The 72,089-nt window shown below is 36.2% G+C and overlaps 1 non-coding gene and 1 pseudogene across 2 annotated transcripts; both read right to left on the bottom strand.

The window, feature by feature from the left end:
• Positions 1-26,365: 26,365 nt before the first annotated feature.
• Positions 26,366-51,688, bottom strand: LOC145636058 (polyribonucleotide nucleotidyltransferase 2, mitochondrial-like; annotated as a pseudogene). The gene is made up of 16 exons (XR_014114007.1): positions 51,365-51,688; positions 51,083-51,227; positions 50,637-50,807; positions 47,456-47,581; positions 47,215-47,376; positions 46,982-47,101; positions 46,317-46,454; positions 45,961-46,123; positions 38,999-39,124; positions 35,148-35,278; positions 32,851-33,070; positions 32,687-32,770; positions 32,328-32,407; positions 32,035-32,178; positions 29,112-29,699; positions 26,366-26,875 (listed from the first exon to the last, which is right to left on the bottom strand). The product of XR_014114007.1 is annotated as a polyribonucleotide nucleotidyltransferase 2, mitochondrial-like (transcript).
• Positions 51,689-54,816: 3,128 nt separating this feature from the next.
• On the bottom strand, positions 54,817-54,923 carry LOC145637510 (small nucleolar RNA R71). Its single transcript, XR_014114285.1, has one exon. It is a non-coding gene; the product is annotated as a small nucleolar RNA R71 (small nucleolar RNA).
• Between the last annotated feature and the right edge of the window lie 17,166 nt (positions 54,924-72,089).

Below are 72,089 nucleotides of genomic sequence, written 5' to 3'. Positions count from 1 at the left end.
CGATGATCCCGTGAAGCAACAACAAATGGACCTCATGCAAGAGAGTTTAAGCAAGTTGTCTAGCGACTACAAGTTTCAAGAGCTTACATCACAAGGGGTCTCGGTGGACAAAGATCTTCTTCCGCAGAAGTTCAACGCCAACGACATCCCAAAATTCAGAGCAACTGACAACCCATACTTTCATTTAAGAGCATTCGAAACTATAATGAGTATTAATAAGGGTATCGATAAGAAAGTCTTCCCCTCTCTGTTCTCACTATCTCTCGAGACCGTTTGCCAACAATGGTTCTTTTCTCTCGAGAAGGAAAAGACCTCTACATGGGAGTCAATAGCAAACGCTTTCGTTGATAGGTACAAGTGCAAAATTCAAGTCGAGACTGATCATAGGGAACTTGAAATCCTCAAGCAGAAAGAGAATGAAGGCTTCACCTCTTTCTTTAACAAGTGGAGAGAAACCTCAGCTAAGATGATCGAGGTGCCATGTGAAAAAGAATCTGTGAGACTATTCATCAAGAATCTCCAAGAAAAATATTCCAAGCATCTCAAATATCAAAATAATCTCCATACTTTCAAGGCCGTTTATGACATTGGGATCAACATTGAAGATGACTTGGCTAAATTAAAAGCTGCCAACAATAACTCCAACGGTGGCTGGAAAGGAAAGAAGAACGACAATCCTTCTTCTTCCAAAACCGCCCACTCAAACAATGTGAGCACCTTTAATTTAGGAGAAGTCCTTGCTATGAACAACCAAGGACAGAAGAAACCATTTAGGAGAAACTTCACTCCTATTGGCATGAGTTATGGCACCGTGTTTGATCGATTAAATGCAAAGGGTCTTATAACTCCTATTGGACCATTTGGGGACCCACCAATTGAGAAGAGGTCAGCTAATTGGAACCCCAATGCACATTGCAAGTACCACCAAGGTAGGGGTCATCTTACTGAAAACTGTTGGAAGCTTAAGGAAGCTATCCAAGACTTGATTGACAACAACAAACTATCGTTGCCCCCTGCCAGTAAGAAGCCAAGCATCGACAATGCACCTCTAGCTCATAACCTGGTTATCTCCGATGAGGAAAACAAGGTTGACCCCTCCTCTCTCATTAAACCGGTCAAAGAAATCAGTGCCATAGAAAAATAAGAGGAGATATTTTTCGATGTCAAGGATAACCTTCCAGAACCAGCGAATAAAGATGATATACAATTGCTCACAGTGTCTATGAAGGAGGTATCGCAATTACTACGTGAAGCTCTCAAAGTTATGAACGAACTCCATAAGAAATATGATGAGCTTCCACTTCCGAAAGATGAACCTAAAAGAGAATCCACACTAGTGAAAACGACTTATGAGGAAAAGTATTTTCCCTTACAAGTCACTGAGAGACCCAAGAAGAGTAATAGAATCTACACCCCAATCGGGATCTCATATGCGCAAATGTTCGAAATGCACTCCGAGAGTGGCGAGATCAAACCTCTCGAGCCGAGACCATTCGAATCATTAAAAAGGACAGATAGATATTACTGTCAGTATCATCAATCAGGGGGTCACACTATAGAAAACTGTTTCAATTTCAAGGATTTGGTACAGAAAATGATTGATGAAAAGAAACTAGTCCAAGTCCAACAAGAAGAAGATACAACCATTAATGGAGTTTGGGACAGTGATGAATAAGATTTCTATCTGAAGGACTTAGTAGAACTTCCGCCTTCTGTGTCATACTCCACAGATGATGTTTGGGGAGAAGAAGACTCATCAATAGATGTCCTCACAAGATCTGGGAGAATGCAACCTCCCGTTTCAACACAACCTATACCAACCATACAACAAGTTCCCATACCTATCATTGAAGACAACGACATTGTTAAGCAGTTCAAGAAGACAAAAGTTGAGATGAATGTATGGAAACTTCTGGCAACATCTCGAGAACATAGGTTGGCTGTAATGAATGCCTTGGACAAAATCGGGATAGACTCTGACACTACTCCTGAGGGACTAGCCAACTTCCCCACAAGTGATCTTCCAAGACCGATTAATTTAATCACTTTCTCTGACAAAGATCTACCTCCAGAAGGTGACAAACACTACAAGGCATTAAACCTCACAGTAGTTTGCAAGAGGATGAATGTTCCTATGACTCTCGTAGACAATGGATCAGCCATCAACGTTTGTCCACTTAGAACCGCAAGGATGCTCGGCATAAGGGACGAAGATTTAACTCCGTCTACACAAGGAATAAGGGCCTACGACAACACTCGTCGTCAAGCTCTTGGCAAGATTACCCTAAATGTAACGGCAGGAGCAATAGAACATGCTACTACTTTCCAAGTAGTAGACATCAAAGCTTCATTCAACTTATTGTTGGGACGCCCTTGGCTTCATGATCTAAAGGTCGTCCCTTCATCTCTCCACCAACAAGTGAAAGCTATAGTTGGAGGAATTCCAATCACCATCGATGCTTCGCCAATGAGAATCAAATCTATAGAAAATCCAATTATTAATGTGGAACACGACGAGGATGATGAAGACCTATGGGGCTTTAACGAAGAAGTCTCCTTAATCCAGGAGGATGAAAGGACCCCTCTTTTCCATGACCCCCATTCGAACATGATTGTCAATGCCATGCTGAAGAAACAAGGACACTTTCCTGGGATGACTCTAGGAAAGAAGAAAGGAATGGCAAAATCGCTGGATTTACCTGGCCTCCCTAAGTTAGACACTTTCGGACTTGTTTTCGAACCGACTCGGAAAGATCTCAAACGAGCCCAGGAAAAGTCGAAAGCACGTAGGGACGCTCGCATTCAAAAGAAAGCAATTCCAATGGATCAGTACCCCCTTACGCTTAACGGTCAGTTCATAAAAGAAGGAGAGGACTATCCATGCCATGAATTTCCCGAGCCATTTGTTGTAAACGGCATACGACAACCAGGATTCGAGATTTTCTTGGATTGCTACTTCACTGATGAAATCCCAACTCCCGTCCACAAGGAAAAAGCACCTCCATGCTTTGAATTTAACGTCATGGGATTACTGTTTGGGTGAGAAAAGAACGGGCCAACTTATAAAGAGGATAACTCCTCGCTCATTCAAACAGTCCTACAAAGTGAAAGCTTCGATCCCTCAAAGCTAATTACTCCAGCTGAAGGATCATTACAAGGGTGGCGCAAGACTATCAAGGTGACTACTCCAAGCGGAAGGAAGATATCCATCACGACAGGGCAAGGACCGATGTTTGAAGAGTCGTCTGAGTCAGAGTCCGAGTCAGAGTCTTTCCCTTTAGAATCTTCTAAGTCTTTAGTAGTAACACCTCCCCCTCCTATGGCTTCTCCTAGGATAGTTAGTGATCCAGTCCCTGAGGACATATCACTCTTTGATGTAATGATCTCAGAGTACAATAATATTTCTCATTCTTCTTACTTCTCGTGTTCTTCTCTAACCCAAGATGACGAGCATTGCTTAGCTAACAATGAAATAGACAAAGAAATTATTAAAGCAATGGAAACACTCGAAAAGAAAACACCAGTAATTGAAGAGACTGAAACAGTTGATATATCGAATGATTCAACTCATAAAAGAGAAGTTAAAATCGGATTAACATTGAATAAACAAGAAAGAACCGATTTAATTAACTTACTTAAAGAATTTATTGATGTATTTGCTTGGTCATATGAAGATATGCTAGGCATTAACAGAGAAATAGCTCAACACACTATACCACTAATTCCAGGAATGAAACTTGTAAAACAAAAGTTGCGTCAAATGAAACCCGACGTAGCACTTAAAATAAAGGAAGAAGTTCAAAAACAAATAACTGCAGGTTTCATCAAGGTATCCAAATACCCCGAATGGGTCGCCAAGGTCGTCCCAGTTCCGAAGAAAGATGGAAGGGTAAGGATGTGTGTCGACTATCGAGATCTAAATAAGGCAAGTCCAAAGGACGACTTCCCTTTGCCACACATCGATATTCTGGTAGATAACACGGCAAATCACGCGCTTCTCTCGTTCATGGATGGGTACGCAGGTTACAACCAGATTCTCATGGCAGAAGAAGACATGGAGAAAACAACTTTTATAACGCCATGGGGCACTACTGCTACACGGTAATGCCATTCGGACTAAAGAACGCGGGTGCTACTTACCAACGTGCAGCAACTGCCTTACTCCATGACATGATGCATAAAGAAGTCGAAGTATATGTCGACGACATGATTGTAAAATCAAAAGACCGTCCAGGACATCAACTAGCCTTACGGAAATTTTTCGAAAGGCTAAGAAAATATAACATGAGGTTGAATCCATCAAAATGTGCTTTTGGAGTCACCTCAGGCAAGCTCTTGGGATACGTCATAAGCTCTAGAGGAATAGAGGTAGACCCAACACAGATTAAAGCAATCATGTCAATGCCACCGCCCAAGACTGAGAAGCAAATTTGAGGATTTATTGGCCGGTTGCAATACATAAGTAGGTTCATATCGAAACTGACGACAATATGTGAACCAATCTTCAAGAAGCTCAAGAAGAATGTACCAGTAATATGGGATGACGAGTGTCAAAAAGCCTTTGAAAAGATCAAAGCCTATCTCGCAAATCCTCCCGTATTAGCACCTGAACTTCCCGGAATACCTCTTAGGTTATACTTGACGGTTACCAAAGAGACAATGGGAGCCATGCTAGCACAAGAAGTAGAAGGCAAAGAGAACGCACTCTATTACCTAAGTAAAAAGATGCTTGAATACGAAACACGCTATACACCGCTCGAGAAATTGTGCCTCGCCTTAGTGTGGGCCACAAGTAAGTTAAGACATTACATGTTGGTGCATACCGTTTTCGTAGTCTCCCGATTAGATCCACTCAAGTATCTATTCGACAAATCTACACTCAATGGACGCATATCAAGGTGGATAGTCAATCTAGCCCAGTTCGATGTAAGGTTTATGCCACAAAAAGCTATTAAGGTATCCCTGGTGTCAGACTTTCTATCAGATTTTCCAATAGAAGACTCGACGCCAATACATGACAATGAATTTCTAGATGAAGACTTAATCGTTACTGAAGATGATACTTGGACCTTGTATTTCGACGGAGCCTCAAACCAAAAGGGATGTGGCGTTGGAGTACTACTAGTATCACCTAAAGAAGAGCACGTTCCAATCTCAATAAAGCTTGATTTCGACGTTACCAACAATGCTGCTGAATATGAAGCATGCGTGGTAGGCCTTGAAAAAGCTTTGGCATTGGGAGTAAAGAAGTTAAGGATGTTCGGAGACTCTTCTTTGATCATCAATCAGATATCTAAAAGGTGGAAAGTAAGGAGCGAAAGTCTAGCCCCTTATCAAACCTATCTGGAAACTCTTACTGGTCAATTAGACAAGGTAGAATATACATATCTACCTAGAGAGGAAAACCAATTTGCCGATGCTTTGGCAAGATTAGCCTCAATGGTTAGGATTCCCACGGAAATCGAGCAAATGCCTCTAACTATAGAAAAAAGGCACAAACCAGCGTATATCCAGGCTATAGAAGACGACGACTTAGTCCAAGAAGAAGAAGAAGAAGAAGAAGAAGAACCGTGGTACACGGATATACTCAATTATGTCACCAATGGAGAATACCCTCCTCATGCTGACAAAAGAGCAAAACGAGCACTAAGACTTTTGGCTTCCCAATATGTACTCATAGACAACGAGCTACATAAAAGGGTACCTAAAGGTCGAGCTCTCTTATGTGTAGGAAAGATGGACGCACAAAGAGTAATGAGAATAGTTCACGAAGGAATCTGTGGCACTCATGTAAACGGCAAAATGTTAGTCCAGAAAATAATGCGAGAAGGATATTATTGGACTACAATGAATAGGGATTGCCATCAATATGTAAAAAGATGCCCTAAATGCCAAATTTACGCCAATTTACAACATGTCCCTCCATCTTTGCTCTATACTTACACATCGCCATGGCCATTCTCTACATAGGGAATTGACATCATTGGCAAAATCACTCCCCCAGGAACAGGAGGCCACGAATTTATTCTAGTAGCAATTGATTACTTCACAAAGTGGGTCGAAGCGCAATCATACGCTAAACTCACTGCAAAACATGTAGCACTCTTTATCGAGAGAAATATTATCTGCCGATACGGAGTCCCACATGAAATAATAAGTGACAATGGAACTCACTTTCAAGCCGAACGTGAAGAATTGCTACAAAAATACGGCATTCAACATCATAATTCTTCCCCTTATAGACCTCAAGCAAATGGAGCAGTCGAGGCAGCTAATAAAAATTTAAAGACTATCATCGAGAAAATGACTGAAAATTATAAAGATTGGCCTGACAAACTTCACTTCGCATTGTGGGGTTACCGTACGTCAATCCGTACATCAACAGGAAATACGCCATTTTCTTTTGGTATATGGAATGGATGCCATACAACCTGTCGAACTAGAAATGCCATCTCTACGCATCGCGTTAGAGAGTAAACTCGATGAAGTTGAATGGACTAGGGCAAGATACGAAGAATTGATTCTACTCGACGAAAAACGACTAGAAGCTCTACATCACACTCAGTGTTACCAAACTCGTATGGCTAGGCATTTTAATAAGAAGGTCAAGACAAGAAATATCAAAGTAGGAGATTTGGTATTAAAAGCACTAAGGAAAAATGTTTTAGACCCAAGGGGTAAATTTAGACCTAATTGGTCTGGACCCTACATTGTCAAAACAATCCTGTCAGGAGGTGCAGCAAAACTAACTGATATGGATGGCAATGAATTCTCAAACATGACAAATCTTGACCAACTTAAGAAATACTACCCATAAGTACTTGAGTAGGATACTCAAGAGAGCTACGTTCGGCCTGATTCCTTAAGAAAGGATACGTAGGCAACCCTTTACGGGTGCGGCCACTTTATTTTTCGGAATCTCCGTGCTCCAGAATTAATTAAAAATTCAACAGAAAATCGGCGAATCATCGGCGTCGCAAAGAAGAGCTTGGCGCCAGCCATAAGTCATCAGCGCCAGCCGATGGAATTGGCGCCTGGCGCCAGACTCAAATGACAGGCGCCAAATGCCAATAACTGGCGCCAATTCGGAAATAAAATTTGGGCAAATTTCGGTGATTTTCGGAAAATTTTCGACTTCCGTACTCGAAGAATTTCTGGAAAATTAATTTTTTTTCGGTTTTCATTGCTTTAATAAAATAAATTTAAGGTAAACAATTTAATTAAAAGCTGAAATTTCATTAATAAAATAAAATTACATTATTGATGGAATTTAAATAAAGCTGAAATAAATTAACTTTAAATAAAAAATAATAAGCTAAGTCTAATAAATTGAAGGATAAGCACTGCTCCTAATCTTTCTTTTCCTTTCTAGCCCTTTCCAATTTTTGTCTGCTTTCTCCTCTTCATCCATAACCTTAGCTAGTAGGCACCCTTTAGAGGACCTACATTCAATTTTGGAGTAGATAGTCTCCCCTTTAGCTAACACTCCATGCTTCTTTTCCACCCAAGCCTTTTTATCTGTGGTGTTAGCTTTCCTTTTCCCTTTATCTTTGGTAGCATTTTTCTTCCTAGGCATTGTAGGTGTTTTAAATTCAATTCTTGCACCTAGGCGTTCCTTGGCAGGAATCACCCTGTCACCCAGACGGCTCTTCACATCAGATTTACCCTGATTTTTATCCTTCAAAGGTTTCTTCAACAACCACTTCTTCACATCATTGGGCAAGGAAGGAGGAACCTTTTGGGTAATCACTTCCCATAAAGGTCTAGCACCCCAGTAAGTATCAAATCTGTCTACTTCTTGAGAAATATGGTACTCAAAGGGAGGACGAAGATCCCCGGAAGGAATATTCTGAAGCAAGCCGTGTTGTCTTTTTACCCTGCAAGGATAATAATAAGTCACACGAGACAAGCTTGGAAGACGGCAGAAAGGTTGCTTGTTAACACCAACCATCCTTTCTATTTTCCACCATGGGACGACCCACTTGATAGCAAAATCACGTGATTCGAAAACTTTTCTCCACCCATGGCACCCAATCTTAGGGAATCGTTTCTTCCTTCTCACAAAGCAATTGGGCGTATACTTCTCAATATCGTCCGGAGGGCTAATTAATCCTAGCCTTTCCATTAGCCACATCTGTAAAATATTGCAATGCAAATAAATTGTTATTACGATACAAAAATATATTTTTTGATTGTTGTAATTAAAAATATTATTTTTCTACCTGTAGTAAAATTGGAGAGCCGCGAAAAGGTGTTTTAGGGTCCCTTTTCAATTCATCTAGACTAATCATAGTCTCTCCAACTATTAATGGCATTGGATTTCTCCCTGATTCAATTTGTTCTAGTACAGTGGTTATAATTGATTGACCTTCATTATTTTTACCACTACTAAGAAAAAATTGGTTAAGCATGCAAAATAAGAACGCCCTTCTTCTATATATATGAAAAGATTCAGAAAGAGGTTTATCAAAATAATGGCGTGCGAATTCTTTCAAGTTAACTATGTTGACATCCACTATTTTTTATAAATATCTTTCCTTTAAATTAAAGAAGCGCTCAAAATCCTTATAATAGTATGCGTCTACTCTAGGGATTACTACAAGGTCTATTGCAGGGAAGCCTAAAATAGCACCAAATTCCTCTGGCAAAGGGCTAATCTCATCATACCCTATTCTGAAACAATGAGTATCAACATTCCAAAGTTCTAAAGCGGTATGTATAAAGTCTAGGTCAAGATCTACCCCTTTGATGCCATAAATTCCCCCAAAGTGAAATAAATCTAATTCTTTTTTGTCTCTAGCATTAAGAGATCGACACCATTCATGAGTGTATTGGGTGAAGGTTTTGGTGACTAAAGACATGATTATTATTTTTTCTAAAGCAGAGAATTACTTTATTCGCTGGAATTATGAGAAGAATCGGCTGGGCAGGGGGCTATTATACACAAATTGCGAGGAATTTTAATCAGAATGAAATACGGAATCAGCGTCAATTGGCGTCAAAACCCCGTGATTGGCGCCAACCGCCAGCGCTTGGCGCCACACGCTAAGTGTAGCGCCTTGGGCCACGCGCCATAGTGTGGCGCCAACTGGCGCCAAGTTGCCAGATCAGCCGCGCGTGTTCAACTTGCGTTTTTAATATTAAACTCGAGTCGGTTAATGACTTTATGGCTCCGTTTAATTTTCCTAAACATCCTTTTATCCTTTTTCTTAATTATTTAAAAATAGCTATTATTTTTTATTATTTTTTTTTTGGACTTTATTTTAAATTCCAAACACCCGACATTTTATTCGATTTTTTCATTTTTTTTTTATTTTTTCTTTTTGGGGGAGAGAGTCGGATACCCTCCATCAATAATAAAAATGACGGAATTTTTGCGCAAAACTGTTTGTCACACTTTTCTTGCACACACTAACATACACATAATAATAAATAATCAAATAAACTCTTAATAACATAAATATACAAAATGTGTCGATAAATAAAGAGTCTAAGGCAAAGTTCTAGTCAAAATAAAATATACACAGGAACAAACTACGGCGCCGGAGGACATAGGCCCATCATATCATAAAAATGCGCCGTACGAGGAGTCACCTCTCCACCAGCTCCAGCTCCAGCTCCAGTCTCCGTAGGAGGAGGAAGACTCAATATAGGACCACTCCAGCCAGGATCAACCTGAGGCTGAGGTCGCGGAGGCTGCTGCGATGATGAGCCTACCTCGTACATCCCACCACCTCTGAAAGCCGAGGTAGCCTCTCCTACCGGTGCGGCGTGAGGACCCTCAGAAGAAGATCCCGAGCCCTCTGCAACGTCAGCTCGAGCAGCCTCAGAGCGACCGCCTCTACCCCCTGACGAAGTGCGACAACGTCTCGAGCTAGACCTCACTGGATCCCTCTGCCCCTCAGGTCTCATGCGGGTGTGAGAAGCAATAGGCTGGCCCTGCAAAAAGAATTAAATCGGAAACAAGGTAAAATTGAAGCAGCAATGCAAAAATAAATGAGTAAAGAAAGGCTACCTCTCGGATGACGTCGTCCCGATGGCAGGTGGCCGCATTCCTCATCCGGACGAGCTGGCTCCGGAAGGCATCTATGCGTCGTGCCATCGCCGAAACCACCTCTCGTGAAAACTGTCAGAAAAATAAGTCAGTAAAAATGCATGATATATGAACACAAAAATTCTGAAAAAACTAGGCTTACTCCAGTCTGGTGGCGAGGAATCGACCGCTCTACGAAGCGCTCGCCCTCGGGAGCCGGAGGAATCATCTCCTCAATCGGCCCGTACATCCCCTGGTAGTGGATGGACATACGGGGTGGCACGAAATCAGCAGCACCGTCCTGACAAAACGAGAAAAAATCAGTAAAACATTACTTGGGGGCTACTTAGTGGAAAGTAAAGTTGAAGAAAATCTTACCCTCACATCCTCAGCCAGTACGGGGGCTGGAGCTAACAAAGGTAGTAGCTCCTCAGCATAACACCGCCCGAGGATCACATGGGACCGCCAAGGGGTACCAGCTCCCTCAGACATGCTCGACAATCGCGCCTCGTCGAACATATGACGTGGTGGAGCAGCAGGAACGACGAAGACATCAGATGATGTATCCATTAAATGTCTCTGCCATATTGCTAGTAACACATCCACCTTCATTTCTGTCTTCAGGAATGCTCTACAGAAAAGAGATGGGTTGTATGACTTCAGAGCTTCAGCAGCAAGTGGGTCTGCTTTTCTCAACTTCTCCAAGGCTTCATTGTAGTCTGCCTCACTATATGACTTTGCACAACTTCTAAACATCAGCTTGTACGCATCCCCCTTGAAATTCTTGTGCCACATGGCAAATATGTGCCTAGCACAGTACCTATGTTCAGCTCTTGGGAGTACCTCTGACACACCCCTTATAATTGACTGTGTTCAACCAAAACAAAAATGAAAACAAATAAATAAAGGAAACATAAAACAATAATATCATAAAGAAAAAAAATTGAGGAGGTATACCTGATGTTCATCTAATACAATTACACATCCAGCTCTATCAGCAAGACTTAAGCTTTTTTGCAAATGTGTAAGAAACCACTCCCATGAATCATTGTTTTCTCCTTCTACCACTGCCCATGCAATAGGGTACATTTGGTAATTTCCATCCCTCCCCACTGCAGACATCAGTTGGCCCCCAAGAAAGGTCTTTAGGAAGCATGCATCCACACGGATGATCTTCTTACAGCCTTGCATCCATCCTTTTCTTAGACCATCAAAGCAAAGATACAGTCTTTTGAACACTAAGGGGCCCTTGTTGTTGTGCTTGAAACTTTCCAAATCCACATCAATATTTGGGAAAGCCTTCTTTAGTGCTTCAAGATATCTCCCCAACTTCCCATAATGATCCCTCATAGACCCATGGAGCTTCCTGTGGGCATAATACTTCACTTTGTATGCAAAATCCTTCTTCACTATTACCATGTATGCTCTCCTAACTATTTATATAATTTCCTTAACATGGTAATGAGGCCTTGCCTTGAAAACATCTAACAGCTGGTCAGCCAACCATGTGGACTTAAGATGAATGTTCTTCTCCATATTCCTTACACAAGTATGCTCAGTCACCACTGTCTTCACAAAAAATGAGCCTCTCCTTGAATCCCAAGATGCATATAACAAAAATGGACACCCCTGACTACACTTCACCCCAATCCTCTTCTGCCTTTTTCTATTTGCAGCCTGAACACATAAGTTCCTACCTTGAAGTATAGCAAAATTTGTCACATCTTGCTTAAATTATTCCCTTGAAGTAAATCTTTGTCCCACTTTCCACTCAAACTTTGAATAATCTGTTTCCCTGCCAATCAGCAGCCCTCTTTTTGCTTTTCTTTCTTCTACAGTCTCATCTTCAACAGTAGGAGTAGGTGTGTGTACCTCATCATCTGAATCTTCATATTCAAAACACAACAGTCCCATCCTGATTCACTTGTTGCCTCACACCTGAACCTTCTCTCCTTTGTGCAGTAAGCAACTTCTCAGCTACCTCTACTTGTAATTTATGTGCTAGCTCAATGACATTGGAGTTATATCCCTTAACTAACTCTCTAGCTTCTCTCTATTCATCATCACTTGTATCTAAATCTAACACCTTAGGCTCCCTTAATTAATCAAGATCCTCTTCTACAATTGGTTCACCATCAGGCCCAAAGCTAGCTTCATAAATCTGTTAATCAGCTTGCCAATCATCCTCCTCAGTTTCATTTTCATTGTACTCTATGTCATGAGCTAATACATAATCTGGAACACTTTGCTCACCACTCAAATTATGATTCTCATATTCCTCACTTTCCCACTCATCCCCACTGAGGTCTGCATCATATAATAAGGTGTCTAATAGGATGAGGCTATTAGGTCTAGGATCTTCCCAATCATAATCATTAGGAACCCTAGATCTAATGAAATTATCATGAGGGTTTGAAGTGGTAGCAGCTGTAGCAAAATGGGGTGTTTGTGTTTCAACAGGGTTTTTTTGGAATAAATGGGGTTGAAGGGACTAGAATTACAGGTTCAGGGCAAGTTTTCTTTGCCTTAGAGGTTGGTTTTGTCTTTTTCTTTTCTGTGGGGACCACTGTGGGGTTTGAATTTTTGGTGCTTTGTGTTAGTTAAAACAAGTTGCCTGACACCCCACAAGATTCCTTGGTCAACCTGCCTGACCTTCTAGGAGTCAGTTTTTTAGGTTTGGCATGAATTGGGCTGGGCAAATCCACTAGATCCAGTTTGTGACTTCAAAAAGTCTAGCTCCAAACCATCATGCACTACATACAAGTCAAGGGTTCTAGTACCAAAAACTACTTCCCCCATTGCTCTCACTTCATTATCATCATACACACTCCTCAATCCAGTTTAATAATCAAGGCCAGACATTAAATAATACACCTTTACATCATCACTGTAAGCATCACATTTAGTAATTAACTCTTTCAAATAGAACCAACATAATTCATCACGGTTAACAACAAAAGTCCTATACATCCCTCCCACACACTCCCACAAACCATTTTTTCCTTTCCTAAATATACCACCATGATAAAATTTCAGCGTAACATAGTCCATAACAATCAGAAATCAAAAAGGGGGTTTTTCGCAAATTAGGGTTCATATACAAATTGGAACAATCTGCATATAGAATTAATCAATTAATTCTGTACATTTCATCATATTTGTGCAATTATACTAAAACATAGACAAATTAACACAATCAAGCGAAATTCAGCAAGTTAGGGTTCCCAATTTTACCTCTAAATGCTGACTCTTGCCTCCTGCAAATCGCACTTAATCCACAATTACTACGAAAATACTTTGACGTTCGTTTGAATCCAAGACTTGATGTTTGATTTCCTTCCATTAACCACAATTTTTAATTTTGAGAAATTTTTTTTTTCCTTCTTCAATTCGTAACTCCCATGAAAATCAGTTGAAGAACAAAGGGTTAGGTGAGAAAGATGGAGGGAAATGGAAAAGGTTATTCAGTTGTGTAGGTTACAAGTTAAAAGGCTTGTTATAAGAAGATCGGGGTATAAGGTGGGCTTGTTTCCAGATTTCGAAAAGGTGGGATTGTTTTCAGCAAAAAAGGCAAAGGTGGGATTATTAATTTCCATTTTTCCAAAATAATACTCTACATTAACAACCCCAAAACTCGATAAAACAATGCTCCCTATGGAAACAACATTAAAAATCCCAGAAAAATAGAACAATCAATCAATACAACAATAATAAAAAGGCAATTAAATCAGATCATATCATAAAATTATACACATCGATCATAGCTATAAACTCAAGCATATAAATATCAAATCATACAATAATATAAAGCAATAATTTTACAAATAAATCCAAAGTAAATTCGTGTGATTACACATAATTAATAATACAATCAAACATCTCCAAATTGATAAAGTATAATTACCTTATGATCATCGATACTTATACAGTGAACACAGTCAAAGATCCATGAAACAATGAACTATGCTATAGCTTGAAAATAATACGATGGAGCAAACCAACAATATGATCATACATGTAAGCTTACTACGCATGACATCTCCATGCTAAAAAAAAAAATAAAGTTTAACAAAGTTTTGTTAAAATTTTATGGGTTAAATCTAAACTTACGGCTGAACATTTCTTAGTAAAGATTATTAGGGTGAGGGGGTATTTATACCCTCTCATCAAAGAGATTAAAAAAATTCCTTGATAAAATATAGATATAAATAGAGGATCATGTGCGAACTATATATATATATATATATATATATATATATATATATATATATATATGGAGGATCATGTGCGAACTAGCTCGAATAATACAAACTAAGAACTCATCTGAGCCGTCCATCGCGTTAGATCTGACGGCCTACACTTTACCCACCTCATTAAGGGAATTTTTGTAATTTCATCGGTTGAATGACCTCCCTTACAATTCATGCGCCGCTTATTTCCTTTCTCTCTCTTCTTCCGCATTTTCTCTCTCTATTTTCGAATTTGCTCAAAGGCGATTTTTCGCGATTACAATTCTTTGCTTGTGCTAATTAATTATTTAGATTCTTCGATTTCGATCTTCTAGTACTTCGTATTCGTCAATTTTTGTTATTCATTGAGGTAAATTTTTTTTTTATTTCTATATTATTTCGATTTTGAATTCACTTTATGGGAGTTTGATTGCAAAATTAGGGTTTTTCGAATCATTTGTTTGAGTATTTGTGATTTCTGTTGAAATATTAGGTCATTTACATTTATATTTTTCCGCATTTGCAGTTTTGTTGTTGAATTTTGCTTCCTATTTGTCGAATATTTGTTTTCTATGTCCAGTTCTTCAATGATTTTCATCAAACGCTCGACAACTTACTCGAATATGAAGTATTACCTGAACTTTGATCTAAATTGTCGATTTTCAATTACAGTTTGTGTTTTTGTGTTTCAATTTATTTGAATTTGAAATTAGGGTTTTGCTATTAACAGTTTGAGCAATTTGCAATTTTGCTTAATTATTTTTTCTTACATGATTTTTCTTTAATTTAGGTTAATTTCTTTTAATTAGTCTCTGGGTTGATTTTTTAGGGATGGAATAATTGATTTCTATTGAAATGAATCAATGAACTATTGATATTAACTTGGTTGAATATTAATGTACGAATTGTTGTTTGTGCTTTATGATGTCAAGTGTATGATTCCGATAATTTTGTTAATTGAATTTGGTTGGAAGTTTGCTAAGGACTTGGTATGTATGACATATGGTCTCATAATAGCTTCCTTCTGTTACGAACTTCCCCCTTTGTTGATCAGTTTTTGTGGGCTGCAAACAGGCTAGACAAAAAAGAACTAAGTTTATTTTGTACTATAAGTTGGGAATCTTATTTCTGCAGGACTATGAGAGTGCATCAAGAACTAGTATCTGACCCTGCATTGTGGCTACAAATATCATAAAGTCGCTCCATGATTTTTCACAGTATGCTGCTAAAGTTTTTGGGCCTATTGAGGTTACAAGTGCTGGTACCTCTGGGTCTTGGCGTCTTCCTGCTATCGGGGCTATAAAAATCAATTCTGATGCCCACTTGGTTGTTGAAAACCAGGTGGGGTTGGGTGCAGTTCTTAGGAATGACTCTAGGTGTATTGTTGCTGTTACTGTAAAGTGCTTGAGGGCAAGGTGGAGTGTGGAGCATGCTTTAATTGTCATGAGGACTATTAACATTGTAGATGTAGGATATTCAACTTTGATACTCTTCTATGAGGATGTAAAGAGTCTGAAATCTTTCTTTACTTTGAGTATTTTTTTTATTCACTTTTCTTTTATTTTTAATCACTTTAGAAAGACTAAAAAAAAAGAGTGTTTTCATCCAAGACCCTGACCCTGACCTTGTAATACTCCTAACAAGCCAAAACAAAATGAAGTTACCGTAATTATAAGAATTATGTATTCAGTAGGTATTTGGTCAGTATGAAAGCCAAGAAACAGCACAAAAGAAGATGGCCCCAACAATGCAAGGATTTGCACAGAATTCAAGCAGACTCCAAAGTGGGATGGAGGACGCCGTGATGAATGTAATCAACCCAGATTGTGTACCTATTTATTAGGAGTTAGTAACCTAGTTTGTAGTTTGTGATAGGTGGTTTGCTTCGGTCCCATCATCTACACAACCGAATAGGCTGTACGTGTTAACAAGTAATGATACAGGGAAGCTCATTGCAGGGTTGCCTCGGAAGACCATATTCGTGTTTTTTCACATGTTTACTTTCAATGAGATACATTATTAGTTTAATAAGTATATTTCCAATGTATGTGTTTATAATGTTGGCTCTTTGGCATTGATCAAATGGCATCAGTAGTAGCATTATGTGTTCAGTATGTAGCTGAGTTTAGGCCCAACATGACGATTGGCCTTAAGGCTCTGTAGCCTCTTCTAAATGCAAATAAATCAGCAGGTACCGATGTACAAGCATTCACGCGTACAGGTAATTCACAATAACTGATTAAAATATTGATGCACATTTGACGTTAAAATTCTGTTTGATGTATGTTGTTCTTTATGCATGGTTCATGATGTGTTAATCTCGAGTCTAACTTTGGTGACTATGCGCGCTGGAAAACAAGAAATTGTACTACGTTTACTGTATGGATGTTTTGATTTAATTTTGATATTTTTTTCATTTACTTTTGAGGGTTTTTTTTTTTTTTTTTTTTTTTGAAAATTGAAAATTGAATGTAAAATATACACTATCCTACTAGCTCAATCGGTAGAGCATTGTGCAATTGCACAAAAGATGTGGGTTCAAATCCCACGTAGGTTCATTTGTGTAAACCTTTTTTTTTAAAAAACTTTTTGTATAATTTTATTAAGGAAAATTTGTAAATTACCACCCAAAAATAGGTCCATTTTCTAAATAACCACCCATTTAAAATTTTATTTTAAAATACCGCCCATTAAATTAATTATTTACTCAGATTACCACCCTTTTTAAATTTCCGGTGGAAATAAGGGGAGTGGGGCCCACATAATGGCTATTAACGGCTTGTTGATGCTTCTAAAAAGAAAACCCCCCCGATTTTGTCTTATAAAACATAATTCCAAACCATTTGTTGCGATTTTTACTCCAAAATCTCCCCAAATTTGACGAATTTCACTGATTGCAGAAGCTTGGCAAGAAATTTCAGAGGCTAATTCGCATCAGGTAATGTATTTAAATCTTTAGGGTTTAATTAGGGTTCTTATTGCACCTACATTGGGGAAAACTGATTGAATGGTTCATTAGGGTTTAATTATTCGCAAATTAGGGTTTTTATTGTATTTGAATTGGGGGAAATTGGGTCTTTATTTAATTAGGGTTCATGTTCTACACTCAATTGTGCTTTTCTGTTTGAATTGGGGGTTCTTATTGTGGCAAAAATGGGGGTTATTTGTTACTGACATTATGTCATTGAGTTGCTGCTAATTTTGTATATACTTTGTTTGCAATTTGTCATGCTAGTGTTGATTGAAGCATGTGTTAAGCCTTTATGTTTATTTGTTGTTGTAATTATTGTGGCAGAAATGGAAGAGAATAAGAAGGTTCTCAGATTTAAGTATATGAGTGTTGTAATTGACCTTGAGTGTGAGATTGGGAAAAATAATTTACAAGATACGGCAATAGCATTCGAAGATCAACTTCGTGTTATGGATGATCCTATAGAAGGATCAATTGAGTATGTGTACCCCATATTCCAATGCATATATAAAGGAAAGTATAGGACTTTAGAAGATGATGGAGATTTGTTCAAGATGTTTAGGAGGTTGCCTAATCAGGAATTTTACACCATACATGTTGGAAGCACAGATGACCCTGGCTTCTTGGCTGACTGTATCATTGAGTACAGGATGAAGCAAAATGGGACTTGGCCACCACCTGGGTATCCTGACTATGGTGGTCAACCACCACAATGAATAGGTGTGATTAAGTAGTTGTTGTGTACTTGGTTGTTTGTTGGTGTTGTTGTTGTTTTATCTGACTTGTTTTATGCTCATTTCAGGTGTAATCATGTCTTGGAATAACATATCTCCCACAAACCAGAAGAAATGCAACTGTGGCTTGCCTTTTGCAAAGTTGACATCTTGGACTACTACTAACCCTGGCAGGAAATTCAAGGCTTGCAAGTTCTATGACCCTAACACTGAAACTAGGGGTGTAAGTGTTTTGAATGGGTGGACAGTGAGGGGACTGATTGGCAGAAAGATGTGATTAACCAATTGTTGCTTGACAAAAAACTGATGAAGGGTGAAGTGAACACTCTCAAAGTTCAGGTTGATGATTTAACTGCCCAAAGAAGATGCTTGCTTAATGAGGTTGATACTCTTAGGTTGAAATGCAAGGCTCTGAATGGTGACAGAAAGAAGATGATCAACAGCAATGGTGGTTCTAACAGCAGGCTACTGGTTGTTGTAGTTGTTATGTGTCTAGTCTTTTTAGTTCTAGGTTGTGTTGTAATTAATAAGTTGGTTTAAGTGGGAGATGTAGTGAATTCCTCTGACATTTGTAGTGGCTATTGTATGTAGTAATGAATCAAACAAGCTATTTTGGTATGCAACTTATTTTGGTTTCAATATTATACTTGGCATGAGTTGTGCTTGGATCATGACTTAAATGATATATACAACAAAAAAAGTGAGACAGAAAATACTTAATATCTTGCCAATGCATTCCACAAGTATTCATTGAGTATTGCAAAACATTGAAACAAAGGCATTCATCATTGTTGGAGTTTTAAAAAAAAAAAAAAAAAAAAAAAAAAAAAAACTTAACATTGTTCAACTACTTAAAAAAAGTCTTCACATTTTTCAACTAGGGTTCTGTTCAAACAAATCTAATCTGTAGTCATCCTAATAACATGCAACTTGCTTCTTGGTGGCTCAAATTCCCATGTCTAGGCTGTGGCAGCAGTTGTAGTTGAAGCCTGGGTCTGCTGAGTTTGCTGCTGAGGCTGCTGCTGACTGTGCTGACTGTGCTGCTGACTGTGCTGACTTTGCTCTTCCTGGGGAAATTTCTTGCTGCCTACACTATGTGGTCCAGGTGTACCTCCAAGAGCAGTCTGCAGGACATGATCAGAAATTAGGGATAGGGTTTAACTCAATGAAAATAACCAAAAATTTCAGGAATTTATGTTCTTTACCTTCCTTGAGGCCCTTTCTGCTTTCTTCTTTCTTTGGTCATTCACCCAGTCAGTGTTCAAATGAGGCCTGCCACCTTCTTTCTTAGGGGATGATACAGCCACTAGTGTGACACTTGGGTTTTTGCAAGTCTTAGCATAGTGTCCTAGTTGGCCACAGTTCTTACATGTTGCCCTTCTCTTCAATGGTTTTTCTTGTTACGGGCTCTGCCCCACCACTTCTCCCTGTTCTAACTTCCTTTTTTTGCTCTTAGGCCTCCCAGGTTGCACTCTGATGGCTGGTGGTAGTGGCTCCCTTAGCTTAATTTTATCCCAATGCTTTGGACCAGGCATAGGGGCAACCTCATACTTATATGCTAACATGTATGTGGACACAAAGTAAGCACTGTCCCTGTCTTCTTCTTTCTACCACCCTTTGCTGCACACTTTCCCTTTCCCTTGATTGTGTTTATCCCAGAAATACCTTCCTCTTCCCCTTGCTTCTTCTTCCCTTTGTCACTCTCAGAGAACAATCTCTTCCTTGTTGAATTATTCCCTTTCACACTCACACTCTCAGATGCACCTCCCTCTTCAGTCTGCCCTACAACCTTATCTGCATTTTCCACATTCACCTTAAACCTAGGGCTTCTTCTGAGTTCAGTGGGTTTATCAGGTTTGGTTTTTCTTTTTTGGGTGGGTTGAACATTGCTGGGTACTTGGGCAGTACAGTAAAGTACAACAAACCCACTCCTTGTTTTTGTCTCCAAAAAGCCCTTTACATCATCTACACCAAGAATTTCTTTTTTGCCATTTGACCAAGTCTTGCCCTTTTGTTTGTACCAAATATTCCATGAGTTAGGCACATGCAGATCTAGCTTCACAAACCCCCATATACAAGATTCCCTAAGCAAATCCACTGACATGTCCTTCACTTGGCACTTATACCTCCAATATTCCCAGCCACCCTCATAGCCACACAAAGTCTTCCCCCTTATTTTTTTATTCACAAACTGTCCCCCTAACCTAACCTTAACATCAACTAATTGAGCAGCAATCTGTGCATGTAATACCATATTTAAGACAACTAATCAAAAATGAATTCTTTACTACAACCAATACACACAGCAGAAATAAACACATTCCCTAATTCACATCTATTCTTAAACAATTACCCAACAATTAAACAATAATTGACTTCAATTAAAGAATTCAACAAAAAGTACAGAACAATTCAACCCTAAATTTCAACAAAATTGCAATTCTACCATCACCAACCAACAACATACAACATTTAAGAAAAAGGATCTAAATTGCTTACCTCTGATGTCGCCATTGACAGCTAGCAATGTCAGGTGATGAACTCAGCACGTGGTCCCCAGCAAAACGCCCTAAAGGTGGCGAATTTCGCAAACAAGCTCCTGGCAAAACCCCAATTAAAATGGTGGGTTTCAAATGAACTGAAACAGCTTTAGGGTTTAATCTCTATTTCTCAATCCTAATCTCAATGGTGGGTGAGAATTTATGGAGCTGGGTGAATTTGCAGAGAAAATTGAATGAGAGAATGAGAATTGAAAGAGGGAAGTAACTACTGTAGCTTACAATAGTGAAGTCGAGGAAAAAGAAAAAAATTAAGGAGGGAAGTAACGACTGTGGGCCCCACTCCCCTTATTTCCACCGGAAATTTAAAAAGGGTGGTAATCTGAGTAAATAATTAATTTAATGGGTGGTATTTTAAAATAAAATTTTAAATGGGTGGTTATTTAGAAAATGGACCTATTTTGGAGTGGTAATTTACAAATTTTCCTTTTATTAACTTCTTATTTGAAAACTTTTACTTTAACCTCATATGCTTCTTTTAAATTTAATTATTTTTCACTTTGTAATGTGGATTATGATTTGGCTCTATCTTATCGTGATACAAAATTAAATGACTTAGTTTGCTACACTTATATATCACTTTTACTGATTTCATTATACATATGCATTTAAAAAAAATTACAAAAATTATTCACTTTTTTTTTTTAATCTACTTTTGGTATCAATTTATTTACTTTTAGTTTGAAAACCTTTACATTAAGCTACATATTCATTGACTAATCTTTAAGGATATGATAGTCAATGACTCATACTCTATGTGCTATAGCAAAGTAACAAAGTTTTCATAGTCATTAAAATTTAAAAGCTAAGTTAGTTCATTGCATTAGAGCTAATTTGATTTACTTTTTAGTTATTTTGTTTTACTTGTAAGGTATTTTAAATAACTTTAGAAGGTTTTATTTTCTAGAGATAACCTATGTAGAGGGTTTAATTTTTTAGATTTATATTTTGAAGAATTTTGATTTACTTTTGGAACATTTTAGTTTACTTTTTAGTATTTTTTATCTACCTTGGAGATATGGAGTGTTTGTTTTGTATTATGTTCTTGTTGTGAATTAGACTACTAGCATATTGGCATATATATTTTGATTTGCATCTGGACTACTAGCATATTGGCATATTTTGATTTTCTTTTTAGTTACTTTGACTTAATTACTTTATAGTTACTTTGATTTACTTTAAGAGATATTTTTATTAACTTAAAAGTGTTTTATATTTACTTTTAGAGATAACCTATGTAGGATTCGAACCTACACCTCTATGCATCCGCATAGTGCTCTACCACTTGAGCTAATAGGTTTACATCAAAGTCTTTTTTATTTACTTTATATTCTTTTTAATTTACTTTAGAGACTACTTAGAATTATGACCATTCTATGAAATTAACAAACAACAGTCGTATACATTGACGCAAATATTAAGGACGGTATTGTGAAGGATAATTTATATGTTATCCATGAAGAGATTAGGCATAAGCTTGTTAGTGAGTGACTCATATTAAGGATTGCGTGCATTTATTTTAATCAGATTAATATGAGGTTTTACCTACCCAGGAGAAGCAGATTCTGCATCACTTCTCTTCACCTTGGAAGAGACTCTGGCAGCATATGCATTATAGTCATAGACATACCTGGTGAAACCTGCAGCTAGCATTATAGGATCTTGTGTTGACCTCATAAAAAATAGTTTCTTGCACAAGTCTGATATGGCCCAATCCAAGAATCTGCAGGTTGTAGTATTTATGGATTAATTGGAATATTAATATTGCAAATGTTAGAGGATCTTTTCATCTTTTGATTTTAATTATTGCTAATCTGAACATTTGGAATGGAATTTATCAGTCCAAGATTAAGGTGTATCATGCTAAGATCTTATGACCTTTTTTCAGCCCCCCCCCCCCCCCCCCCCCCCCCCCCACACCCAATATGCTGTTAGTAAAACTCTGTTTCTTGAAGAATATGATTGTTGACCACCTCAGGTTGAAGGGATTTTACAACCTCTTTTCCTAAATGTTGATTTCCCATACAGTTTAATCTTCTAAAGTAGAATCTTTATGTTATGAATGTAGTCTATGCAGATGAGTTTCTACCAGTATATTGCTTACTTTTTTTCACCATAACAGCCACTTATGCACGCATTCAATCTTTGCACCATAACAGCCATAATCTTCCCTTATGCATCCCAAATTATAACACCCAAGCCAACCTCCGTACCTTTGAAAATACGCTGCATCAGAATACACACACTCTAACTCTGAACCTAGTTTCTATCAACCTAGTTAGTGAAATCCTACAACTACTTGAAATCGCTCAAGCGATGCTTACATCATAACCCTAGCCCCCAAGCCAATACTACATGAGTAAGTTTAACAATAATGATCAGCACAAGAACTTGGTTGCTAATCATATACACATTACAGAATACAGGTAATGCACCACATGCGGTCCTTAACATACTGTCCTTGTGAAGCAATATGACAAAGAGTAATTCAAAATCAGTATAGAATGATTAATACTTCTATCTTTGAGGTCCAAAGACAAATAAATTTGAGTTAGTGAATTATAACTCACTTCAAAGAGTTCAACCTAAAGTTGTACTTTAACATATCTACTTAAGCCAATTAAATCAAAGAAAAGGACCGGTGAACTATATATATTTTTTTCATCGCTTGATATTCATATTTCAGAATTGTAAGTATAATACTCTAAGCCCTGTGTTTATCAAGTTCAAAATCATGAGTAGAAGAAGTATACTACTGCATCATCAAGTACAAAATCATAATTGCTTACACATTAATACTTCATATTAAAATTTAAGACATCCAAGTAGCTTTCACACACAAAAGAACTTAAACTGCAAATCACCAACTAGTCAATGACTAAGCTAATATTTACATGTTCTGCTACATGTCAACAATTCACACCATAAGTTCATATAATGATGTGAGCTAGTTAAACAAATTGCACTGACTAATATGAAAGCTTAGCCAATCAAATACTCCTTACATAATTAATTAACAAAAGGTGCTTCCTGTGCTATTTCATCCAAAATCTTAAATTTTAACACTAGCTTGCGGTCTTTTGCAACGAGGCACAAAAATAGAAATAATAATAACATAAATCATCCATAAGCCCAATCAGAATAAACTCAAGCTCCAAAAGTAGTCAAAATTACCTAAAATAACTGAAAAGCAAGAAAAACTAGTTCGCAATGAAGAGTTGAATAGCTTCAAAACATCACTATTCACTAGATAATGTATTATTTTGAAATTAAATCGATTTGCGGATTTTAGAAACTCAATATATGCTCATTAAATAGTCTAATTTGATTAAATTAAAACAATACTCCAACTAAAACACTAAAACGACTCTCAATAATCGATATCGAACACATCAATAGACTACTTTGATCAAATTCATACACTACAATTGGAAAACATAGCACAAATTCGAGCAGAGAAATTTAATGGAGGTTTTTCAAACGACATACCTGTTTAGACATCGATTCTGCAATTAATAGAGGTTTTTCAATTCGTGGAGCAGAGAAATAGTGCTTGAGGAGAGAGATTAATAGTGGTGAATGATCCAGTTTGCAGAGGAGATCGAGGGAGCGTTTAAGGAGAGAGAAAATTCTCGATCGGGCTTTTTGTCGCTTCAGTATAGATCTTGGCCGTTCATTAAGGCGTGTTTCTTGTTAGATCTAACGGTCTTCATGAGTTCCTAGTTCCTATTCTAGGATTGGTTTTCATTATAACTTGGTCATATATATGTATATAATCTAATTTACTTGTAACACCCCCAAATCTCCCTCTACGTAATTACTATATTTATACTTATACAAACCGCCACGTGAAAACGTAAGGCTTAATTAATTACTCAAATTGCAATGGAAAAATAATAACTTTTATTAATAATATGAGTAACCATAATAATTGTTTCAAAATAATTCAATAAAAACTCCACACATAAATAAAATCAACTTCTAACTACGTGATCCCAATCCCATACTCCGAACAACTCCACACCTGAATCAAGACTGCTTACCAAACATGGTAAACAGGGCGAACCAAAATAAAAAGGAAAACAGATTAGCACAAACGCTAAATACGTATAAGTGCAAGGCATGTAAATACTTTTATCAGGCAAACATGCTTTCGAAATAATCATTTAAATTTAAATCTGTCACAAGTCATTTTTCAAATTAGACATTCCAAAAAAAATTTAAACCTTCCAAGGCAGTAATATCCATCAATAAAAGCTTTCCAAACCAATAAATTTCCAATTTATAAACTTCTCAATTTTAATTTTAAGATATATTTCCAAACTAATTTTCCTCACCTAAGTGTGCACACCCCCCAAACAAGTTATACTATACTCGAGGAAAGACCAGATCATACAAAGCTCATGGTCTTACTTAACCAGTCCCAGGTAGAGGGACAATTAAAATATCAAATACTCAGGCTCATAATGAGCTGCAATTAATTCAACCAAGTGAATTATAAAACAAATTTTATTAAATCAATCAATACTTTTAAAGATCAAATTGTTAAATTGTAAGTTATGTATTTTTAATTCATCATAAAAATCATTAGTTTAAAAATTCATACGCAACATTTATTTAAACAATCATTAAAATAATCATTTACCAAAACACGCATTCAAGGTTGTATCAAGGACCTAGCCACCTATATGTACCTTGATCACGAGAACAATTAAGGTACGTCCACTAAACTTGACCACGATCAAGGGAAGCAATCTACACAATTAAAATAACCTTAATTAATATAAGATTAACAAAATTAACACAAAACTATAAATAATACTCTATTTGTGCATAAAATAACATTAACTTAAAAAACCAAACCTTTATGATTAATTATTAGTATTATCATAATAATAATATTAGTCTAACATACTAGTAGTAGGAGTCTAGTACATAATATGACTCATACTTTACTTTTGGAGAAAATTATGTATACTAATATAATTAATAGTAGTAGTAATAAAGTACACGTAGCATTATTAAGCATAGTATAAAACAATGCATACAAAGATGTTGGGATTAAAATATCAGGGGTGCTACGTAGCACCTTACGAGTAGTGATGATGCTGGTGTCTAGTTGACGGGAGTCGGCAAAGGTTGTACGAAGGAGGGTAGTAGGCGGCAATTATATGAGTAGCAGCTAGGAAAAAGGTGGTCGGTTTGCGGTGTTTGTTCAGAGAAAATCCAAGTTTATCAATATGATAAACAAAATTTGTTTATCAAATGGCAAAATTGTAAATAAATCAACAACTTTTTAGTAAATTTGGATCCCACTATTGTTGATATATTTACGAAAATGCCATTATGATTGAGCATTTATGTTGTTTTATTTACCATTTTGCCATTTGATAAACAAATTTTGTTTATCAAATTGATTAACTGGGGCTTCCTCGTTTGTTTAAGCAATCAAGCAAGAAAGAGAGGGGAAATGAGGGCGTGAGTTAGAGCGTTCTCAAGAGGGTTTTCTGATTTTTGGTGTGAGTGAATGAGTGGGAATAAGAGTCTATTTATAGGTGATTAAAGGTTGAAAAGATAAGGTTCAAGGAATCGTAGAATTAAGACAAGTTTGATTAATTAAGTGAATTTGAATGCAATTAAGCCTAGATTAATTTATGTGGAAATTAAATGAAAAGATGAGGAGAGAAATAAGATAAGTGTTGATTTGGTAAAAGTAAGGATCAAGATAATATATCTAGAATTAGCCACTTTTAAAAAAAAAATAAAAAAAAATAAAAAAATAAAAAATAAAAAAAAACTATCCACCCAAACTTTAGGCTATAATTTACAATTGTCTTAAATTATCTTAAACAATTTACATTGAATGGTCAGAGTTTTCAGCTTAGTAATTATTTTGCAATTCAATCGGTTACATTATAATTAACTAAACCTAAATTAACAAGAAATCACATAAAACCTATCTAACAATTAAATCTTTTACAGAATTGAGACCATCACATTCCTTCGTAAGTGTCCTGCCGAAGATTCATCTATTGGCAGCATGAGAGCCTCCCTCATGTCACCATTAAGAAGCAATTAATTCTCTGGAGGAGGCATAGAATTAGACGATTGTCCGCATCGATGCAAGCTTCGCAAGAGTATCATGAACATCAGCATATCAATTTCCCTGATGCTGCCATCAATATGTATAAGTTCCGAGGAGCATAATGTCATCAAAATATATATCACAAAGGTAATAAGTTGTACTACTCATCTTTCACCTGTGACATAACTGGAACCCCTTTGCCTGTAAAACTACAGCACTGCACTCTCAATTCATCACCTACCTTAAAATCCCTCTCGTCATTTGCCTGCAGACAGATATGAAATTGTTAGAAGAAAAAGTTTTATGCAGAACTATCTTAAAGGAATATACTTCCTCTATATTTATTAGATTCATCACTTTCTAAATATAAAAAAATTTAATCTCTATCCTACCACATGAACCCTCTTTATTTTTTCTCTCTCTCTCCACTCCAAAAAATGCCTAATAGTCCGCAATTACGAAAATGATACATCTAAATAAAAACAGAGGAAGTTGATTCACTTCACTCATAAAGTAACAATCAAATATTACAACAAGACCATTACATTGCACTTGGCTTCTGGAGAAAGGCAATTTGCACACTATTCAGCTTCTCTATAATAAGCAATTTAAGCAACTAACCACTTTTCTTACCCCATTAAACTAAGGGGAAAAAAGGTGATGAATTTTGGTAGCATTTGTAGATGCAAGAAAATTTTTATTTTATTTATTTTTTTTAATTTCAAAACAGTGCGATAGCTGGAAGGACACAGAATGGTAATAAGATCACAGAACAAATTTTATGTCACAGAAACAAAAAGATCATGCTCCTTTCAACTGGAACTAATGGTGAGGCAATCTGGGTACATACTTGGTGGGATATCAATCACCTTTTAATGGTATTACTGATTTACCTGGTTGCATATTACACATACACTAGCATAAGATGTCCATTTACAACTTTGGCAACTATTAAAATATAATGTATAACTGTACCATCGAACGGTATTATTTACATGACAGCATTATGATACCGAATTATTACCTCATTTACGTTGCTCAAACTGGATCATTACCACCAGTTGACCTCAAATAATTTATGCAAAGTTTACATTTTGTTGTGCAAAATGAAGCATCAAGAGTTCATATATAAGTTGGAATGCTGAGTATTTCAGATTGGGGTGATATTAGAAATGTTCTAGAATTTTGCTTCAATTAATCAAACCAATTACAGAAAGCAGTATGCAACCCAGAGTACTTTCCTTACTTCTACACATCTAGTGTGACCCCAAGTCTATAATACGAGGCAAGATTCTTTCCATACACCTCAAAGAAATTTATTTCAAATGATCCAAGAGATGAGACCGTGAAAGAAAACAAAAAACTCAGTAGTATCTAAGTTATTGTGACAAGCCTCTGCTGCAAAAACACTAAAGCCATTTCTTTTATTTTAAATAAAGGTCATCTAAGGGTCTGTTCTCATTGACTGATCTCGGCTGAATTGAACTGAGCTGAACTGAACTCACTTTATTAATTAGTGATTTTTAACTACGGATTAGTGATCTTTGATTATTTATTATTATACATATGTGTATATACAAATATACATATTAAAATATTTAAGAAAAATATACTATATAATTAAAACATTTATGGAAAATATAGTAATAACATGAAACCCCAAAACATTTTAAAAACATATACTATTTAATTAAAAAATAAAATTAGTTTAAGTTGTGTAGTACTCTCATTTTGTCAATGAGTTTGACAGTAAAAATGTGTATTCGTTGTTGTAATAAGAGCTTAAAAGAATGAAATTTGGCTTTATATCATTAGCAATATCATTAGACATAAACTGAAATGAACTGACTAGAGCTAAACTGAACTGAACTGATAAGAGCTGAACTGAACTGATTAGAGCTGAACTGAACTGAAAATAAACGTATGAGAACAGGCCCTAAGTGAAGCATTTATCTTGGTATAGAGGGACCATTACCTTCCAGACTGAAATGGCAGGATAGGCAATAAGAAACATAATTACACGTTAACATGAGATTGAAACCATTTTAACAGCTTCCTCAATATTCCAGTCAGTGACAGAATACAACAAAGATATTTAAAATCTGAAGGGCGGTGTCCTCATTGATCTCCTACCTTAAAGGGGAATTTGAGAGAGGGAGGGGAAGAGAGCATATTAAATGTAATGGTGACTACAGATTCTACAAAGTTAACAAGAATGACAACAAAATGTAGCACACAGGTCACAGGTGTACAGAGTCTGCAAAAGCCATTAAAATACGCAACCAATTTTGAGCATCCATGCATACAGTTTCTTAATGAATAGCTTGCTCAAAATTCTTGGATGATAGATCAATAATTTAAATCATATTAAAGATAATTGATACTTCGTAAAAGATCTCCTAACACATAAAATTTTTCAAGTTGACATGGAGGCCTGAGAATACAAAACTCCTATAACAGAGTCAATTCAGAAAAGGATGAGATGTAAAAAGGAAACATACCTCGTAACGATACATTCCTTTAAGTCCGCCCCCCAAATCGAGGACTAACCCCCGTGTACGTATTTGATATACTTTAGCTGTGACTACTGTGCCAAATTTCAGGTCTTTTGCACAAATACCAGATCCCACTTCCGACTTCTTATCTTTACACACTTTATTCAGACTAGCAGATTTTGCTCCACCAGAGTCATTGACACTTTGATCTAGAGTTAGTTGATCAGAGGAAGCAAAAGTACCGAGTGTCTTATTTTGACTTAAAGTAGCTAACTTTTCTTCCTCTTCATCACACTCTGCAGCACTTCGAATAAAAAAAGAACTATCTGAAACAGCAGAGGTTGCGACTTCAACAGCTGCATATTTAGTTACAACTGGGTCCTTTTTACCACTATTCTTCTCTTGACCATTAGTTTTATCTCCAATTGATGCCCATACTTGAGATGCACCTTTTTTTGTTCCAGCAAATCCTTTATCAGCAGAAGAGCTCTTATTCGCTTTAAGGGATAGTTTAATATTACCACGAACATCCTGCTCTATACACATCAAAGAAAGCTGCTGACCAATAGACACTACATCTGAAACTCGAGAGACCTGATGGGAAAAACAGACACGGGAAGTTAAAAACATTTAGCTGATTCAGTTGACCTGCTTGAACTGTAGACTCCAAAAACTAAACTAAAAACAAAATTTGGTCAAGGTCACTTGATTTGACAGCTCAAAACAAACGAGACCTGAAAATAAATCTTCTAGAAGAGAATAAAACCACCGCCAAACTGATCAGCACAGTATCAAGGGTTGTCAATGATCTCAGATATATGAGACTTATAGTGCAAAGGCATGGTATAAATCTATTGCTTTAGATTTGAGATGGATGCATTTAGTTTTGATGTTCTTATTTCCCGATTCTCCTATGATTACTACATAGAACCACCTTCATGTTGTTGAAATTAAGCAAATGTCAATTTAGAGGCCTAGAGGGTCCTGTAAAATGCTTGTACGTGTCCAATGGTTGAAACTGGAAAGAAATTATGTGCTAAAGCAGGGGATTACTAATTATTCACATGCTGCTGATGCAAGATTTGCTGAATTGATATCTCTTGACTTGTCATTGGGTGTTTAACTTTAATAGATAGGAACAAATGAAACACAAAAAATAAAATAGACAAAAGGCAATTTTATGACTTTGTTTGCTATTTCTTTCAATTTGTGTGCCACTATTATGTAAACTTCAGAAATATAGTAAAGCAAGATGTTGATGTTCTGTTCAAAAATTTGAGCATGAGAATATCAAGCTCTGTAAAAAGAGCGTAAACTACTTGGACCTTAGATTCTTTTTTGGATGCCGTCCATAACTTTCATAAGGCCACAGAAATACTAATTAAGGGCAAAATTCTGAGGGAAAATATGAGCTGGAACATGTCAGGAAGAGCAAAAGGTCTCTACAATTTGAAAGAAGGTTCATCGTTATTAAGGAAGGTGATTCTTACAAAGACAAAAGTTAGATTACTTTATTAAGTAAATTTGCTTAACTATAACTGCCAACGAAGATACAGAAAGGTCAGTAGGTTAGTGTTGGCAGAAGCATGACGCCAGTATTAGCAAGCATATTTTATACTGGAAAATGTGAAACTCTTATTTTCATAATGTTACTTCAGATTATCAGAAGCTAGTTTCTAAGAAAGTAGTTTCCTTTGATATCAATCCAATTAGATGGCTACTATGCGGATAAGAACAAAAAAATTCAATCCATTCCTCTCCAGACAAATGCTCAACAGCATTTTCCTCCAAAGCAACATAATCTCTTTCCTTACCAAACCCCACAAGCTAAATCATCATCAGCCAATCTGCTAAATTTGGGCCCAAAGCCAAGGCCACTTAATGCATTATAAGAATTTTCTCTGAAGAAATAAAACCACTTACAATGATAGGGACAGGGATAAGGAGTTGTAAGATAAAAATGATGATTTCCCTTTATTGGTATAGCTTAGGAATTAGATTGGGATAAGTTACAGAACTACTTTACCCTTAACCTTCTCCTCTCCCCTCCTCTTTCCCTATTTATTACGGGTAAAAAGTCTATTACTGACTCATTTTTATCCCCATCCCTTATAAACACCCCCCCCCCATATGTAGCTTTCTTATCCTTATCCTCATTTCACTAAACAAACAAAAGAATTCTCAGATCCTTTTCCTTCTTATCCCTATCTCTCTTCTCTTATCCCTCCAAAAATACCGTGACGGGAAAACATGTGAACAAGGCTCACTGTTAACTTAGCAAAGCAAGTTGTGACCTACTTTTCGGAGCATATAATTTGTATTGATCCTGCACAAAGTTAGTGTGTTAAACAAAAACTTCCACCTTAAGTGAGATCTTAGCCATTAATACAAACATTGTAGGTGGAAAGGCATAGCATTTTTGGAGACTAGCAGTAACCAATCGGCAGTTGCAGTCCCTATGCTATTTGTTTTGGATTCTTTGTCTTTTGTTAATTTGCTCTCTAAAAAAGAGGGGAAAGAAAAACACTGAAGAACCACCAAAACATACTCTGACGAGTATAACACACACGCACAGACACGCACACATGATTTTTTCACTAATAAACCATTATAAGCTATTTGCTTTATTACCTAAAGCAGTTTGAGAAAAGGAAAAAAAATCAAATAAATTACAAAGATACAAGTCATGACTACAATAGAAAATCAACAAAATTACAATGGAAAAAAAAACATTAAAAAATTTTTAAAAAAATTTTAACATTGAAAAAGTGACAACCATTTCAATATTCCTTTGAAGTTCAAGAGGAATAAGTACATGCTCTCATAGCCTTTTTTTTTCCATCCTTTTTACTTCTTTTTTTGGGTTGTGGGATTAAATGGGATATAAGTTGTAAGTTTGAATTAAAGATATCACAACAATCTCACTCACAGGTTCATGAGACAGCTCAGACTTGTGCAGAAGACCTTGCTGACCTCCATTAAATTCCACAAAAGCACCATACTCTTTGATTGACGTTACAATACCTTTATAGACCTTTCCAACTTCAATATCACGACCTATGATAAATTCAATCTGAAAATAGAGAATTAGTATTCCTATAACTCAACAAATCATAAGAATATTTGTATTGGAGTACAATGGAACTACAAGCAACTCAACGGACTGAACAATAGGGTTTAAAAATAATTATAATTATAAACAGAGGAGCCTAGATGGGGCACCTTCTCCTGTGCTTTTTCCATTATAGATTGATTTTTAGCAATTATAGTAAGTGTTCCATCACCAACGGAAATCCGTGCACCTGACAAGAAAATTGATGTAGCAACTATTAGCACTTGTTACAGAGAATTACAGGCAGTAGATTGTGTTATTAGTTTTCCAATCTCAATAATCTTATATTTGAAGTTTAAATATAGATAACCTACAGAACACTTTTTTTTTTTTTTTAAATTTTTGCTTTACACAATTCCTGTTCTTACATATTTGGATCAATAATGCTCATACTGAAATTTGCTGATCCACAGTTAAATTTTTGAAAACTAGGTCCAACAAAATAAACCGCATTAGATTATAAATAAACCTGTTTCTTCTTCAATCCTTTTTTTCAGGGCACCTAAAGGTCCAACCAATCGGCGAATAGAGTCATTGTGGTACTTCAAGGTAGCTGCAGCAAGGAAAGTAACAAGAATTAGTAAAGGTGCATCACAACGGTGACAGAGTAGTGCGGATGTCATCAATAATTACCTAATCGAGGGGAGTTTCTATCATCTTCAGTACGAGGTGCATTAATTGCACGCTGCATATGATCAAGAATCTGGAGACGGCCTCTAAAAGCAGGGTCCAAGCTTTCACAAATTATATCCAACGGAATTCCAGCTGGTTTTATGTCTAACTGAATTGCTGTTATTCCATTACGTGTCCCGGATATCTTGAAGTCCATATCTCCGAGATGATCTTCCAGCCCCTGAAAAATTTGATCAATGAAAGCATTACGCTATGATAGTCTGGCCAATCACAAATATAAAAACTGAAGAGTATGTGATTTAGCTCGGACGGGCAACGGGTGCCTTAGAAAAAAAAGTTGCGTTGAAGTAGCTAATGAGCTATAAAACATATATCTGGCAGCTCCCACAGTAATAGTAGTTAAATAACAGACAATAGATGAGAAAAAAGAACTATCTATCACGCTGATGCTAATTCAAATCTTCACATTTATATATGAAATCAAATGAAACAACAGAAGTTTCTACACTTATCTTTGTTATAAGAAGCTTCCAATTCTGCAAGTAAGGACTCAATCAAACCACAATTATAGGCTCAAAAGACTAGAGCTCATTGTGACATGACCACTTCTTAAAAAGTTCATGAAATACATTGAATGACAAAGAGTAAAAGTAATGTGATGCATTTGTGAGCACAAAATTTCCTACTATAGTTCACCTATAACAGCAGCCCAAGTTTATTACAGTAATGATACAATCAATAGTAGAGTGAAGGCATAAATAAGATTAGTGGCTAAAATGAATGCGAATGAGACCAAGGCACAAGAGCATCAATTTTTACTTCTTTCCCATAACACTTTAAATTAAAACCCTACATGATGCTCGATTATTTGCATATAAGGACTCAATCAAAATTCTATTGAAGGCTCAAAATACTAGAGCTCATCGTGGCACGACCACATCTTAAAAAGTTCATGAGCAACAGTTAATGGTTAAAAGTTGAGTGATGCACTTGTGTGCAACAAATTTCCTACTATAGTTCACGTATAACAGCAGCCCAAAATTATTATAGTAATGATCAATCAATAGTAGAGTGAAGGCATAATTAAAATTAGTGGCAAAAATGAGAGCTTAGAATGAGACTGACAAGAGCATCAATTTTCCAATTCATTCCAATAACAATTTTCCACAAAGGGGATATTCAATCAATCAATCAGAGCCTAAATCCCATAAGTGGGGTCAGATACATGAACCAAAAGTGATAATTCTGTGTAGTCGTCAACATAAATCTAAAGGTTGATATTGTTTCTTAGAATTCCACTGCGGAAGAAATCCACGTAAGAGAAATTTTAAGTAAAAATAGTTTGATTTTTGAGTTTAAGTTGGGTGCTTCCTTAAAATTCATAAGCAAAAGGATATAATCAGGGACTCTTCTACCATTTTGACTATACTCCCTTCTTCCCCTTTTGTTTGCTCCATAGAATTATGGTCATTTTCTTTTTTATTTTTGGTTGGAAGAAATTTATTAAAGAGAAAAGTTTTGGGACCAAGTATAGTGGTTGTGAAGATATAAGTGTGATCCCCTAACCTTGGTTGGAAGAAATTTATGTTAGAGAATTTTTTTGGGACCAAGGATAGTGGTTGTGAAGATAAAAGTGTGGTCACCTAACCAAAACTATTATGGGGCAATTTAAAAAGGATAGACTAAAAAGGAAATTAGGGTAAATGTTAAGGGCCAAAGGGAGTATATCTATGCTCACTAACAAAAATCCTTTTGTGCATCATCTAGTCTTTTAGTGGCCTACATTTGGAAATCTAAGCTATAAAAAAAATGTTCATTAGCCTTTATGTGGACAACATATTATGTCGGCGACAAATTAGGAGTTGTTTCATATTGCTAGAATGACTAGAGTCCTCTAGCACTCTAAGTTGATGCATATCTTTAGAATTTGGAATCTCGATTATTTTCTCCTTCCATCTAAATCACATATGTAGGTTTCTTGTATAAGTTGTGAAGAATGAAATGAGAAAATCAAAATTAAAGATAAGAGTGTTTAGCTTAATTTGGATTGAGGTTAAAAAGAAACATTGGCACCTTTAATAATGCTCTGCTTAATTTTCTAGGACCTTTAAAAGATGATAAGCTTGATGATAACCGCCCACCCCCCCCCCCCCCCATTCCCCCCAAGAACTTTCTTTATAGGATCATAATTACAAGTGTAGCAATAATGAATGAGGGCTTCTTCCACAATCTTTACCTCAATTAACTCCACAAATATCAGGCATTATTAGATGAATGATGATAAGTAAGTGTCTCACCAAAATGTCAGTCAGAATGCGATAATCCGTTATCATGCCAGTAATTGGGTCAACCTCACTAACAAGGCCTACAGATACACCTGCTACATGTTCTCTTACAGGAATTCCTGCATCCATCAGAGCCATGCTACCTACCAGAAAAATGGAGTAAGCGAAGGGAGGAGAACGGAATTTAAGTAGAACTACAAATGCATCAATAATAACCCATGAAAATTCATAGAGCACTCACATAGAAAAGTTGTCCTTGTATCATTCAGAAAAAAGAGGGGGGGGGGGGGGGGGGGGGGGGGGAGGATGGCATCATTGGAAAATCCATGATTTTGAGGGAAAGAGGTGCATATTTCTATAGAAATATTGTAAACTTAATAATGTCTTGCACATAAATAATTAGTTTAGTGTTACAACAGAACAGTGGTGGATCCGAAAAAAAATTCCTAATGGGTTTAGGGTTCTAAAGAACATAATCCTTCCATGTATTTATAAGTGTTACAATTTGATCGGTATATAGTTTCAGGCAATTTAATTGACTTAAATAAATTAAAAAAAAAAAAAAAAAAAAAAAAAAAAAAAAAAAAAGAGGTAACTGGGGTAGTTGGAGTATTAAAAAATTGTAAAAGAAAGATAATGGGGTTAATAGTTTATTGAAAAGTAATGAATGTGAGAAGAAATAAATAATTAAAAAAAAAAAAAAGTAGCGGGTTGGGTAGGGACCATGAAAGGAGAATGGCGTAATGTTAAAATGTAGTTTTTTGCCAATAAAGGAAATGTAACACTTATTAAAACACGGCCGCATTTGGTAATTGTAACACTTATCAAAACACGGAGGGAGTATAATAAAATCCAATAGTACAATTTAAAATATAAATTACAAATCATGATTCGGGTGTGCACAAAAAAAAAAAAAAAAAAAAAAAAAAAAAAATCCAATTGAGACGAGTCTTCATGTTTGAAAGATATTTATTACATCATCATCCTTAACTAGAAATAAAAAATTCTCAGTGCATATGACTAAATATCATTCCATAGTTGATCACTCATCTTGTTGAACAATTCTTTTTTTACTTCTTTACATAAGTCATTGAAGAGAATACTCTTCACATATTCAAAACTAATTAACACTAATTTTACATCAAACCCTAAATCATAGCCTCTTGACAACAAGTAAAATTGTAAATTATTATTCTAATTCAACCCTAAAATCTGAAATAAAAAAACTGCTTGAATTGATTATAGAAAACAAAAATCACTTCAAATAAAAGTGAGGTAGTCAATGCCTAATGCTTTGGTTTGTTTGGGAAATAGGTACCAAAAAAAAAAAAAAAAAAAAAAAAAAAAAAAACAATAAAAAAAAAGGAAGGGGGCATATTCGATGCCATGACCACATGTATTAAGAGAGACTCCCTTACCGCTGGCAGTGACGTTTACTGAAACATAGTGCTTTTTTTCATATAACCCATTATCAACACTGGTATGTATACATAACCGATCAGTTATTTTTGGATCCGGTACAGGTTCAACTGAACCCATACCCATAATGGATCTGCCACTCAGATCATCATTGTTTATAACTATAAACTTTATTGTATTTTAATTTAAGTAACTTTTGGCATTGCCTACCAAACTCACAAACATAATAACAAATTAGATTTTTTTTTTTTTTTTTTTTTTGGTGTTCCACCTGTTTCACCCTTTGGGCTAATCCGGATTCGGAGACCAGTTGTGGTTGGTTAGGTTCCAGTTCCCTCCCAATTGTTGTTGCGGGGGATCGAACACGGGTCCTTCCTACCAAGTGTAGTCCCAATCACCACTACACCAACAACTAATAGGTTAACATAACATCAAATTAGATGATTAAAGTAACAAATTTATACTTGTGTAAATTATAAATTCTATCTTAAAAAGATAGTTTATCCTAAATTTTTGTTTGTCGCAAAAAAAGACAAAATTCCAAAAGTTGTAAAGGTAAGTTATGTAATTTTAATAGAGTGAAAAATAGGAATAATTAGTGAAAAAACATTAAAAACAAAAGATAATTATAAAAAACGAAAGTAATAAGTAAGCCATTAAAATGAAAGCTATCACTTGGGGTGTTAATAAACCAATTAGTTCTCTAGTCTAGTAGACCACATTTGTATTTAATTTGAAATTATGTATATAACCCTCTAAATTGACTAACTTTCTTCAATATCCTTAGAAGAACTTAATATTACAAAGCATGTGGTAAAGTTCCCAGAAAAAACCATCTTCTGTCGTTATGGGGTACCCCATGAGACAATCAGTGACCAAGGAACCCATTTTCAAGCAGAATGCAAAGACTTACCGGAAAAATACAAGATTCAACACCACAAGTCCTCTCCATAAAGGCCACAAATGAATGGGGCAGTGGAGACGGCAAATAAGAACATCAAGACAATTGTCCGAAAGATGAGCAAGCATTACAGGTAACAAGGTAGGTTAAATACTTTACCGGATTAACCCATTTCTTTCTTACATTTTCGAGCGATAGAAAACCCTAGTGGGAATAGGCCTTATAAGGGTGAAAAGACCATTTCTCTATACTCAATATCGCTTCGGAGGTTAGACTACTTGAGCAATGAGGCCTCCTTGCACCTACCCTGCGACTAGTCTACTACTCGCTTACCGGGAGTTATTTAACATAAGGTTATCAAAAATGCATTTAATGATTATTCTGGTTGTCCCATAATAAAGTGCTCATATTCCATTTTAGGTGTCCCAAAAATCCGTACTCATTTGAAACCTTGCCAATCTATCATATAAGTTTGGACAAATTTACCTTTGTAAAAACTTGTCCTACCTTTTTGTACCCAAAAGTGCCATATTTGTACCATTTGACCTAATTCCCATTCATTCAAATTTCAAACCATCACTTTCTCTCTCATTAAATGCAAAAGTACTAGCAGATTTACTTACCGTTAATTACAAATAAAGGAATCTCACTTTTCCTTAATATTCGTACTATGTGATAAACAAGCACTTAATTATGGGACAGAGGGAGTAGCTTTCTATAATAAACAAAACTTCCATATTACTATGCGGATATTTTTATAAATAGAGAATCAAAAATATTCCTTCAGCAGTCTTTGGTCTGATTTTAGACCGGTGATCATACCTTGTTGATTACTGAAAAAGGAATGAAGTATGAACAAAGGGAAAATATTAAACAACCAAAGATTTTGGGTTCGAACATAGGAGGTTGGGACTCACTGCAAACATGTACAAGGCTGAAGCGTGTTTAACACTCTAAAATATTGACTTATAGGTATGGGAGCCGAAAATGAAATATAAAAAAGACAACTAATTGGGCTCGAGGGTGCCATACTCCACCAGCCACCTTATAGCTCCTTCCATGGGGGGGAGGGGTGGAGACGTATAAAAATAAAATAAAAAATAAAAATAAAAATCCTTTCAAATATGTACGAGAATAAAAAGAGAACAAATGATGCAGTATAAAGCATTTAACTTAGATGTACAAGATATAAGACAAAGTTAGAGACCAAATAGTCGCTCCCTCCATTCCATAATAATATTGACACACTTTACTTTTTTTCAATATCCATACATTAACTTTGGCAATGGTTTTTTATTAATGTATTATAATTATAATAAAAAAAATCAAAAATTAAAAGCTCATGTTAAATTAGATAATTATATAAACTTTCATTGTATCAACTTTTTTGTAATTTTATTAATCTTTAATAATTTATGTTTAGGGTCAAGCTAGTGCATTGGCAAGTGTCTTATTTTGACTGTCTATTATTATGGAACGGATGGAATATTATTATGAAAAGTTAGACAGAATGGAACTGATGCAAATAATGTATGAGAAATACCTCCACAAACACTTGCCATTGAGGTGGAGCCATCAGAAGCCATGACTTCTGAATTTACACGCACTGTATAAGGAAAATCATGTTCTGGAGGCAATACAGCAAGAAGAGCTTTCTCAGCAAGTGTTCCTACATCACAACAAATTATATTTTAAAACCATCAATTGTGTGAGACATTGAAGAATTGGCCTTTAAGCCATAGCATTTAGAATAAATAAATGTACCATAGATTCAATAAATTTTTAACACATAAACAGAATATTAAGAAAATCATAAGTTACTCATAAACAACAATGTCTCCCACAATGTCATCAATTTTACGACACAAACATAAAATAAAACCTTAAAGGCAAAAGCCAAGATTTTAAACCCATATTAACCTCATTCATAGAGCTTCCTGAAGCAGCAAGAAAGATCTACATAATCAACTATGTCTGCTGAACAAAACAACCGTACTTTGCCTTTTAGTAAATAAACAAAGCCTCCAATCAGCATGTTCTGGATTATTGCAATTGGTTGATAGAAGACAAAATGATACATATATGGGGCTGAAATGGCTATGCCTAGTTGCCTATGCTAGAGTATTTCTCTACTCTCCTTACATCTCACTAATGCATTTGGATGCCAATATCTAAAGGTTTTAAAATGTCCAAGTTTGACCTTTCACATCTTAGATACCCACCATAAATCTTTTATGTTTATGAAAATGCATAGGACAACAAAAACAACCTACATCACTACACATTGTAATGCTTACATAGAAAACTAGCACATGACATCAATTAGTCAATGACTTAGGCGTTAGTCTCTTCACCTTACATTAGGATCTTGTCATGTGATCAAATATCTGTAATTGTGTATTAGTCAAAATTATTAATATAAAATATCTATTAAAAAAAATACGCAATAAGATAAATCTAACACCTTATTTGATATTGGCTTTCCACATGTATTTGTGTATATATATATTGTAAAAGTTCAGTAATCTGCAAATCAGATGAGAATCTATAATTCTATATTATTTTTAAAATTCAAAGGAACAACATGTGATTGACATGTGTCACCTCTTCCTTAATATGAGGTGTCGACACATGAGCAATGACATTGCATAAATATTGTTTAAAAAATTGTTGGGTTAATTAAAGGTTTGATCCGTACACTTTAATTTTTATGAATGTTCAACACAATAAGAAATAATTTGCAAGCCATATATTAACTAAAAAAAAGTCAATAATTAAAAATAAATAAAAACATAAGGAATAAAAAATTATTACGGAGTATTCCTTATTCACAATCAATTCTAAATCTCTTCATATAATCCCACTCATTTCATCTTTTTATATTTTTTTCATTTCATATTAAATTACATTCATTTCTCTTCAAATCCAATTCATTTCACTATATATTGTATTCTTTTATCTTTCAAATTCATTCATTTCTCTTTAATTTACATTCATTCACTTTTTATTTGAGTTATCAATAATTCACTTTAGTTTGTAACCAAAATTGCATGTAATTAAACCCACAAAGATTTCGAATTGTAGTTTTCAATTAGCCATCTATCCCTATGTAACTCTACTAAACTCTTCATCTCCGACGGCTTGCTATTTTTCCTTGATGCAACTTTATCATCACTTACTTTTTATACCCTTTCATATCTAATTGCCTTCGAGAACTTAGCCTTCACAATGATGTATTTTATTTTGGTTTTTATATATTTTTTCTTATGGTGTATTACAGTTCACCAATCATTGTGAATTGTCAATAAATCAATCAAAGCCTTAATCCCATAAGTGGGGTCGACTAACATGAACCAAACTTGATTATTACGCGTAGTCATCAACATAAATCTTCCTCTTCCATCCCAAACGATCCAATGCTTCATCCTCATGCAAATCCATATAATTCATATCTTTCCTAACTCCTAACCAAATCTTTTCGGTCTCCCTCTCAACTTGGCCTTCATAATGATGTATTTATTTTGGTTTTTATATAATTTTTCTTATGGAGTAAGAAAAAATATACCATAAGATAAATATATAAAAAACCAAAATAAAATATATCATTGTGAAGGCCAAGTTGAGAGGGAGATCGAAAATGACTTGGTGAAACAAAATTGGCAAGTTGCATGATTTTGTATTCAATTATTTAGAATGGTTTGATTATGGCTTATTGTTTTGCATGATAATCTGAATTTTTATTCATGAATAACATTTTATTGCATACCATTATCTCTTTTGGTAAAACTAGAGAAATTTTTAGGAAAGTCTTTAACGTACAATTAACCGTGTAATTAATTGGTTAAATTACAAAAGATGGAAAAACAACTGTAGGAAGAAAACATAGACGCAAAAAGAAGCTAAGTAAGCAACTTGATCAAGATGAAGCCCCTCCATATACTAAAATGAAAAGGACAGACAACATATGGTAACAAAGATGAAGTGTAAGAAAACTCTTCACATATTATCTACACAACAATCACAAATAAATAATGACTTAACAATTAATGTATTTCACTTGTATTGCTACCTACAGGAACAAAAGAGTAGTGAGGAACTAAACTATAAAAGGGAGAAAACTACATATTTCGTCCAAGAAAAAAGATAGAAATGTCATCTTAATTATGTTACAAAGTCAAAGTCTTCAAAAGATTCAACAATTACTTTTAAAGTGAATGTTTTATGCAGGACAATCTAAAAAAAACCTTTAATAATTTACGGTAATTCAATGACCTTCAAAATTGTTACAAGGAAACAATCTCAGCTCCATCTTTCAAATGCAAAAAGATAAAACCCCCAACTCAAATTAATAATTCACGCACTAGTTATGGGATCAAATAAAACATTAATAAATTCATATTAGATCACCTACTATGTGAAGGTAGCAAAGCCTGTAGAATATGGCTTACACTTAATACCCTAAATTTTAAAATAACAAACAAAAATAAAAGAAAAAAATTCCACACGATATTTCGGTTTTCTCTCATAGAGTACAAGGTCCAAAAAAGCCACTATAATAATAAAATTACTCTTTCAATGAAGTAGTTTAAGAATTCCTGAGGTTATTTACATGAAGCACGATGTTCCACTTTCCCTATTGTCCTTTAGTGTAAGACATAAGTTCATTCTAGTAAAGCATTTACCTCGATACTGATTTCACATACATACCAACTATAAACCCCTTACCCTAACCCACCCCAATCCACGATGAAAGGAATAACGTTGCATTTTGGAAAAGGCTAGATATTATTATCATAAACTCAAAAGTGCAAGGTATTAAAAAATATATATATATAAATCAAAAAATAAAATAATCAATAGGATATATTTATTCTTAGTCCTTTATCTGATTTAATAATTTATGTAATTCACCAAATATAAACCTTTAATAATGAAAACTAGCATAATAATAAGTATGCATAGAATCCATGATTTGATAATCGATACACTTCAATATAATATTTATTTATTATGTTGTCTTATAAGTTATATGTATTTTGTTTGCAATAATTGACATATAATAAGATACAGCTTAATGTTTAAGTTATAATGTTTAACCTTAACATTAAGAGTTTGTATTTTGTTTGCAATAATTGACATATAATAAGATATAGCTTAATGTTTACGTTATAATGTTTAACCTTAACATTAAGAGTTTAATTATTGTACAATCATGTATCTACTTTTATATATATATATATATATATTTTTTTTTATGATTACATGGAACAATAAACAAAATAGGAGGGTTGAAAGAATGTCACGTGTCGTATGGATATGCTTTGAGTTGTACACATTGCATGTAATTTATTATTGTATAGCTTTGCACTTGTATAAAGAGCTTAGTAAAAGTCATTCTAGGGTTGATATGGACACATTTCACCATATTGATAACAATCCCCCTTAAATTCACCATAAGTAAGACGCGGATGCAAGGCTTTTAGTGGGGTCCCTTGACCCTACTTGAATGTAAAAAGAAAAAAATATCTTATCATATTAATTTTTTATATATATATAAATTGCTTACATTTTTAATTAAATGACCCCATTAAAATTTATTGTTACATACTATGCCTAGATCCACCACTGCCATGGGTTAGATCAATTGAAGCCAGCCCTTTAGGATACAAAGGAAAGCAACCCGATTTATTTATTTTTCTCTATTGTTCGTCACTTTGATAATTTCAATCTAGGAACAAGGTTTTTGAGTTTTTCTTGAAACTCTTTAATGGGACTTACTTCTTTGATGTTTATTCAAGAAGTTAATATTCATCACTTTTCAATACACATTTATACATAAATATCTTCAAAAGTGTATTAAATTCCCTTAAATAGAATTTGTTTATATTTTGAAACACATTGACAATATGAATATGTGTTCCCCAATTAAGGGAGTATTAGATTCTATTTGCATTAAAATCTTATAGATTCTGAACAAATCTAACTTAAAGTAATAGAGGGATCACTATCTAGACCTACTATACTTGACACTTTAGACTCCAAATGATGCAAATATGAGAAGACCTAGAATTTAACTTAAAGTAACAAAGCAATTAACATTTTATTTTCTATTATTAGTTGATTATTTACTCCGCCAAACCCACTACGAGTCCCAATATGAAGGAGGAAGGTTAGGTAGGCTAGTGACACCCAGTGTAAAAAAATTCCGTCACATCACGTGACATGAACCACAATGATTGAGTAGTACTAGGATGGGTGATCTCCTAGGAAGTCCTCGTGTTGATTCATGTAGTCGACCCCTCTTATGGGATTAAGGCATTCACGCAAGCAAAGCATTATTAGTTGATTATTATTTGATAGAACTTTATAATTTTTAGGAGTTAAGAATAATACTATATAAGGAAACAATTGTTATTGTTATATTAGAGTTTATGAGGAGTTAATTCTCCTTTGTGGCATTAATCATTTAATTATGTTTTAGGTGTAATACACAAACTAAACTCTTTATTCAAGAATGAGCTATTTAGTTATTGTGTTCCCATTTAAGAATGATTTAAGGGATTCAAGATCCAAGGAGTTTCTTTAAGCTGTGTGATTTGATTATTAGTTACTTTATTGTTGTGGTCAAATTCTATATCATCCAAAAGATTCTTGAAATTTTTAGAACTTCATAAACAAAATGACTCGTATGGTGCATTAAAATAAAGTCATCCATAACCACCGTATGAATTGTTAAGATAGCTTTAAATTATGTTGATATACACATAAGCTATTTCTCTATAAATCAAATACCAAGGACTCAAAGTTGACCTTGGTTTACCACATATACACAAATAAAAGTTCGCATATCTACGTTGTTTGCCCAATTTATAATGGAAAATTTGCCAAAAATAACACCACCTTTCAGCGATCTTCCGAGAATAAAACAACCTTTAGATTATTCCAAAATAGAACGACCTTTGACACACATCAGCCAAAAATAGAACAAAACTACAGGTTACATTTGACACGTCACATGTGTGATCGGTTAAATTTTTTTTATTTTAACATTTTTTTAAAAATAATGTTTTTAAAAAAACAAACTTAAATAAAAAAACTTTAAAAAAATCTAAAATTAAAATAAAATTAAAAAAAAAAAAAAAAAAAACCCTATCTTCTTCCTCCCCGAATCACCTTCCTCCACCTAAAACCCTTCTCCCTCCCCTTAGCGGCAGCCGACCAAACCCTATCCCCCATGTGGCGGCGAACCCATTTCACCCCTCTACCGGTCGTCTCCACCTCCTTCCCCCTTTTGAACCACCATCCAAAAACCCTAAAACCCCAAAATCGATCAAGTGGTTTTAGGGGTTTTCGACTTTCTGATGGTACAGATAACCGGCGAAATGGCTAAGCCGGCACGGGGAAGGGGTTTCAGTCGCCAGCGATGGTGGCAGCCTTGGCAGGTGGCAGTGGTGGTAGGGATTTTCTTTTTTTTTTTTCTGTTCTTTTCCAATTTTTTTTTCTTTTTTTTTTTTGAAATTTTAAGGTTTTTTTAAAAAAAAATTGTTAAAAAAAATTAACCAATGATTGTGTGACACGTGTCAGAGGTAGTACCACCTGGTCATGTTCTATTTTTGGCAGATATACATCAAAGGTCATTCTATTTTAGAATAATCCAAAGGTCGTTTTATTCTCGGAAGAACGCTGAAAGGTGGTGTTATATTTGGCAAATTTTCCATTTATAATAGATCCAACCCCACAAATAATTGACTCCACCCACCTAAAAAATTAGACTCGTTTTTTCTCTTTCGTTAGCCTAGCCTTCATATATTCACAATGCAATAAATCTTCTCTCCCTCTCTCCTTTTTCTTTAATTTGTGTCATTACAAGTGGAAGTACCAATCGAAAACATAGACATTATTTATCCTTTGCTTTGTTGCAATAGTAAAAATAATGTTTCTAGGTTTATATTTCAAATGTAGATATTAATAAATGGGCTTCAAAATTATTAATATGACACGAAGGTATCATATTAGTAAAAAGATAAATTACCAGAACCCCCTCCAACAAATTATGTGGTTTGCAAAAACAAAAATTTAAGTAAATAAAATATATTAAGATTTTGCCATCTAGTGATTTACTTTTCTTCATATATTAGCTCATCTCTTCATATAACACTCAATTAAAGTGAATTCTAATTTATTTTTTCTATGCCTTTTTCTAATTTAGACTTCAAATCTCAAACTGTGCAGACTGATATGCACTTCATTATTCTTGTACTTTCTCTAACACTGTCTTGCTTGCAGGTTTCTTAATTGGATGCTCTCTGGTTTAATGTCTTCTAAGTTTTCTATCTGCTTTACAATCTTGTTATGTGCTTCTAGTGTGCACTTGCCTGTTTCCATAGTAAACCACTGGCCCTAGGCTAGCAAAAACGCTATAGTCACATGTCATTCTCTAGAGTTCAAAGGGTCAGAAGAAAATTCAAACAAGGCACAGTCAAACAGTAAATATTACTACCATACCATGCCCAACTTCTCGCCTATTAAGGCCAGCTCTTTTCCCCACTTCATTGATTGAAAAAGGAGGAAAACTATAATGAAGCATGAACCGTTTACTTGAAGGGCCCACTACAGATTCCAAGTGTTGTGCATCACCAGGTGCTCCAAGAGTAACAGTACATAGTACCTGAAGTTTAACAAAGCAAGTGACATGAATAGAGCTTCAAAGCATCCCATATAAATCTTTTTGTCCTGTTTCTAAAGATATTATACGAATTATTACATGTACTGTATCATGGCAAGTGACATGAATGGAACTTCATCCCATTTCAAATTTTTTGTCCTGCTTCCAATGAAAATATATAGATAGATACACTAACCTGAGTATCTCCCCGTGAGAAGAGGGAAGATCCATGCAAAGCAGGCAAGTTACCAGATTCACAGTAAACTGGCCTCACTTCGTCAAGGCGCCGTCCATCAACTCTCGCACCTTCTTTAAGAATTCTTCTTCGAACAATCTGACAAGACATCATTCTAACTATTATTCCCAACATTCACACATGTATGGAATTAATGTTCCATGAGCACAAAAGGTGGAAGATAAAGGGAAAGACAAAAGATTAGCGCTGGCAAAATATATAGTTACTGATATGGTTAATGCACTCCTAATGTTGAGTCAGCATCTTTCAACTGTATTAAGAAGATTTAACAATGCACTGCCTACATTAGAGGATTCAAGGAGTATTTCTCTGTAGACCACATTCAGAAGAAAGTCAGCAAATCAAGTGAGAAAAGGGCGCTGAGACTGGTCTCAAGCTCATCCTTGACCTTGAGTTATGAGCAAAATAAAAGTAAACCAAATTCATGACTTTGAAAATTGCAGATATAGTGGTTGTAAGCCTAACTGCACCAAGAAAAATACTTCATGACTTAGATTTACAACCAAAACAAAAACCCCAAAAAAAAAACAACTTACCAGTATGCCTTACAAGATTTTAACTTAGTAAAGAATGCCATGCAGAATATAACAAGACAAACAAACTACCTGCTTCCTCACAGTATCTACTGCCTTGGATAGTCCTTGTATGCTTTCTTCATCACATTCTTCTTCAAGGGATTTCTTTACATCTTGGGTGATTTGGTCTAAAGCTTCTCCTCTTTCAAACTACGCATAAAAATTATAAAAAAGATGGATCAATTTTCTACTTCTATGAAACACTGAATGAAACCAAGAATCTGACATTCACTAGAAAACATTTACAAAAGTAATAAGTTTACCTTGCCATAAGTAGGATCAGAAAAAATAGCTTCAATACGTGATTCTGACAACTTCCTAATCTTTTCCATTGTAGTTTCTGGCATCATAGATAATCTGTATTCCTTCTTCTGTTTGCCAGCTTTAGAAGCCAAGCGGATTTGAGGCTCAAGATATTTAACAGCCTGCAGAATTTAAGCCAAGGTTCACCAATAGTCTCTTGATTATCCATACAATATAAAAGAACGCTAATTTGAAACTGACCTCAGGATGCGCAAGCCTCAGGCAAGCCTTTAAATCTTTTTCAGAAATTTCGCAAGCTTGCACATCTATCATCAAGGTTTTATCCTTTGTGCAGGCATACACCAGGTTAAGATCACTCGAGCTCAGCTGCAGAACATTGACATCAAGGCAATATAGTTAACAATTCTAAACATTGTAAGTGCACCAAGGCACTCAGCAACAAAGCTCGATTATATACTCTCTTAGGAGCCCAAGCACAGTGTTTCTAATGCAAGGCAAGGTTCCCTTGAGGTTGATGAGGCACAAGAAACATGCCAATATATGCACATTGCACAAAGAAAATCAATGGTGAAGGAAAATGGAGAGGCAAAGCTTCACAGTCCAAGTGCGTTGACAGCGGATCGTGAGAATGGTGAATTCTATCACAATTCACAAAGGAAGAAGACTTCGATAACTATGGGAAAAATATTACACCAATGTGTTACCCAGTTACACAATTTGCATCACATTACTATATATTTATAGAAATCTTTGTATGCATGTCACCTTGACAAGGCACATGCCCTTGGCTTAACCTTAGACTAACACTTCAAGACCCAAAGTGCCTTGATGCACCTGAAGCCTTTTACAACATTAATTTCAACTCAAATAACTGAAGTATTTCACAGCAAGGCCACCACCATATTTGTTCATCACAGAGACTCAAATGTTTTCATCAAAATAAATTATTTACTAGAGAACCATCATAGGGGGTACAATTTCAATAAAGATTTACTTATACATACATCTATGATGCTGGTCAATCTCCCACAATTATTAGTTTTGGACATGTCAACCATTAGAATACATATTCCAGGTAGCCAAGCCATTAATAAACAAATTCCTAGGTTTCAACATTAACTAAGCTTGCAAGTTGTTCATATAAAGTAGTGTCTTGGATTTGTTTTTAAGCATATTCCAAGGTCTGATGTCCATTTTAATTACGTGAGTCAAGATAGGAAAGAACAAGAAACAGCAATATAGCAAATTAAAGACTTCAAAAATGAACTCCATAGAATATATGATCTCTACCATTGCACACAAAGGTATTCCTTACCAGAATAAAGATCTGTATTCAACACATATACACCAGTCACCCACAACCCAAGTTATTTCAGCATAAAAATCTTACACGAATTTGATAGCTATAGGCATAGCAAAAATCATGTGCAAATTGACATATAAAACCAACATATAGCTATTCTACTTCAATGTCATATGATGGTTCACTCATAGGTGAATGCAAAAACTCCTTGACAGAGCAAAGCTCAAATACTATAAGCAAATCAAACAACTCCATTCCAAGATGACTAAAAGAGAGATCATGTCAATTTTTTACAAGAAGTAATCAGATTTGAGGGCAAACTTATGTGATACTTGCATATATTTCCTTCATGTTCACTTTTACTTGGAGATTAAAAAAGAAGGTGGCAAGTTGGGCTGACCTAGCCGTTAGTTTAGTAGGTCCTAGTTAGATCATAATTATTTCAGAGTTGGTTTATATGTTTTTACTACCCTTTTAAGGGTAGGTATATCATGTTTTAAGCACGTTTGAGTTTCTTATCATTTTTCAGAATTATTTTGTAAACTTTGTTTTCAACCTTTTTTGTTTTGAGCTTTCTTAGGCAATAAGGAGTCATAATAAGTGTGACTTAATAACCAACGTAATGGTAGGACAATCATTAACAGTTAGTGAATATGTGTTTATTCAGCCTGCAAGCTTTTCGAATTCGGAACCTTAATATTCCCTATTAATCAATGTGTTTACAACCAGACATATCCCTACCTTATAAAAAGTATAAGATTACTCTTATTTATAGTGTTATTCCATTTATACCCTTCAAAATGTGTATTTACATATATACTCTCATTAATATGTACAATTTTTTAAAAATGAATAGTGTTTAGGTGATTGAAGTCTTAAAAATTTTTTAGCACGTGAAGCAAAAATATCTACCTAAAATACCCTCTTAAATCATGAGTTTAGGTGATTGAAGTCTTAAAAATCAAAATTTTGAACCCTTAGGCTAAACACTAAAGTGAAATTTGTTGAAGCCTAAGCTGAAGGATTTTAGAACCAAACCATAAACCAGCTAATTAGAGAATCCTAATATGCCAATTAGAAGTATCAACGTTACAAGGTTCGCGGTACGGAGCCACGAATCGCGATCTGATTCGTGCGAACCGGAACGCGGAACAAACGCGACCTGGGTCGCTGGTGGTCGCGAACCAGAACGCTGAAGGTGGCGACTCCTAGTTGTGGCTGAGCAAACACGGTTGTTCTTCCTCTGCAACCTTTAATGGCTTGTTTCCCGACATTTTCAATGCAGTTTTCTCTCTCTTTCTTCTTTCACGTGTATTTACTTATTTAATTTCTGAAGTTTTTGACTTTTTTTCTCCCTCCTCTCTCCTGATTTACCTAGCAGTAACATTTTTTTTTTTAATATATGTGCACACTAAGGGTGGCGGCTAGGGTTTTGTTTTAATTGGTAAAAAGCTTAAAAGGCCTTAAACCTATATCTGTCTATCAACAACTTGGGCTTTTTTTAAATAAACAACTTGGGCTTTTTATTTTGTTTACTTTTTTCTAGCAATCCACTCACCTAGATATAAAAATCTATCAATAAAAACCACCTATATAATTTATTTATTAATTTACTTATTTCGTACCCAATTGTACCGGATTCACCACGGGTAGCGTTCCGCGTATTCGTTTCCGTACCACGTTTCGAATCGAATCCCGTCCCATGTAACGTTGAGAAGTATGTAGAAGGTTAATTAAAGTATTTCATTCCATGTAGATGTAAGAGGGCCTAATTCAGATAATAGGGGCTCCCAGTTCCCTTAAAATTAAGTGAAGGCTTAGATTAGAAAAGACAATTTACAATCCATCTAAGAAGATTTGAATATATTTGACATTCAACTAGTGTGCCACTCACAAACATTACTTTCCATTGTGTAAGTAAAAGAGTACTAAAAGTCAATACACATTATCAATATACACCATATACACAGATAAAGGAAGGATTGGAAAGCTTCATAATCATCCTCAAACGTAATCTTAGAGTGTGTGTATATATGGTGCAAAACATACTTAACATCCTTATAGATCTATGCTAACAAAACTTACAATATATACATCAAAAAGATCTGATTTTCTTACCTCATCCATGGTAGGATTAATTATAAATTGACCACTAATCCTCCCAATACGAATCATTCCAATAGGACCACCCCAAGGTATATCTGATAACATAAGGGCAGCAGATGTTGCGTTAGCTGCCATCACATCAGGGTCTTGTTCCCCATCAGAGGAGAGAACACTTGACATTACCTACGAAGAAGAGAATTGAAGGGCAGTGGAAATATTATTGCTCATCATATAAGGAGGTGGCGGGAAGATAGTGCAAAACATAACTTTAAAGGGAGTTTATATGTAATTATTTGTCAGACATTACCTCTGGCATACCTCATAAACACTATCATGGTTGATTTAAATATAGAATCATATTATGATGCTCCATATAACATATAATTTCAATAGCATTGCCATCGTACATTTACACCTAACATACGTACAATAGCCTAATAAATGAAAGTAAATCATACCTGAACCTCATGGTTTCAACAATGGCCTAATAGGTCTATCAATTAAACGACCACACAAAAGTTCGCGCTCTTTCGGAGCACCCTCTCTCCGCATAAATGTGTTCGGAATCACGCCTTGCGCATACTGCTTTTCCTGGTAATCAACCTTAAGGAAACAAAATAAACAATTAGTTACTTTTATTGGTTTTTTTTTTTTTTACAATCAAAGAAGCAAATAATTAATTTCAATTTGTAGTTATTTCGACATTCAATAATAATCAGACAAAAGGGACAGGCACCTACAGTGAGAGGTAGAAAATCACGAGCAGAATCCCCTTTAGCAGAAGCAACAGTAGAGAGGACTTTGGTCTCATTGATAGCCATGACAACAGCGCCATTAGCAAAGCGAGCAATTTTACCAGTTTCGAAGGACGTTAAGCGATTTCCAACCTCGAATTCCTCCTTGAAACTTTCAAGGCACTTCGTCCCAAGTCTCAAAGGAGAATTTCCGCAGCAAAATGTGCGTAATTTGAATCTTCGTCGGGTGAGTAACAATGGAAGAGAAGTAAGGAGAGGATTCAAGACTTTGGTCGCCATGGAATTGGTGGCTTTACAGCTTGGAGGGAACTGACTTCACTGAATAACGGTTTGACAGAGGAGGGTTTAGGGTTTAAGTTTTTTGTTTTTTGTTTTTTTTTTTTAAATTAATTTTTTTTAAAAAAAAGAAAAGTACATCAGTGCTAATGGTTCGAGTCTTCGAGAAAATACCAAAAGCCCTGTCAATCAATAGTCAATTACATATTATTCCCTCCGTTTTTAAATACTTGCTCCACTTTCCTTTTCCAGCTGTTTTTAAATACTTGCTCCATTTCCTTTTATGGTAAACTTTTACAATATTTAATTCATTTCTCACACTTAATGGACTCAACATAATACTCTCTCTCCTCTTATTCTTCCACTACTTTTGCTTTTACAATTTTTTATTTTATCAACTATCCCACTACCTCCATATTTTATTATTTTCTCCAATTTCTTCTAAAACTCCGCACATGGAGAGATGGATCAAGTATTTAAAAACGGAGGGAGTATTAAACTATTCAAAAAAAAATAAATTACATATTACTAAAGGTAAAACTTAGGGAGTGTTAAATATGGAAGAGTAAATATAGAGAGATGAGGGAAGATTGTTACATTTTTTGGTAGTCATACCTTTCATTTAATTACTCCAAAGGATTTGTCGGTCTTTCACAGTTAAATATTCATTTTTTGAGCCCTTCGTGGAGGTGATGGCGAAAGAAAATCATGGCTTTAGCCTTATCTTGAGGTGTTGCCTTATTAGCCTCTTTGATTGTTTCACCAAGCCTTTTACTCCCTCTGTCCCTAATTGTTTGCTCCACTTTCCTTTTTAAGGCGTCCCTAAAAGATTTCTCCATACTATTTTTAACATGTTTTCCCACTTGCAATCTCTCTATCTCTCTCCTCATTGATATTTGTGTCAACCCATGTGCATCATTTTTTGCCCAAAGCCTTAATAAAGTAGATTTATGGTTTGGGGCAAACAATTGGGGACAGAGGGAGTAGCATTTAGGTGTATTTCAGCATCTAACACCCATGATAAATAATTCTTACCGGTAATATCAAGGGCCACAAATTCAAGCTTGGTGATATGTCAAATTTATATAGTATTTTACCCCCGTCCCTTGGTCATAATTAGTAGTGTTTTTGGCTCTCTAGAGCCACTTTTATTACTAATTGGTGTTTTCTAGTGTTTTCATAGATTTGGTTGACTTTTGTAGGGATTTGCACTTTTGGAGCATTTTCCCGAGATATTATGGAGCAACTACAAGCATTGGAGAAGCACGACCAGTTTCTATAGCCCAGGGCTGGTTAGAGCCATCGAACCGGTGATTAAGGGCTCGGTATATGTGATACCGGGGCATTTGGACCAAGTATTCAAGACCCGAAGAGGAAATCCAGATTGGCCTGAAGAATTGAAGCCCAATCGAAGTCCAAATAGTGGCCCGGGAGTGTCGCCCGGCCAAAGAGGCTGGCGCCCGGAGGAGCGCCCGGCCGGGCGAGGGAAGCAAGGCTGGCGCCCGAAGTCGCCCGGCCCCTGATGGAGAAAAGGCGCGCCCGATCGGGCGCGTGTTATTATTAAGAGACGATTAGCGTCGTTTAAGTTTGTTTTAGTTTAGGATTCTTGCTGAGTATAAATACTTTTCCGTTAAGTGAGTTTAGTATCTTCTTTTATTCTCTCTTAATTCTTTCTTAGATTTTCTCTCTCTACTTAGCTTTTAGATTAGTTTCTCTCTCTGATACTTTGTTCTCAACTTTATTCTTAATTCCGGATATATTTGGTAATGATTTCTCTTCTCTTAATCTTAGTTATTTATTTTATTCCTTTGATCATGTTTTGTTTTATTACTTTGATTTGTTTAGATTTAATTATGTGTGAGTAGTTTTATTCCTAGGGTTTGTGGGGATCCATAAATAATATGAAGGGGTAATTTATTGTTGTTGATTATCAATGCTAGATTAATTTCCTATTGATTGATTTAATGCTCTGTGACTAGATTTGCGCAGATCTTTTATGCATGAGTTTAACAATATTGATTCGAGATTCGACAGATGAGAATTGAAGTTTAGGTCTAGTTTCAATAAGCAGGTTAATTTATAAATGGTTAAGTCGAGATTCGAGAGATGAGATTTAATACCGGAAAATTAATTGTGTGATTGTAATACGTAGCGAAAGCCCTTTATGATCTGATTAATGTAAGCATTGATGATTGATTATTATGTTTTACCCTGGAATATTATTTATTGGTGAACCTATGCCCTAGGCCTTTTATTCATTGTTTTCTCCTTATTCTTAATCTCCGTAGTTTAGTTTTATATCCAAATTTACATATTGGTTACTTTATAATTTAGATTACTTTAATTAATTAGGAATAGAAAGACTCGTTTCTCTGTGGATTCGACCCTACTTCCCTATCTACATTAGTTAGAGGATTTAGGAATTACTTTTGATTAAGGGGATACGACTTTACCCTGTCAAAATTTGGCGTCGTTGCCGGGGAAACGGTTTTATTTTTATTTCTGATTATTTTTGTAAACTAGGTTATTTCTTTTTTTATGTCTCAGAGAACGTTAGTTCTTTGAGGCAGGTCTCATATTTGCTTTTAGTTTTTTTTTTGTTTATGCCCAGGTGTTCCAGATCAGGTTACATCCCATTCGATCCTGAGATCGAACGATCCTTCCATAGACAGAAGAACCTTTACAAGCAAATTCTGGCGGATTCTGGTGATAATAATAATCACCGAGATCCTCCAACTGATTCTAGCGATTCAGAGGTATCATCAGATCCATAATCAGAGATGACGACTCCAAAGAAGCTTAGTGATTACTCACAACCAAAGCTTACATATTTTCCACACCTTACTCCCACTCCGGCTCTTGATGGGGTACAGTTTGAGATTAAACCCCAATTTATAACGATGATAGAAAGGAAGCAATTTAGTGGAGCTAAGGATGAAGACCCAAATCTTCATATCGCAGACTATTGTCAGTACTGTAATACCATCAGGCAAGCTGGGGTCACACAAGACCAAATCAGGGAGATTCTCTTTCCTTTCTCTTTAACTGGAAAAGTCAAATTATGGTTTAATGGATTAAATAGAACTGCACTTGGTATAACTGACTGGGAAACTCTTGTTTTGAATTTTTATAACAAATATTATCCTGCAGAGAGAACAGCCGTACTACGGAGTGCGATTCAGAAATTTGCCCAAGAAGCCGATGAAACTTTATATGAGGCTTGGGAGAGGTTCAAGGACCTACAAAGAGAATGCCCCCACCATAATTTGGCACAATGGCAGTTAATCCAAGCCTCTTACAATGGCATTGGAAATTCATCTAGAATAATCTTAGATTCTGCAGCTAGTGGGATGTTTATGAATCTTAATGTTGATGATGCAGGACAGGTTATTGAAGATATGGCGATACATAATTCCCAATATGGGAATCCCAGAGGCTTTGCTAACAAGGGGAAGCATAATGTTGACTTTGTATCCTTTTTACAAGCTCAATTAACCTCTATCTGCCAGAAATTAGATAATCTTAGCACTGCTAATGTAGCTAATGTTTCTGCAATTAATAATAATGCTAATGAGGCTTTCTGTGAAAATTGTGGAATTTTAGGTCATTGGGAACAAGATTGCAAGAGTTCCGTGGAGCAAGTTAATGCCTTTCAAGCTTATAGGCAGAACAACCCATACTCCCAACACCTACAATCCTGGGTACCGAAATCATCCGTACCTTTCCTACCGGAGTACTAATGTTCAAAATCCACCACCACAAGAACCACAAGCGCCACAACAACAACAGCAGAAATATTATCATCCCAATGCTGGCCAGAAGAACCAACCACAACAACCCTCCTCATCTTTCGACCCTGCTTTGGTAGAAATTAGAGCGATGCTTGTTAATATGCAGAAGCACATGGAGAGTAGAGATGCCCAAATTGATTCAATTCTAGCACATAATAAAATTGTAGATAATCAAATTGCGCAACTTTCCGCTACTCTACAAGCCCGCCAACAGGGAGCTCTGCCAGCACAGCCGACCAGGCCTACGGATCAAGCCTATGAAATTACTCTAAGGAGTGGTTCAAACTATGAAGGGACTATGCCCAGAGACGATGAACCTGTTTTATTAAATAATGCTAATCTTGATTCCGTTAAACCTTGCAATGTAGCTAATAGCCCCGCAGAGCTAAAGAGTAGTACTAATATATCTAATTCTATATTGCAGGGTACGACTCTAGGGAAGGCGGCCACTCCAGATAAGAGCAATAATGCTCCAAAGCCAGTTATCAAACTTCCATTCCCAAATCGTCACTTGAAGACAAACTTGGACAAGCAGTTTGGTAAGTTTCTAGAGATGGTAAAAGATTTGAAGGTAACAGTTCCCTTCACTGAACTTATCACACAAATTCCTTCATATGCTAAAATTATGAAGGAAATATTGACAAGAAAAAGGTCTATTAGTGAGGTAGAGACAGTAGCTTTCACTGCAGAGTGTAGTGCCGTACTTCAAAATAAATCTCCACCTAAATTAAAAGATCCGGGTAGCTTTTCTATCCCTTTTCATATTGGAAATCTAATGATTGATAATGCATTGTGTGATTTGGGTGCTAGCGTTAGTGTCATGCCATTATCTGTGTGTTGCAAGTTAAATATGGGTAAATTAAAAGCTACTAATATTACTCTACAAATGGCCGACCTTATTTCCAATACCCCTTAGGTGTTTAGAGGATGTTCCTGTTAGAGTAGGTAAATTTTATATACCTATTGATTTTGTTGTTCTTGATATGGCTGAGGATATGCAAACTCCAACCATTTTGGGTAGACCATTCCTTAACACTGCAGGAGCAATTATAGATGTGAGAAGTGGCAAATTAACACTATCAATAGGGGACGATAAAATTATTTTTAATCTAAATAATACCCCTAAAATCCCCATGACAGAGGAGAAGTGCTTTAGTGTTAATGTGGTTCAAAGTTATTCTAACAAGCCCCAAGCTCTTGTAAAAGATCCCTTGGAGGCGGTATCTTGTGTTGCATCCCTTTCAGATGAGATAGACAAATTGCAGAAGGAAGTTGATGCGATAGAAAGAGCCCTCTACACTGTCAGTCTTGGTTTTGAGGACGAAAAGGTGGAATCAATCAAGCAAGTTGTGGAAATTGAGCCTACGGTGAGTGTTTCTCCAGATCGAGTTGCAAGTGCTAAATGCAATGACAATTTGAAGCAACCCTCGATCAAAGAAGGATCTTTAGTGCGTAGCATTGAAGAGCCCCCAATCCAAGTCAAGGAGGACCCACCAGATAAAGTGAATTGGCGTCCCACAGGGTATGTCAGGAAGCCGCGTCATAGCCTAAACAACGCTCGACCGGGTGAGGAACCACCCGACCAAGCGTTAGGCCAAGGGTCCTAGTTCTTGTACTTGGTAAGAGGGTCGTGCGGGACCTAGATAAACCAGCGCTTTGCGGGAGGCAACCCGTATTTTAATGTTTTTTAGACCAATTTTTCTTTCTTTTTCTTATGAGAGGAGAGATGAGGGAATTTAATGAGTTTTATGAGTTTTTGTACAGGTTTGAAGGAAAAGAGTTAGGAAAAAATTGAAGAAAAGAAGAAAATAAATAAAATTCGTCCAATTAGCCTCGGGCCCGATCGGGCGAAGCTCGCCAGACCGGGCGCGAGAGCAAGTGTCAAAAAGGTTTAATTTTCGCCCGATTTGATGTATACGGACATATTTATCCGCCCGACCGGGCGAAGGGCGCCCGACCGGGCGTGAGAGATAAACAATTTTTGGGTGTTAGATCGCCTAATCGGGCAAACGTCGCCCGACCGGGCGCGAGAGAAGAAGAAATATGGGCGTTAGATCGCCCGATCAGGCGCGAGAATAGCAATTTAAAAATCCAGATTGCCCGATCGGGCGACAGGTTCGCCCGACCGGGCGCGAGCCACCCGGCTTCCTTTTCTTCTTCTTCCTTCTTCTTTCTTTCTTCATTTCTCTTTTCCTCCATAACTTTCTCTCTCTAAAACCTTAAAACCTCTACCTTCTCTCTAAGATTCTCTCTTCATTTCTCACCCAAATCCAAATATTTTTACATATTCTTAATCCTCTCTTCATCCTCTACAATCTTATATAAAAATTTTCAAATTCCATTCAAATTATTTTTCATACCCATTTTATACTATGGCTTCAAAGAGGGCTCGATCTATTTTCGGTAGGAGTTCTAGCTCGAGGGAGGAGTATGATCCAGATTTACAACTCCCCTACTGGCCAACGATCCGTATTGCTAGCCAGGAGCAAAAGGAAAGGCTAGAACACCTAGCCGGGCGTGAGGTAATTCCTTCACGGTGGTTACACCGCCCTACTTTAGAAACTTATGGTTTATATGATTCTGTTAAACAATTTTTGAATGACATATGAATGAGAAAATTCGTTGATATGCACTATCCTACATACCGTGAATTAACTTGTGAATTTTTGTCTTCTTTGAAAGTTGTAAATAGTAGAAATGGGCCGAATTTATATTTTAGGTTGAATTTATATTAGTTTAACATATGTGGAATTTTGTAAATTGTTTGAATTAAATTCTGAATTATCATTCCAATGGCATGCTGATTACAAAATGGGTGACATTTATCATGCTCTTACTGGTTTACCTACCCCCGACCCCCAACATGCTAGTACCAAACCTATTCATCACCCTATTCCAAAAATTTTGCAAAGATTTGCGGGTTTGTGTTTTCTAGGTAGGAACGAGCCCCATAACGCCCAAACCAACGAACTAGCTGTTATAGGACACTATGTGTATGGGTTTGGGAAACTGAACATGGGTAGGTACATCATCCACAATTTGAGCAGACATGCCACAGCCAGTACCCAGTCTCGCACCCCTATTCGTATAGGAGGCCTTATCACTAGAATAGCAGTGAAAAAGGCTGGTTTTGTTGAGAGTGGACCCCACCAACTGACCAACTGTGGACCGGATACCTATATGACTGCTAGGTATTTTGAGGAGTTGGGGTGGGTACGACTGGACAGTAAGCAAACACCCCACTGGTGTATTAGGACTGGACCAAGCAGCCTTTGCCCATCTTTTCCCTACCTAGTCCTGACTTGACCGCTTTTCCCCCCGGGCAAGCATCCTACACGTATGACCTTTTAGTTGCCAACGCTAGGGGGCAAGCACCACCAGTACCACCACCAGTTCCACCACCCCAGCCTCAGCCCGAGGAAGCATTTTCTCCACCTCGCATGTCTCATTCCGTCCCCCATGTTGACTCTGACCCAGTTTGGGATTTTCAGAGTATAGGTCAGGCTTTAGGCCGTATTGAGCATTCTCACACTGACCTTAGAAGGATGGTAGGCTCCATAGACCAGAGGTTAGGGTACCTAGAGAGGAACCCGGGTAAAGCTCTCTACCCTATGTACGATGATTATGCTCGTCGGGAGGGGCAACATTCCCGACGATGCTATTTACCCTGACTGGTTTCAACCTCCACCCCAGGGATATGATAGGGATCCCACTGCCCATGGCATTTATACTGACTATACTGTCTTCCATGGGTACGGCCAGGACATTCCTTTTGGGGGACCGGCGGGGGGGGGGGGGGGGGGGGAGTTTTCATGCTGATTATTTTGGTGGTAGCTCTTCTGGTGCAGGTGGTAGTGGAGTTGCAGGGTTCGGCTCCATGGATGAAGATGATCAGGAATAGCTATGTTGGGCTAGTTCCCGAGCCAATGAGGACATTGTCTGATTCTGACTTGGGGGAGATTTTGGATTTGGTATATTTCTTTCTCTCTTTTCTTTTATTTTTGGTGTGTTTTCCTAGTTTAGATTTATTGCTTACTAGTTTAGTTTTATTGCTTTCTTATATATTAAAAAATACAAAAAAAGTTAAAAATTAAAAAAATCCAAAAATACGTTCCAATGAATTATAAATCATGCTTCCCTGTGCCCCATACTTGAGAAAATTTGTTTTGATTCTTGGTATATGACGATAAGCATTGTGGATTTGTTGATCATAATTTGATGTTTGATTGCCTTGAAACCTTAACATGAGTCAATTTTGCCCAACTACTTGTGAATATAGTGCTTGACTAGTTGATTTGGTTAGGAATGTGTGTTAGTTCCTGGTATGTCAATGAATTTAAGTATTGATTTGCAACTATAAGTAATGTTTGTATGACTCATTATTATGCACATTGTGGAGGACGAAGGCGTTCATTCTTTTATGTGGCCTTCAGATGATTGTAGATACATTTGTTCCCTTCTTGCTACCCATGTTGTTGCCTTGACTTTATGTTGTTTATTAGCCACATTATAAGCCTACTTTGCCCCATTGGTTACTAGTCCCAAGCTTGGCTCGGGGGAGCTATTAGTGAGTGAGGTGAGGGTGTTTGTAGTGTGCTTATTATTTGCACAATTTGGGTGGTTTTGAGAGGTTATTTTATTCTTGATTGTGTTTATTTTTGATGAGTTTGAAAGTAATATTTTCTTGAAAAAAATAAAGCATGATGTTATGAAAAAAAAAAAGAAAAGAAAAATGAGTGAACTTCAATAGAAAAAAAAAAGTGTTCAATGTTCAAATGTTCTAGTTGGAGGTTGATCAAAAGGAAGGAAAAATTGAGCTTCAATGAAAAAAAAATTCAAGTATGGAAAATAAAGTTTGTTTATTCACTCCAGTTCCTTATTATTATATCTTATGAGTGAAATTGTAAGAGTTGAGATTGTTTATATTATTTGGAGTCGTATTTGGTGGATTTTTGTTAGAGTTGAGTTATGTAGGAGATGTTGGTCATTATTTATTTTGATCATGGGTTTTACTAGGATTTGCTCCCTTAAGCATAGTTTTTCTCTCACTTGTTCCCAAATGATTCCTACCCTCTTACCCTAGCCTTACATTACAAGCTTTAAAGACCTTCCGACCTTTGTGCATAGAGTTGGAATGTGAAAGTGTTGTTTATCAATGCAAGTTATGATTTGACATATTTCGAGTTGACTAGTAGGTTGAGAGTTCATTGCTTTAAACACACGAGAGTGTGAGTTGGGAGGGCATTGTTCACATAAAGGGGTTGGATGGAGAGCGATCGAGTACATCTTTTACTCGCCACATAAATGAGAGTTGAGTGTGTGAGCACTAGTCTTGAATTATATATGCTCTTGTGGTTTTCTCTATTTGACAATTGTTAGGGAGGAGGGGTAATTGGATGGATTTGATTGATTGACTTTGAAGCATGTTTATTGGATTTACCTTGAATTGTTTGTGCTTGATTTTACTTTTTGGGGTGAAGCGTATTTATTTATTCATTGATGAGATCTTTGCTTAGGGACAAGCAAAGGTTTGGCTTGGGAAGTTTGATATGTCCAATTTATGTAGTATTTTACCCCCGTCCCTTAGTCATAATTAGTAGTGTTTTTGGCTCTCTAGAGCCACTTTTATTACAAATTGGTGTAGTGTTTTCGTAGATTTGGTTGACTTTTGTAAGGATTTGCACTTTTGGAGCATTTTCCCAAGATATTATGGAGCAACTACAAGCATTGAAGAAGCACGATCAGTTTTTATAGCCCAGGGCCGGTTAGAGCCATCGAATCGGTGATTAAGGGCTCGGTATATGTGATACCGGGGCATTTGGACCAAGTATTCAAGACCCGAAGAGGAAATCCAGATTGGCCCGAAGAATTGAAGCCCAATCGAAGTCCAAATAGTGGCCCAAGAGTGTCGCCCGGCCAAAGAGGCTGGCGCTCGGAGGCGCGCCCGGCCGGGCGAGGGAAGCAAGGCTGGCGCCCAAAGTCGCGCCCGGCCGGGCGCGAGAAATGCACCTGATGGAGAAAATCGGGCTCGTGCTATTATTAAGAGACGATTAGCGTCGTTTAAGTTTGTTTTAATTTAGGATTCTTGCTGAGTATAAATACTTTTCCGTTAAGCGAGTTTGGTATTTTCTTTTACTCTCTCTTAATTCTTTCTTAGATTTTCTCTCTCTATTTAGCTTTTAGATTAGTTTCTCTCTCTGATACTTTGTTCTCAACTTTATTCTTAATTTCAGATTTATTTGGTAACGATTTCTCTTCTCTTAATCTTAGTTATTTATTTTATTCCTTTGATCATGTTTTGTTTAATTACTTTGATTTGTTTAGATTTAATTATGTGTGAGTAGTTTTATTTCTAGGGTTTGTGGGGATCCATAAATAATATGAAGGGTTAATTTATTGTTGTTGATTATCAATGCTAGATTAATTTCCTATTGATTGATTTAATGCTCTGTGACTAGATTTGCGCAGATCTTTTATGCATGAGTTTAACAATATTGATTCGAGATTCGACAGATGAGAATTGAAGTTTAGGTCTAGTTTCAATAGGCAGGTTAATTTATAAATGGTTAAGTCGAGATTTGAGAGATGAGATTTAATACCGGTAAATTAATTGTGTGATTGTAATACGTAGCGAAAGCCCTTTATGATCTGATTAATGTAAGCATTGATGATTGATTATTATGTTTTACCCTGGAATATTATTTATTGGTGAACCTATGCCTTAGGCCTTTTATTCATTGTTTTCTCCTTATTCTTAATCTCCGTAGTTTAGTTTTACATCCAAATTTACATATTGGTTACTTTATAATTTAGATTACTTTAATTAATTAGGAATAGAAAGACTCGTTTCTCTGTGGATTTGACCCTACTTCCATATCTACATTAGTTAGAGGATTTAGGAATTACTTTTGATTAAGGGGATACGACTTTACCCTGTCACTTGGCAAGGTTAGACATTTTTCATTTTGGAATTTTTTTCTTGGCTACTATACTTACGGAGTGATCAATGTAATAGTTTTGTTTAGAGTATGGTGTTGATAACGTGTTAAATAAGGAAAAGAAAATATAGAGAGACGAAGGAAGATTGTTACGTTATATTTCACATTCCATCTAGTACGGGATATATATACATGTACATTACCTAGGGTTCCATCAATGGATAAGATCAAATACCCAACTCTAGAGTATTCTAGATAGTACATGGGTGAATAGTCATCCACATTTAGATATTTTCATAACAGGGAGACAATTGTCAGTATATTATTAAAAGTTTTCCCTCTAAAGTTACTTGCTTAATATAATAAAAATTCATTGTTGCGTAAAAAAAAAAAAAGGTATGTACAATTGTACTTAAATTATGACTCTTAATTTATACAAAATCTAAAATAAACTTCCCTAAATATCAAATAACTCATACGAATATTACCTATGTTTAATTATAATCTTTCGCATATTTCTATTTTTTAAAAATATATTTTATACTTTTTAATATTTGATAAATCTTATTATAATTTTTATACTGTACCATTATTTTTTGTCAAATTTGTTGTCGTTATAAATATTTAACAATCGTGCATTGTGTTTCGGGGTTGTTTTGGAATCCCTTGGGATACTGGTCATGCTTCTGCCGACAACGAGACTCGGACACCTGCAAAACACGAATATTCCTGTGACGAAATATTCGCCGGCGTCGATTAAATTAGTAACCTAAAATCGGAAAGGCTAGAGAGAGAAAGTATAGAGAAGTTGGAGCTATTTAATGCTCTATTTGCTGTTATGTCTCAATCCACCCCTCCCATCATAAATGATTGGGGTATTTATAGGGGTGGGAAATTGTGCCCTTTAGGATTATTGAAGGAATTATGTCTTCGTCATGTGCAATTACTAGATATATAAATGGGTCAAATTATGGAGATAATTAAGTTTGTACGTTTGGGTCGTCGTTATATCATAGATAGAGGTATTAACGATCTTTAGGCTAGTAAAATAGGCCAAAGCTCAATTGGACGGATCCTATAAGGTCACACAAAGGGCTTAGATTGAACTTTAGAGGACGAGGCCCATCATGACCCTCATCACTCTAGGTGTCCGCCCATATGGAATGTAATACCCCCTATTTTTATACGTATTTTATTTAAAATATGTATTTTATAAAGGTATTTAAATAAATTTAATATTTTAATTAGGAAAAATTGCTCCCATTAATCTGAACTTTGCCTCGTCCGCCGAAAATAATCCCAACTTTCGTTTATTATCTATTGCACCCAATTTTAGGGGGTATTAATTTTCGTTGCACCCAACAGGTCATCTAACCTGATGTAGCAGGTTACCTAGCCATGTGTCAGCGTATGATTAGCTTAATTTTTTTTTTTTAAAAAAAAAAAACAAAAAAACAAAAAAAAAAATAAAAACCCCACAAACCCACCCATACCCAGCGGTTGCCACCACACCCCCACCCCCACCCCGCCGGAAAACACCCCCACCCCCGAAAAAACCCTCCCCTGGTGCCGGAAACCACCGCCCACCCCCGGAAACCCCTCCCCCTCCCTCGAAACCCACCCCTTCCCTTCCCCCACCCACGAAAACCCCAGAAAATCACCCACCCCGAAAATTAATTTCCACCGCCCACCCCCGGAAACCCATCCCCCACCCTCGAAAAACCCTGACTGAACCCCTAGCGATGGCTAGGGAGGTCCGATTAGGGTTTTCGAGGGTGGGGGATGGGTTTTAGGTGGTTTTGCGGGAGAGTGGTTGCGGGAGAGGGTGGGGAGGGTGGTTGCGGGAGAGGGAGGGTTTCGGGGAGGGTGGTTGCGGGAGAGGGAGGGGACGATACGCGGGAGAGGGGGTCGGCGCCGGTGATGGTGGTGTTGGTGATGGCGGTGCTGGTGATGGTGGTGCTGGTGATGGTGGTGATGGTGGTGCTGGTGGCTGGTGGAGAAGCTAAGGGTGGCTGTTGGGGTTTTTTTTTTAATTATGTTTTTAATTTTTTTTTTCCTATTTTTTTTCAACCAATTACATGTTGACACGTGTGCAAAAAAAATTAAATCAGAAATGTTTACCTGATTTACCGGTTGCAGGTCATTTGGGTGCAATAGAAATTAATACCCCCCAAAGTTGGGTGCAATAGATAATAAACGAAAGTTGGGATTATTTTCGGCGGACGAGGCAAAGTTCAGATTAATGGGAGCAATTTTTCCTTTTAATTATTGTATTTTAATTATTTATCCTATGTAAGTTTGGAAATATTTTTATTAAAGGAAAGTTTGTTTAATTATTTATTTTATAAAAGTTGGGGTTTTATTTTAGGAAAATATGATTTTAACAAGTTTTATTAGGGAAGGGATTAGGAAAAACTAAAAGAGGAAAGTTTAGGGAAAAAGGGGTGGTAGAGAAGGGGTATAAATATCCCTCTTATGAGGCAAATCAACTTTGCCCAGAGTGGAGAAAACCCAAGGTAAACTTCTCTCCCTTTTCTCCTTATTTTCTTCTTTTTTTTTTCCTTCTCCCCCTTCCCCTTTTTGTTTCGGACCACCACCACCGCCGGCAACCACCACTAGCCGGTGGGCCGCCGACCACCAGCCACCCAGCTGGCAGCAGCGGCGACCACCAGCGCTGGCAACAGCCGACAGTGGCGCCCCCTGCTGTCTGCAGCCACCTCTTTCGGAAAAAAAAAAGTTAAAAATCTAATCTTTAATGTTCTAATTTAATCTATGCCTAAATCTAATTGTAAATCATGAGTTTTGGGATTTAATTTTGATGTTTGATTATAAGTATTATTTTGATTAATTTTCAGATTATGTTTTTAATTAAAAAGCCCAAATTTTTGAAACCCTAGGTTCTTGATTTATGAATAATTGAAAGAATATGATGTATTATGGTTCAGATCGTTGATTAAAGTTTTTTAAGACTAATTTACATCAAGTTTTAAATTAAAATAAAGTGTTGGAATTTTATGTAGAGCACTTAATATTATGTTTCTTGAAGAAATTTCAGTTACCCATTAATTGGGACTTAAGTATGGTGTTTTAAATATAATTTCAGCTAATTTTAATTAAATTATGAGGGGTTTTATAATAGTATATATTGCTGGAAATTTGTTTAGAGTGGATTTTAATACTCTACTATGATTTTAATGTGTAGGAGACTTTGAAGTAAGCAATTTCTATTAGTCGTGGCGATTTTAAGATCGTACTCAAGGTACGTACGCGTACTTAGCATATTTTGGTGATGTAGTATCATTCTAGGCTTGATTTAAATCAATTACAAGTAGTATCATGCTAAGGTCTATGATTGAAATTGTGAATTCTTGGTGTTGGTGATTGAATTGTGAAGCATGATTTATTTGTGATGGTTTATGGATTGAAAAATTATATTTTGTCATGATTATATGGACTACAATTTTATTTATAGCATGTTGGAGAGCATGTTTAATTAAACTACATGTTTAGTTTGGCTTGGAATATTGGAAAGGAATTTTATTATGGTTCATGTAATTTTTATTGATGCTTTAAGCATGAGGAAGGAGCAATATATAAGTGTCTATGTACATGAGGAATAAATTGTATGTTGGTGCCTTTGTGCACTTAAGGTGTTTTTAACACCGAGGGATAGGATTTTTCGCGCTTTATGCGTTTAAGGTGTCTTTGACACTGAGGTAGAATTAAAAAGGGTTCAACATTAAATATTATGTGGTCACTAAATATTCAAGAATTAAATTGGTATGTTTGTTGATTGAATAATTATTGTTGATTGAATTATTATGCTTTGAGAGTCATCACCAAGTCCAATTATATGTAAATAACGTAAAGTGAAAGAGATTACGCACCAAAACTCTTGGAACATATATACCTTGAGTATGAACATATGGGGGGAGTTATGGGGTTTTATATTTAACCATAACTTCTAATGGAGTACAGGACGCTGTACATTCCTTTTTATTTATTATTATGCGCAGGAATTCCGCTACCTATGTGTGATTTTGTCGCTGACACGGTTAGCTCCCGTGTCAGTTAACCTCAATTTATTTGGGGGAGGTAGAGTTGGAAACCCCTTCGATGCGTAATCAACACTAAATAAATTATTTAGTGTCTAGTTAAAAGTCTTGTTGAATGTTGTGTGTGCTTGTTCACAGGAGGTAAGTGTGTGTTGATAGGTGAAATAAAGCATGGTAGTGTGTTTAATTACGCTTATGTACTCAGCTTTGCTGATTGTGTGTGTTTGTGTGTTTTAGCCATGTATTTATCTTGGCCCTATGATGACCCATTTTTAATGAAGAGTAGTGGAAACAAGTAGAGATAAGCTTTTCAGGTATTGAAGCATATTCATGACGGGGCATGAGTGAAGAGCGAATCATGCTAGTTTCCATTAGATTACGATGTGTTTTATGCATTGACTATTCATGGTGTTATTTTATATGTGGAATAACGCAAAGTTTTGGTTTTGGATCGGTTTTGAATAAGGTCCTTTAATGGTTCCAAGTTATAAGTTGATTATATTCGACTTCGTTTGCTTTGGTTTTAAACTTTACTTTCGTTTGGTTGACTTCTAAGTTGACTTGTTTTGAACGGTTTTGATTTTAAGTCTTTCTTTGTGTATCTTTGATAGTTGCCTTAGCCATTTTCACGGTGGCGGTAATGTCTTAGATATTCCTAAATCGTATTTTTAAAGAGTAAGATAGGTATTTAAAGGAAAGGAATTTCTAGGGTGTTACATGGAAGAATAAGGAGGGTTTTGGGCTTCGTGACTTATTCTAATTATAATGAGATTATAAATAGACTAAGTGCTTAGGGTTTACATAGATTGAATTCAGTGATCAGTTTGATCAAACCCGAATTAGCAAACACAAAGCCAACCCTCTCAAATCTCTCTCTCTCTCTCTCACGGCTCTCCCCTCCTCCTTGGCGCCGGTGGTGTTTTGTGGTCGTGGTAGTTCGTGTGGTGGTCGATTGTCCGTTAAAGGTGGTTATCGTGGGTCTTCCCTTCACACTCAACCAATCTAGTATTTGTGGACTACTCATTCGAATACCGTGGACCAAGTAGAGGAGCAACGCTTGGGGCTCTATTCTCTCCTTGATTTGCCTATCAAATAGCTTCGTGGAATTCATGCTTCAAAGGTTTTATTATGTGTCTTGTGTGTTATGCATGTGATCTTGGGATTAGGTCCTTTATAAATATGATTCATGATTTTCCGCTTTATAGTACCTATAAACTCCTATAGTGGTATCAATTAGCCTCTTGCATGAACGCGCTAGATTGTAATAATACGATCATTTAAAGTCCATGTTAATTTTATAATCAATTAAGAGGGAGAAATTAATTTAATTATGGTTCAGTTATTATTTTAATGTGATTTAACTTTTGGAATTGATTGAATATGATTTAATTATACTCAAAATAGCAATGAAGAGGACCGAATTAAGCCCTATAATGTTCAAAATTTTCGAACACCCTAACCCTAATTTCGGATTTTTGAAAATTCATAGCTCTAAAATATAATCTTTGTGCTTGATTTTGTTTTAATTCGAATTGTTAAAATGTTTCATAATTTTAATCGGATTGATTTATGCATAAAAATGTTTTGTGTATTGTAGACATCTAAAAATGTCTCTCTAAAGTCAAACCCAATGATGAACAACCTTTCACCGCCACTATTGGCCGGGTTCAACATTTAATCCCGATAGTGCTTAAAAAATCGTATTTAATTAAATTCAATTTTTGAATATTCCATGGATCAATCTTGATGTTTAGTCAAAGCATAGTTTTTAAATTTTAGTTCAAACCTTATTTTATTTTATTTATTGTTTTATTATTTATTTTGGCCCAAACCTTTTATTTATCATTTATTTTAGCCCAAATAATAATAATAAATCAGGAATGGCCCGAAATTATGAATCGACACTTAAAATGCTGGATGAAATTAGGGTTAAAAATGAATTTAGACGGAAAACAGACTACAGACTTCTGCGTCACTGCATTTGTCCACCGTGTCACGGGAAACTGCCCCGTCTGTCAGTGGGATTCCCCGTGACACGGTGCACCTGCCGTGACACGGGGAATTCCGTGTCCTTTCTGCGTAAACCCTTCACGCGTTTTATTCCCCGTACACTAACATAATTCCCACGTCACGCAACTGTTCACCGCGTCACGGGAATGTTCCCCGTCTGACGGTGGAATTTCACGTGTCATGGTGCACTTTGCAGTGTCGCGGTGCTTTTTTTAGGGTTTTTTTTTTTATCTTTTTAGGGTCCCGTGTGTTCCCTCAGCACATTTTTTCTATAAATACCCCCTCATTTCTGATGTACGAGGCATCAATTAATTCCCTAATTTTCTCTCTTCTATGCTCTAGCCTAAACACTAGCCTACCCTTCTTCTTTCAAAATTCCTTCTTCAAGAACTCCAAGGAGTCCATACTTTACTCGTGGTTCTGTCCTTAAGCCAAGGCGTGAAAGGTAGAACTGTTTGAGGGTTTGACCCAAAATCAACTCTATTTAATTTAATTTAATTATCGTTTTATTATTATTTCCTTGAAGTTACTAACTCGTTTATTATTTTATAGTTGCAAGCAAACAAAATCAAAGTAAGAATTATGTCCCTTTTATTCTATTATTTTTCTAACGATTTATATTGTTGGAATTATTGTTAAATTGGTTCCAATGTTAATGTCAATTCTATTATTATTATTGATCACCATATTGCATGTTTAAAGGGAATATGCACTAGTAGAATAAACTTGATGGGCAGCCACAAATGGCAAGCGGTTATTGAATTCCGCTTGCCAAAATGTAAATGGCCAGCGGTTTAGGATGAACCGCTTGTCAAAATGCCAATGGCAAGCGGTTTTAAATGAACCGCTTACCAAAATGTAAATGGCAAGCGGTTTGAGCATTGAACCGCTTGCCATTTGGTCAAAAAAACCCTAGAAAAGTTAAACCCAGATCACGACCTCATCTTCTCTTTCCTCCGTCCCCTTTCCCCTCATTTTCACGCTCTCTCTCCTCTGATCTATCCCCTCATTTTTTCTCTCTCCTCTCATTTTCACGTTCTCTCCCCTCTTTCTCCCCTCCATTACGCCTCAGTTATTTCTCCTCTATCTCCCCTCCATCCTTTATCTTCTTCTCTTATCTCCTTTCTCAGCCTCCCTTCTTTCCTTTCTCACGCCTCACCACAACGAAGAACGACGGACACATATCTCACGCCTCACCACAACGAAGAACGACGAACGACGAACGCCTCAGTACCCAACGACGAGAATGAAGAAAACATTTGGGTTCAGTTTTCCGGCTCGGCGTTAGGGTTCAGATCGTTGCTTCTCAAGTCATATCTCACTTGATTTTCCGGTATTTCATTAAATTTTTAGCTAATTTTCGAGTTTTTGCATATATTATGTTTGTGTATAATTTAAGATCTAAACCCGGTATGTTTGTGTATAATTTTCGAGTTTTTAGCTTTAAAATCGGTATGTTTGTGTATAATTTTCGAGTTTTTAGCTTTAAAATTTTGTTGTTCAAAATTTAAAATCTGAATTTTTTTTTTTTTTTTTACACAAAAGATCTGAAATTAAGTTAATAATTATTGTTGTTTATTTTTTCAATTTATTGTTTGGCTAATACGGTGAATCGGGATAGGGTGGTGGTGGTAATACGGGTGAAGGTGGTTGGTGGCGGCGGCTGGTGGTTCGCGCGGCTGGTGGTGTGCACGGCTGGTGGTGTGCACGGCTGGTGAACAAGAGCAGCATCAGTTTTATCATCAGTTTTATTTTGCTTTTTTTTTTTTTAATTTATTTATGAAAATGTAATATTACAACAATTAATTAATAAAAATATTAATGTTTTTGCATATATTATGTTTGTGTTTCAATTTAATTGAAAAACTAAAAAAAAAATTTTATTTTTATTTTTATTTTTTATACCCATAATGGGCAGCGGTTTGGCGCCAAAACCGCTGCCCTTTTACTACAAATGGCAAGCGATTCTGAACCGCTTGCCATTTAAAAGGCTAATGGCAAGCCCCCCAATGGCATGCGGTTCAAAACCGCTTCCCATTAGGGGGTTTGAACCGCTTTCCATTATGTTTATTCTACTAGTGACGTAATTGAAAATCACGCCTAATAAGATAATTGGACAACCGGTTTAGGTTCCTTTTTAATCTTGTTATTAATTCAAGTGATCACAATATTTTAGAATTATGTGTTGCATTAATATTAAACCAATTTAGCTTAATAATAGTTTGGAGCAAATTGAATCTCTATTTGTATGCCTTTGAGATCGCAGGAATCATTTTTCACTATAAGAATCGAGTAGAGGCCAATACGGACGAATGTGACTCCATGACTCACTTCGTACCATCATCCCCGATCCTCCTTTTGTGGTTCTGAACCATATGGAGTTAGTAATCTCATGGATTATGAATGGGGTGTAACCTTCACGGGTCAATCGTTGTTGCCTATCGTTGTCCCTTTCTCGTGGTTGCCTTATAATGATCCGTGAACGGTTTACAAGTTCTGTAAAAACTTGTTGGCGGCTTCCTACTTTCCTTGTCCCTAATTGTATACGTCAATTCCCACTTCCTAAGAGTGTTAAGCATATTCACAACATGCTTAACGTAGGCGCACTTCAAACGACGCCTATAATTTGGCGACTCCACTGGGGAGGATTCTTGGTTATTTATCGATTTGAGTGATCGATATTTAATTAAGATGAGTGGATGAGACATGAAAGATTCTTGAAAAATATTCCTGTGATTAATTTGGCATTTTTGCATAAGCATAGACGTTTTAACGTTGCATTTAGGTCTGTCTCGTAGGAAAAATTGAATAACTTGATTGCGTACGAAGCAAAACAGGGCACCAGTCAGATCTTCTGACTGCCGTGCCACGTCAGAATCTTTCGTGTCACGGTGCAGTTCACCGTCTGACGGTGGGCTGCACCGTGGCACGATGCTATCTGCCGTGTCACGGCAATCCTAAAATCAGTCTGGTGGCTTATTTTCTCTTCTCACAGTCAACTTCCTTCGATTTTTCTGAAAAAAACGTATGTGTTCTACATGCGTCTTAGCCCCGGGGGATTTAAGCTCTATCAACCTAAAAATGCTCATGGCAATAAGGGTTCATCCGAGTTATTAAATCCACCCAAACCATGGAGTCGAGTTCGATTTCATCACGAACTCACGGAGCCGCCCGTTGGCATACACCCTCAAGGGAGGCTGCCTTGCTAACGCATCCAAAATCTTAACCATGGTACCCTTTTAACACCCAAAGCTTGACCAATAGTTGAACATAGATCTTGACCTTAGGTTGCAAACTCTTTTTTTACATCATTGTGACTAAATGCTACATGGTTTGTTTGGTGCTAATACTCATGTGTTTGCTCTTTTTGTTAAACTATGACCGAGGGTTTTTATTTCCACATAGTAATTAGTACGGACTAAAACTGATTAAAATCTGTAAAATATGCAAATTTAGGCCTGGAATTGCGCACCGTGTCACGGCAGGTCTGCCGCGCCACGGTGTGCAATGCCGTGGCACGGTGCATTGCTCCGTCTGACGGTGCTCTGTACCGTGTCACGTGTTGGGGTTTGGTGAGTCCGACTCACCGCGGAAACAAACCCAAAAACAAGACCGCACTCGCAATAAATAAAACCATAAA

The sequence above is a fragment of the Chenopodium album genome, chromosome 6, assembly GCF_948465745.1.
Source record: "Chenopodium album chromosome 6, dcCheAlbu1.1, whole genome shotgun sequence".
Classification (NCBI taxonomy): domain Eukaryota; kingdom Viridiplantae; phylum Streptophyta; class Magnoliopsida; order Caryophyllales; family Amaranthaceae; genus Chenopodium; species Chenopodium album.
This window is presented reverse-complemented; position numbering and strand designations above follow the sequence as displayed.